Source organism: Borostomias antarcticus (assembly GCF_949987555.1).
Source record: "Borostomias antarcticus genome assembly, chromosome: 19".
Lineage (NCBI taxonomy): Eukaryota > Metazoa > Chordata > Actinopteri > Stomiiformes > Stomiidae > Borostomias > Borostomias antarcticus.
In genome coordinates, this window is record NC_140252.1 from 4,620,526 (window position 1) to 4,691,191 (window position 70,666).

Consider the following 70,666-nt stretch of genomic DNA (forward strand, 5'->3'; position numbering starts at 1 on the left):
AAACACGCCCCACACAGTGACTGAACGTACACCAGCTGAACTGTTTCTGAGACGCCAGCCCCGCACCCGCCTAATGCTACTGAAGCCAGGCCTTTCAGACACTGTGGTTAAGCATCAACTACAGCAGAAGAAGGCTCATGACAAGCGCTCTAAGCCGGTCAGACACTTCAGTGAGGGGGAGAAGGTGAAAGTGCGTGATTTCCGCCATTCCAAACGCCTGTGGAACTCAGGTGTTATTCTCCACCGCAAAGGCCCATTAACCTACACAGTACAGGTGGGTCATCGCCAGGTCAGTGTTCATGTGGATCATTTGCTGCGGTCTAACACTCCTGTAGACAGTGACAAGAACACCACTGACCCAGAGGACATTGCTCCAGACTGGACATGTGGACAGGACAACGAGCCTGACCCACCAGAGCAACCTGGTCCTCCTCCTGAGGTTCATGAGAGACGCAATCCGGTGCGACAACGTAGACCACCTGAAAGGCTTGACCTTTAGTTATGCTGATGTTACAGAGACGGTGCCGTTCTGGCAGAATACAGTACAGAGAACATTGGTTGAGTTTAGCATAGAACACAAGTCCGCCTTCGGGGCAGAATAATCCCCTGGATTTGTGCTGGGTTGGTCAGTCTACATCAACCCAGTAGGTAGAGTTGACATGTTCTTAGGTCATTCATTGTTATGGTTATTGTTTGAGAACCAGTGCATTATGGTTGGAAGTTTATTGCTAAAGGGGAGGAGTGTAGTAGATTGCTTATCTGCTAATTCTGTGTCATGCGCATAGTATGTTCCTTACGGGCTTCGGTACCGGAAGAGCAACGATTAAAGTCACACTAAACGTTAGTCCGGTGTCCTTGTATTATTATAAGTATATTACAAATATCAGAGAAGACCCTGTGCAAGACCCAATGGTACGCTACTGCATTATAGACAGACAGTCCTCATTACAACAGGAGTAGGACACTTCAAATCCTATAGTAATTCATTTTTGTATAGGATGTGATGCACCAGTCGCTGTACGCCTACATGTGGTTTATTTTCAGTGATTAGACTGACTGTTGACTGGCACAGCTTTAGGTGGTGATGGAGGAATGAGCTTAATCTTAAGCTTAAGCTTATGTATTGATGCGCGGCTGTAAGCCAGCGCACCTAGTATAGCGTTCGTCCGGTTATCACTCCCTCCCTCCCTCCGTTACTGCGGACAATGTTGGCCTGCATTTCTCTGTTGGCACCACAAGAGGCAGTAGTCCCAGCACACCAAAATCAAGAAGGACAGCAAAATGAACCCGCCGATCTCCACTGCACAAGTAGAGTAGTGGTGAGAGCATTGGACTCCCACCCTGGAGACTGGGGTTGAAGACCCGGGGGGGATGACTTTATGTGACTATACCCCAAACCTCCACATGTTCATCCTTTCACTCCAACCTTTACACCTTGCCTTATAAATCAGATCCTGTCCCAACCCCAACCCATATTCTAACCCCAACCCACACTAGGGACTGGAAGAAGGGCACCAAAACCCACCCACCGATCTCCACTGCACAAGTAGAGTAGTGGTGAGAGCATTGGACTCCCACCCAGGAGACCAGGGTTCCCGGTGGGGATGACTTTATGTTATCATCAGTGTAACTGTTTTAGCCACTCACCGCTACCATTAATGTTATGGAAGCTGCTGCTAGTTGTTGTGAGCCCATTAGCTAACTGGCTATCCCGCTCTCATTGTGCTGGATTAGCATTGGAAGCATTGGAACTGATGTATCCAGGTGACAAGACCCATCTTTATTTATCAGACATTATTTCATGTCATTTCAATTCACAGCTATTTCAGTGGCATGACTAGCTTCCGTCCTCCCAGTCCTGAACAGAAACAAGCCAGCCAACGCACATAAGCCAGGCTGGACCTGGCCTGGTTAGGCCAACTTTTCAGAACGCCTGTATTTGGAGAGGATGCCACTGTCCGAGAGGACATCTGGAGGACTGAAGTTGGTCCTGGTGAAATTATTAAACTGAACCAAATGGCTGACAGTGTCGCCGTTGGTTCCTTTGGTTCAATACAAGGATGCGTTTTAATGCAGCCATGATGTACTGTATGTACATTACATTACAGTCATTTAGCTGACGCTTTTATCCGACTCACAACAATTGCATTTAACGTATAAAAGCCAGTTTACTACTACTTGCCAGAACTTACAAGTTCTTCTCCTTTCTAAAAACAAGTGACTAAGAGCATATTGCTGAAGGCAAAGTGCAAAAATAGCAATCTATTCTAATACAATAAGCATGAGTTGGTTGTGACACACTAAATAGAAGGGGACTTTAATTAATGTAATCAATTACACCTGTGTCTGCCCTACTATGGATCTAAAAGGCCTCATTGGATTAATCAATTCGCCTAATATTGGTCAGTAGCCTATCCTACAATAGGCCTTTAGGCTATAGTGGTGGGGTACGCCTACAGACAGCCAGAAAAGCCATGTCATCAAATTCCCCCTACATTGCCTAAGAAATGTTCTTCACAGATTGGATTTATATTATGGATAGTCCCTCTATTTTATTTGGGTCAATACATTTTTAAAAGACAAAATTCCCGTGTTGTGTTATGTAGGTTACAAAAACAGTTTTCATCATTCATTATTCGAGTTGATTGTAGACTATTGATGTAATTTGCGCTGGTAGGGTTGATAGTTTATATTGCATTATATTGCAACTCTCCTTTTTAAAAGTATAATTTTGTTCTAACGTCTTATAATATGTTGTATATAAGGTCCAGGTTGTCAAAAACGAGCATTGTCCTTCAAGAAAGTATCCCCACCGTAGCCTATACGTACCTTAGGAGGGTCTGGGAAACTGTGCACCTTAAGGAAGAAGAGCTAACGACGTAGTTTACGATGCACATAGCGTTACGATGGCTCCGGAAAACGCGGCCTTGGACTTTTCAACATCAGTGCTAATTTTAGGCTAGGTAACAGCTACTTCCCACATCACTGCCAGTGTTTTTAAGAGTATTATACTGTTCCAGTTGAAATGCAAATTAGGGTCCTTTTCATCTCTGAATGAATAAAAAATTAAATAATCAATTTGCTATCACATCTCTCCTGTGTTATTTTTGATTTGCCTTTATAGCTGGCTTCGCCCAATTAAAAGAGCACATTAAACCACCCTTAGTTGCGTCAACATGGCGGCAAATACAATATTAATCTGCTTTTACGGGTAGGCGACTTACCTCAATACTTAATCTTCAAATGAATGCCTTGATTCTGTGTATGTGGCTGGAATGACACAGGGCACAACTCCCAGTGCTCCGAGGGTTTATGACATCATAATGCATGACCACTCTGATCAAAATATACTGTATGTTTCTTTTTTTCATGGTATTTTCTATAAATGTCACTAATACACTTAAATACACACACACGCACACAAGCACATCTGTTATTGTGTTAATGATAATTTAATATGCAAATATTCACTGTTAATTACTACTGCTTATTTATTTTCAAGTTCAAAGTTCATTTAGGCTATGTATTATTTATTTTACATTTGATACATTTGATTTTGTATGAGTATATATTTTTTGTTAATTGTCTCCTGATTGACCTATTTTATGACCTATTTTTCTATCCATCTATTAGTTTACTTAATTAATTGTATGCTTAATTTGTTTTCTCATGTTTTTATTAAATTGTATTCTTGATGCTTTGGCAATACTGTTAACCTGACATTCATGCCAATAAAGCATATTGAATTGAACCAGGCCAGGTCCAGCCTGGTTTATGTGCATGGCTAGCTTGTTTCTGTTCAGGACTGGTAGGACGGAAGCTAGTCATGCTACTGAAATAGCTGTGAATTGAAATGACATGAAATAATATCTGATAAATTAAGATAGGTCTTTTCGCCTGGACACAATTCCCAATGCTTCCAATGCTAATCCAGCACAATAAGAGCGGGATAGCCAGTTAGCTCATTGTTACGGCCCCATAATATGCTCGAATGTCTAGGGGAAAAGAGCCGTAACCAAAATGAAGTCGACACCAAACACAATCCAAGATGTACCAAAAAAGTGCAGGGTTTATTTCACAAAAGGTAATGTGAAACAGGTATAATACATACGCCAAGGGGGAAAGAAGCGCAAGAGCAATGCCCAAGCAAAGAAATCATAAACATAACGTTCCCAACTAAACTAGTGCCTAACTAATGCAACCAACTAAACTACAGTATAGGCTACTCTACAAAAATACAGAGATTGGCATATGCTCCTAACCTAGTGTGTTTAACATAAGACACCTACGTGAGCAGATGACAACCAGGCCGTGTATGGCCGTGACAAAGGAGGGGGACCCACACCAAACTAAGGATTAACAATAGGATTTAATTAAACTAAACTCAAATACATAAAGTACATAAATCAAACATGGGATGTGTGGTCAGTCATCAGTGGTGTAAGTGAGTGCATGAGTGAGTGAAGAGTGTATGGGTGCAATGTTGAGTAGTGCAAAACCAGGTTCAAACTACAAAGCAAGACAAAGCAATCAGTGTCCCCGGGAGGAGGAACGGCAGCAACTGAGCTCCCAGCTATTCTTGTAGAGCCCAGACACACCGGGCCCAGGTGTGCCAGGGTAGCTGCTGATGACGGCCACGCCCACCTCAGGAACCTGCTAGGACAGACACACTGAACAGACAGTGAACACACACACACACGACACACCTAGACAGGCAAATGGAGTAGGTGGGGCCGTCACCCCCCCCCCCCCCCCCCCATAAGACAGGGTCCCTACAAGACCACCGTCACCAGAGCAACTCAAGCGCAAAACAAAAGAAAACAAGCAAAAAACAAACACAGCTAGCCCAACACAGGAGCCTGTGACAATGTGTCTGCCACCACATTGTCACAGCCCCTGACGTGGCGAATGTCCAAGTCATGGGACTGTAAAAATAGACACCACCTCACCAGCAGCTGGTTCGGGCACCGCAAGGAGTGGATGAAGGTCAGGGGGTTGTGGTCCGTATAGACCACCACCAGAGTCATCCCCGACTCTACATACACCGCAAAATACTGCAGGGCCCAGATTAACCCCAGGGCCTTCTTTTCGATCATCGAATAATTTAGCTGGTGGCGATTAAACTTTCGGGAAAAGAAACAGACCGGCCTGGAAACCTCGCTGACATCGGCCTGCATCAGCACAGCCCCCGCCGCCACTTGACTCGCATCTACCTGCAAGACAAAAGGTCGATCAAAACGAGGGGCAGCCATAACAGGAGCAGAACATAACAGAGACTTTACATTGCGGAAGGCCTCCTGGCACTCAGTTGACCAGACAAACTTAGCCTCGGCCTTCCACAAGCTGGTCAGAGGTGCCACCACAGTGGAGAAGTTTCTGCAAAAACAACGGTAGTATCCCACCATCCCAAGGAACCTCATGAGTTCCTTCTTAGTGGCAGGCTGCGGGAACCGCTCCACTGCCTCCACCTTGGCCTGCACCGGGGCCACCTGTCCCTGGCCCACCACCTTGCCTAGGTAGGTTACAGTAGCACAAGCAAACTCACATTTGGCAAGGTTTACCATAAGCCGGGCAGCAGCCAGCCTGTCAAACAAAGCTCTAACCCGCTGCATGTGCGTAGCCCAGGAGTCACTGCAAACAACAAGGTCATCTAGATAAACCGCACAGCCGGCAAACCCCCCCACCACATGGTTCATCAGCCGCTTGATGCTGGCAGGTGCGTTCCTCAGTCCAAACGGCATAACGGTGTAAGAGTACAGCCCAGATGGTGTGATAAATGCTGACACTTCCTGTGCACGTTTGGACAGAGGCACCTGCCAATAGCCCTTCAGGAGATGACATACTGACATACTTCGCAGCCCCCACCAGGTCAATGCAGTCCTCCATTCGAGGCAGCGGGAAAGAGTCAGGCTTAGTCACCTTGTTGACCCGCCGGAAATCAGAGCAAAACCTCAGGGACCTGTCAATGTCGTGCACAATCCAGTCAGTACGAGAAGGCACATCACCAAATAAGCTTGGATACTGAAGAATGAGCGCCTCAAATTCCACCGCCTGCCCCTCAGTCAAATGGCTAAGCAGCCCCCTCAGGCGCTTGAGGGCTGCTGAATTATTCAGCCTACCGGACAACAACCCCCCATCCGGCTCAAGAACAGCCTCGTCCGTATCCTACCCTGATACCACCCCCGCCATACCAGCCCCCAAGGCAGGGCTCACCGCCGGCCACCCCTGCTGGTCAGTGCCGGGTGCTGCACTGTAGTAGGGCTTAAGTAAGTTCACATGGAACAGCTTCACCGACTTTCTACGACCAGAGGTGTTGATCAAATGAATCAGATTCGATTCATGAATTCCAAAATCGATCTTTTATTTAATTAATGAATCAATAAATGAAGGAATGAATAGTTCATTAATTCATTCAATGATTCATTCATTCATTTTTGGAAATCAGTATTGTTACCCAGCCCTAGTATTGATGTGTTGCATAACTTCGCAGTCATGTAATTAAGGTTACAGCTAAAAAAAACGAAACAGGTTTTAGTAACACTAACCGAATCGATATTGAATCGCCTGTCTGACTGTCTGTCTGATCATTTGCTTGCTGGTGGAAAGGTGGTGAGAAACCCAGCAGGGAACAGTGGTCGTTAGTCACTGTGGTTAATCTTTAGTCAGAACCACCGTCTTTCCCATCACTGAGCTGTTTTTACCTCAACCTACTTCAGACTCTGAGGAAGAAAAATCCCATGTTATCCTGTGTATCCTGTAGATAGAAGGTCCTACTTCACCAACACCTGGCTCAGCATCTCAGACATGTTAACTGACATGTCCATGTAAAGTAACTCATTATGTAATGTAGCTCATTCTGGACAACAGGAGTTTTCGATAATAATAATAATCTTTATTTATAGCGCACATTTCAGACACAACGTGCCTCTCAATGTGCTTTACACAACATAATAAATACTAAATGCAAATAGAATAAACAGAAAAACACACAAACACAAACGTAAAATTCAGACATGAGAAAACAATGTAAAATAGGAATGACATTATGCTAACAAAATTAAAAACCTGCATTGTTATTATCCAATGGGAAATGCCCTTTTGAACAGGTAGGTCTTCAGATTTTTCTTGAACGTATCCACGGTGCCAGATTTTTTTTAAATCTAGTGGAAGCTCGTTCCATAATCTGAGGGCATATGAGGAGAAGGCAGCTTCACCATATGTTTTAGTTCTGGTGCGAGGAATGGTCAGTTGCAGTGATTCTGATAATTCATTGTTAATGCATATTTGGCATCAGTATGCTCAGACAACCTTGCAGAGAGGCAGCTTGAAGGGCATTCAGAGATAGCACATTATTTGGTCACTTCAGCCAAAGTTGTCCTCTCTCTCCATGTTGTTCTGTTACGCTTTATAGAGGCCATGTCTTTCCAGGATAGCAACACCACATCAAGTTCAGAATGAGGACAGATATGATCGCACATCCAATAAGGTAACCCTTAACATGGCTTTACACTTTAGGTAACTCTTAACATGGCGTTACACTTTAGATAACCCTTCATGAGTTTACCCTTTAGATAACCCTTAATATGACTTTACACTTTAGTAAAATCTTATGATTTCACACTTGCATGCACACACACGTACACACACGCACACGCACACACACACTCACACACACACGCACACACACACGCACACACGCAAATCATTTCTCACATGCAAAAGTGGCTTATTCTTTATTTACAAACAATGTAATAGTCATTAATCTAAACAGCGCAACGAAACATGCTTTAGATGAACATTGATTGGACAGTCTCTTTTTCAGACTGTTATTCCCTGTCATTACGGTACTTCTATTGACCTATAACATCGTACCTGAGCCCCTCTCCAGCCCACAGGTATCATGATTATAACATGATTATAACATTATCCCTGAGCCCCTCTCCAGCCCACAGGTATCATGATTATAACATGATTATAACATCGTACCTGAGCCCCTCTCCAGCCCACAGGTATCATGATTATAACATGATTATAACATCGTACCTGAGCCCCTCTCCAGCCCACAGGTATCATGATTATAACATGATTATAACATTATCCCTGAGCCTCTCTCCAGCCCACAGGTATCATGATTATAACATGATTATAACATTATCCCTGAGCCTCTCTCCAGCCCACAGGTATCATGATTATAACATGATTATAACATTATCCCTGAGCCCCTCTCCAGCCCACAGGTATCATGATTATAACATGATTATAACATCGTACCTGAGCCCCTCTCCAGCCCACAGGTATCATGATTATAACATGATTATAACATCGTACCTGAGCCCCTCTCCAGCCCACAGGTATCATGATTATAACATGATTATAACATCGTACCTGAGCCCCTCTCCAGCCCACAGGTATCATGATTATAACATGATTATAACATCGTACCTGAGCCCCTCTCCAGCCCACAGGTATCATGATTATAACATGATTATAACATTATCCCTGAGCCTCTCTCCAGCCCACAGGTATCATGATTATAACATGATTATAACATCGTACCTAAGCCCCTTTCCAGCCCACAGGTATCATGATTATAACATGATTATAACATCGTACCTGAGCCCCTCTCCAGCCCACAGGTATCATGATTATAACATGATTATAACATCGTACCTGAGCCCCTCTCCAGCCCACAGGTATCATGATTATAACATGATTATAACATTATCCCTGAGCCTCTCTCCAGCCCACAGGTATCATGATTATAACATGATTATAACATCGTACCTGAGCCCCTCTCAAGCCCACAGGTATCATGATTATAACATGATTATAACATGATTATAACATTATCCCTGAGCCCCTCTCCAGCCCACAGGTATCATGATTATAACATGATTATAACATTATCCCTGAGCCTCTCTCCAGCCCACAGGTATCATGATTATAACATGATTATAACATTATCCCTGAGCCTCTCTCCAGCCCACAGGTATCATGATTATAACATGATTATAACATTATCCCTGAGCCCCTCTCCAGCCCACAGGTATCATGATTATAACATGATTATAACATTATCCCTGAGCCCCTCTCCAGCCCACAGGTATCATGATTATAACATGATTATAACATTATCCCTTAGCCCCTCTCCAGCCCACAGGTATCATGATTATAACATGATTATAACATTATCCCTGAGCCCCTCTCCAGCCCACAGGTATCATGATTATAACATGATTATAACATTATCCCTGAGCCCCTCTCAAGCCCACAGGTATCATGATTATAACATGATTATAACATTATCCCTGAGCCCCTCTCCAGCCCACAGGTATCATGATTATAACATGATTATAACATGATCCCTGAGCCCCTCTCCAGCCCACAGGTATCATGATTATAACATGATTATAACATCGTACCTGAGCCCCTCTCCAGCCCACAGGTATCATGATTATAACATGATTATAACATGATTATAACATCGTACCTGAGCCCCTCTCCAGCCCACAGGTATCATGATTATAACATGATTATAACATCGTACCTGAGCCCCTCTCCAGCCCACAGGTATCATGATTATAACATGATTATAACATCGTACCTGAGCCCCTCTCCAGCCCACAGGTATCATGATTATAACATGATTATAACATTATCCCTGAGCCCCGTCTCCAGCCCACAGGTATCATGATTGTCATCTCAGGCACTTGGAAGGTAAACAAAGCTGTGTGGACATTGTTGCACATTTCTAGATCAAATGTCAAAGAAAACAATAACAAGCATTCATGTTCAAGTATAATTCCATAATTGATGCAAATAACAATAATACAATTCTCACATGCATCTACCCGACTGTAGCCTGGCTCCTGCCCCCTGCCTGCCAAGTGAGTGTACTGCGGATAGTTTTCTCCACCCATGACTGAGAGTTAGTTCTATGTGATTGCTTAAGTTTTAGCAGAAAGAACCAAATATTATTGGTTGAACGTTGACAACAATGGAATGAGACAGCAGCAAAACATGTGCGCCAAACACTTTGAAATACATAAGATACATAGATAATTTACTGGAAAAAATACAACGAAGAACTTGAACATTTCCAAGCATTCACGGTACACATGGGATTGTTTTGGAGAGTTATACGTCAGATATAACATCATCCATCCATTCCCTCTTACACAAGGGACTAGAAATACCCATCAAACATCTTATTTCATGTTCCTAGTATGTAAAGAGTTGTTTTTCTAGTTAGTCTTGTACAGAATTCCTAAATCCAGCCATAGTTGAAAAAAATAAATAAAATAACTAAATGACATACTCAAAATTGGAAATGAGACAGTAATATAATCCACCTGTTGCACACTAACAAGCGAGACTCTGCAGGATGAAGTTCTTGGACAGCTTTGTCTGTGCTCTTAAAAACGTGGCGGCGCTCTTATCCTGGGAGCTCTGGGAGGCGACTGTGCTGCTTGCGCTTGGTGGAGCCTGGTCAGGCCTGCCAGCGTACCCGCTCAAGCTGCCTCCTCACTTGTACACATGCTCAGGCTGGCTGTACATCCGCTGTGGGGACCAACTTTAGTTTTTTTTCCAATGCAGACCCTTCCTTTCACCCCTCAATCGGGGCGCCTTTGCCTGTGGGCGGAGCTAGTGGAGGAGAGTGGCCCTGCCGTTCCCGGCGTGTCACAGCGCGTCCCTCCCTCCCGGGTCCCTCGTGTGGTCAGTAGCGTCCCCGGCTGGCTCTGGACATGGTGAGCGGTAGAGTGACCGAGGACAGAGACGAGACCTCCCAGTACAGACTGCGGGACAGAAACAGCTGGTAGAGAATCACCACCGATATGGACTGGCACAGGATCACACCGATGGTCACCACCTGGAGACACACACACACACACACGCACACGTGTGAAGGCACACAAACACACAATTTTGTTCACTAACTGTTGTCATTGCGCTTGTGAATGGTGTCCATGCTGCATCGGGTCTAAATGACTGACCTTGTCTCTCTGATGCTCATTGAAGACAAGTGTGATCAGGACCAAGGTGGGGTGGCACAGGAACCAGAGGAAACAGCCCTGTGACACAGTTAGACGTATTACACAGGACCCAGAGGAAACAGCCCTGTCACACACAGACTTATTACACAGGAACCTGATGAAACAGCCCTGTCACACACAGACTTATTACACAGGACCCAGAGGTAACAGCCCTGTACACAGGCTTATTACACAGGAACCTGATGAAACAGCCCTGTCACACACAGACTTATTACACAGGACCCAGAGGTAACAGCCCTGTCACACACACCTCAGAGGTCGTTTTATTGGCCACACGGCAGTTACACACCAAAACACAACACTAACACTCAGTCCAAGTGCTGGTCAGGGACCGGACTGAAGAGCATCTGCTCTTCTGCATGTTTTTCATATTGGGTTCTTGTAGGAAACCTTAGCGAACACAGGGAGAACATGCAAAGTCCGCACAGAAAGGCCTGGGAGATACCCCACCTGAGTACCCGACAATCCTGGGGAGAACATCCCTAGTTCCGACAACGTCCCAAGCGGGAATTGAACCCAGGACCTTCTTACTGTACCGCCACAGAACATATATTGGTGAGGTCATGGAAGACAGTTTTACATCAGTACACTCTGTCCTACAGGGTGTGTGTAATACTCAACTCTGTCCTACAGGGTGTGTGTAATACTCAACTCTGTCCAACAGGGTGTGTGTAATACTCACCTCTGTCCTACAGGGTGTGTGTAATACTCACCTCTGTCCTACAGGGTGTGTGTAATACTCAACTCTGTCCTACAGGGTGTGTGTAATACTCAACTCTGTCCTACAGGGTGTGTGTAATACTCAACTCTGTCCTACAGGGTGTGTGTAATACTCAACTCTGTCCTACAGGGTGTGTGTAATACTCAACTCTGTCCTACAGGGTGTGTACAGTATAATCCTCATTATGCCTACCAGCCTTCCTGTTTTCTGAGCCATGTTTATTTGTCACATACTACGGGTGCGTTCGTAAATGCGCTCGGTTTGAAAATTCAGAGCACTGCACTCTGGGAGCACTCAGAGTGCACACTGGACGCTCTGACTGAAAAGACCGAGCAAACTGACCATCCCTAAATTAACTCAATCAATTAATCAATCAAAGCTTTATTTGTATAGCGCATTTCATACACATACACACTGATTTCAAGGCGCTCTATGATGTTGAAACCGGAGCAGATTCTCGGAGCGCATTTACGAACGCACCCTACATCATACAGGCACAACAAGCAGTGAAATGTTCTTCCGTTAGCTCCTAGATTGTGCACACACTAACGTAGGGGTCTGCGGGAGTGTGTACCTTGGCAAAGCCCAGGTAGAAGTCTCTCTTGAGGGCGCTCCTCTCGGAGCTGATGATTTGGTGGAGCACGGAGGCCAGCAGCAGCGCCAGGCTCACCCGCAGTGCCAGGAGCAGCAGGCCGGCCACGCTGCGCTGGGCGTGGTAGCTGTGGTGCTCCGTCTCCTCGTACTGCTCCCACAGCAGCAGCGCCCCCTGCAGGACAGCATACAAGCACATGGGACCGTGGGAGTACTGCAGCAGAGAGAAGCCAGCCTGTCGGGGTCGGTAGAGGTTAGAGGTCAAAGGGCAGGGTTAGGGGGTGGGGTCGGACTCTGACCTGCATGGCCACACCCCCCAGGGCCAGGGCGGTGGAGGCGGGGGAGGAGTCCCACTGCAGCGGTCTGCTCTGGGGCTTCCTGCCTCTGCTCAGCGTCCAGCCCATGCACAGACTCAGCAGCATGTACAGCATGGACACCTGGGAGACCATGTCACAGACTGCACCACCAGGAACTCGTTAGACACAGACAACATGAAAGCAACATGGAAATGAGACATGTGGTGTAGTAGTAGTAGACTCACACTCAGCCAAGCTTCCCATTATGGGTCTGCCCACACCGTCCAAGGCATACCTGTAGGAGACACCACAGCAAATCGGTTATAAACACCACAGCCAAACGTTTATAAACCTCACAGTCAAACGTTTATAAACACCAGTCTAACATCAATGAACACCACAGTCAAACGCCTAACACCATAGACAAATGTTTATAAACACAGAAAGACAAACATTTATAAACACCACAGACAGTCAAACGTTTATAAACACCACAGACAAACATTTATAAACACAGACAGACATACATTTATAAACACCACAGACAGTCAAATGTTTATAAACACCACAGTTCCTAATCAACAACAGGATGGCATGTGTCTGACCTGGCCAGGTGGATGTAATTGAAGAGGGCAGAGACTCCCTGCAGCATCAGGGCTGTGGACAGGACCTTCAGCACCTTGTGCATGGGGCCTCCCTTACGCAGGGCCTGCCACAGGGGCTGCACATAGATGCAGGACGCCACGAAGTAGGCCAGGATCAACAGGAAGTAGAAGCTATAAAGGCCTGCCAAGAAGCACGGGGACGGAGGAGGAGAGGTGAGAGAGGAGAAGATGAGCTTCATAAACAAAGAACAACTGTCATTTTTATATCGTGTAACTATGCAAAAATGATTCCTAAGGAATAGGTAGGAGGTAACATGCATATAGCTCGTCTGAATCTGTATATCGCTGACCCCAGGTCAGCTGTTATCATGTCTGTCAGGAGTAGGGCCTGTATATCGCTGACCCCAGGTCAGCTGTTATCATGTCTGTGGGCAGGGGCCTGTATATCGCTGACCCCAGATCAGCTGTTATCATGTCTGTGGGCAGGGACCTGTATATCTCTGACCCCAGGTCAGGTGTTATCATGTCTGTCAGGAGCTGGGCCTGTATATCTCTGACCCCAGGTCAGGTGTTATCATGTCTGTGGGCCTCTACTGACCGGCCTCCTCGGCGCTGAAGTGTTCTCTGGGGTTCCCGGCGGCGTCGGGGTTGAGCAGCAGGATGTGGAAGTGCAGGCCGGCCTGCTGCGGGACGCTGCCCTCTTGGCAGGTGTAGCGGTCAGCATAGAGGGCGTGCCAGGCCTGGGGGGCCGGCTGGGGGGGGATGGTCTGGTTGTGCTCCTCCTCGCTCAGCCGGACTGGGTGGGTTAGACAGTAAACAACATGGTATTTTACTTATAGACTAAGACTGGGGGTGTTAGACAGTAAACAACATGGTACTTTACATATAGACTAAGACTGGGGGTGTTAGACAGTAAACAACATGGTATTTTACTTATAGACTAAGACTGGTGGTGTTAGGACTGCATGAGCCAGTGCAGTCGCAGTCACGTCTAGTCGGTAGAAACTGGCGAACATGTGGGGAATTGACCAACTTGCCGCCACGCAGATATCTTGCACTGATAAGCCCCTGAACAGTGCCCAAGAGGTGGCCATGCCTCTGGTAGAACGAGCCCTGAGACCCACAGGGGGTGGCAGACCCTTACACCCATACGCCATGGTGATGGCATCCACAATCCAGTGTGATAGCCGTCGGCTAGAAATGGGTTTTGCCGCACGGGGAGGAAACCATGAGATGAAGAGCTGGTCGCTCTGTCTGATGGCACTAGTCCTGTCTACATAAGTGCGTAAAGCACGCACAGGACGCAAAAAATGAAACCTCCTTTCCTCGTCAGAGGAGAATGGAGGAGGGTGGAAAGCTACGAGCTCCACAACTGTGCTGTTGGGAGCAGAAATTACTTTGGGTACACATGCGGGGTTAAGGCCTGGTTCATAGTCAACAGTGCAGTCTTGAAGGAGAGAGCCTTCATATCGGCACTCTCCAGTGGCTCGAAGAGCTGCCCAGAGAGCACCTCAAGTACGATGGGGAGGTCCCACGAAGGAGCTATAGGTCCGGACACGGGATGCATACGGCGCACCCCTTTCATGAACCAAAGCACCAATCGGTGTTCACTCAGTGCATCGGAATTGAAGCCTACATGGTAGGCAGAGATAGCGGCTAGATAGACCTTAACGGTACAAAAAGCCCTGCCAATGTCCGATAAGGATTGCAGAAAACATACGACTTTAGCAGCAGAGCACTGAAAAGTGATGCTGTCCAACACAACACTTCTCAAACACATGCCACTTGTATGCCATGTTTATGTGGAGAACACCCTAGCATTGTGCAGGGTATGGATCACGTTGGGTGGGAGTTCATCCGCATCCACGTTCATACTCTCACAGGCCATGCCCACAGGGCTAGTAGCTCGGGTCTGGTATGGAAAACCTGACCGTGCGCCAGGGATACTAGATCCCTGCATAACGGGAGTGGCCATGGTTGGTCCGAGAGGAGCTGTGTGATCTCCGCTAGCCACGGTCTGCTCGACCAACGTGGGGCGATCAGAATCAGTAACAGGCCCTGCTCCCTGACTCTGGCTAGAGTTGGGGTGACGAGGGCGATCAGAGGAAAAGCATACAGTAGCACGTTTGGCCACAGATTGGCCAGCGCGTCTACTCCGAGAGGTGCCTCATCGTCCAGAGAGAAGAAAATAGGGCACTGCGCGTTTTTGTGCAAGGAAAAAAGATCTACGGAAGCCTGGCCGAATCTCTCCCAGATCTGACCTACCACATCTGAGACCAGAGTCCAGTCCCCGAACCGGGGATGTCCTCTGGAGAGCAGGTCAGCTCCACAGTTCTGCGTGCCTGGGACATGGGTCGCACGTAACGACGCTAAGTGGTTGCTGCACCACAAGATCAATCTGTGTGCCAGCTTGCATAGAGTCACGGACCGAGGACCACACTGGCGATTGATGTAAGCCACTGCGGTCGTGTTGTCTGTCCTGACCAGGACATGACGGCCTCGCAACAGGGGTAGGAAATGTCTCAGCGCCAAGTAGACTGAGAGCAGTTGAAGGTAATTGATGTGAGCGTGGCGGAGCTGTGGAGACCACACTCCGTTCACGGCTCTTCCCTCAAGAACAGCCCCCCAGCCCCAGAGGGAGGCGTCTGTTGAGAGCTCTGTTCTCGATGACACCGCGCCCATGGGATTTCCGACCTCGAACAGGCGGGGGTCCCTCCATGAGTGGCGGAAGGTGGCAGCGGGGGCACAAGTATAAGCTTGCTACCCAATGTTGAAAATCCTTCATTAACAGTGGTCCCGGAGGAACTACTGATACTGTATGGTCGATGCCATGAGTCCCAATAGATGAAGGCACAGCCTGAACTTGACCCAGTGTCCCAAGCAGAACATGGCCAGACACTGTTTGAACGAGGCAATGCGTTTCTCTGACAGAGTAGCTCGAAACGTGACAGAATCCAACCTGACTCCCAGGTATTCTATTGACTGAACTTGGATCAAAGCACTCTTGGCTAGATACACCCTGAAGCTGCTAGGTGTGTTAGAAGAATGCCTGTGTCCCGTACTGCCTGCTTCTGTGATGGGGCGCAGAGCAGGTAATCGTCAGGATTATCATGCCCTGGAGTCACAATGGATGGGGGGCTGCCTCCACACATTCGGTAAACACTTGTGGGGCGGTGTTTACCGAATGTAAACACTGCTCCCTCCCTCTTTGGAATGAGGAAATATCGAGAGTAAAAACCGTTCTGACTGTCTCCTTCTGGTACGACTTGTATGACCCCTTTGTGCAGGAGAGAGGCAATCTCCTCCTTAAGCACTGAGGCAGAATCTCCCCTGGCTATTGAAGACACCATTCCGGTGAACGGAGGGGGCTTTGTAGCAAACTGTAGTCTGTAGCCCGGAGATACGGTGGCTAAGACAGTCCACCCGGCCAGTGAGAGGCCCATGCTGGGGTCTCGTCAGAGGCGCGGTAGCGCCCTCTGCCGGCGTCATGGGGGTCGCCGGTTCATATTTTGACAATGTTTTTATTTTTATCTTCCGAGCCCTTGGCTTGGACCTGCCTGGTTGCAACAGACAAGAGCATTGTAGATGACGACACATGACATTTTCCACTTCTAACCCCTGCTGGGGACGAGAGGAGAGCTGCTGAACATGTACTATAGCACGGGACGCAACATCGCACCCGGGTCTCCGAGGCAGCGTGTCGAACGAGCCCAGAACCCTGGGCCGGGAACCTGAAGAACTAGGGCTTCTACCATCTGTCTCTTGGGGGGTGAATGCACTTGTTCTGGGGGGGCACCGGAACACCGAACGAGTGTCCCCCTCAGAAGACCGGGCGATCGCCAGGATGCCTGATTCTTGTTGGACGCACTGGGCTGTCCCTTCTTCTTAGCGGGGGGGCTTGGGATTCTGCTTAGCCCATGCTTTCCCTTTTGCAGATGGGGTCTGTGAGCAGGACCGTACCTGTGCCTCAGGGGGAGCAGCCCTGGGGTTCCCTGGAGGAGGCGGGGGTCGGTTGTAGGTGGCTGGACGGCCGAATCTGTCTCAAACCGAGCCCTTGGGAGGGGCAAGTTTGGACTGGGTCTTGCGAGGTAGAACGGAAGTGTATATCTCGCCCTCCTTCTGTCTCTGCTCACAGGCTGCTCTGCGCGCGGCGATAGCCTTCTCGAATAGGAGTTTAGGGTCTACCGGAGCATTGATCATTTCAGAGAGCTCTACTCACTACAGATATACACAGAATACATTAGTCCTTTAGCAGACGTTTTTGGTATGCGGCAAGAAGAGAGACCGTGTTCAAAGCTTTAGCTGTGAGGCTACAGGATTTGTAGACCCTTTGGTTCACGGAAGACTTGAAAACCATGGTCGGCTGGGGCCAGCCAGGGCAGAGATGGTGGGTGATCTCTGTCACGAAAGTGGACAGGTTGGTGAGACCCTCCGATTCCAAACCCTCCATCTCCAGGTGAAGGAAACCCTTCAGCTGGACTTCGTCCGACTGGGGTTTATTCCAGTAGCTCGAGCCCCTTGATGCAGTCGGGGTGCAGGGGAAGGAGCTGATGGGGAGTAGGAGCACCCAACGACAGCACTTTACCATCATAGATGGACTTATGCCCCACCTGGGGACCCATAGGAGTGGGCCAGGTAAGGCCCAGGCGAAACGCTGCTCTCTTACATAGTTCCACAAATGAGAGGTCGGAATCAGCGGACTCCATGGACTCACTAGCTGCACTACCGATGGTAGGAGGGCCGATAGCCGACCACTGTCCTCCTCTTCCTCCTCGTCTGCTGGGAAGAGGGCATCCCCCTGATCAGCATACGTCATGTCAATAGTATCGCTGTTCTCGTAAGGGAACGGAGCCTGAGCCAGTCATTAGGTGAGAGGCTGGAAGAGTTCCAATTCCTTGCCACAGTCCCGAACGCTGGGGCCGGGCAGCTCATCATCGATAAGTGCGAGCATGGATTCCCGGACCGTAGGGGTGGGGTCGAGAGTGGCAGGACGCTTGCTAGCGATCCTCTCCCGCCTCACAAAGGCCGTGTCTGTCAGGGCACTGCACGCCGGACATAAGGATTTATCTGCCAGTGCAGCCGCAGTGTGGAAGGGTCCCAAACACAAGGCAGAGGTTGTGGGCGTCCTTCCAAGCTATCATACAACCTCAAGCTCCGTCATATTCTCTGGAGTTGGGTGTAGCCATGTCAAGGAGGGGGGTGACTAGCTAACTGGTAAGAGTTAGGTAGTACTGCTGTCTTAAAAGTAGAGCAGGACAGTGACGACCTGTTGTTAGCTAATAAGCAGCGGCCTGTAGCAATGTTGCTAACTAGCTTATAAAGTCTGGTTAGCACAGCTAGTTTAAAGTAACTAGGACAGTGACGAACTAGCTAACTAAAGGGTAAGCACCAACACACGAGGTCCGGGGACCACAGGGTCAGAAGCCTGCGGTCAGGCTAGGCTAATTAGCTTGTGACGGCTAGTTATCTGTGCCAGCTGTAGCTAACTGGGGACAGTGACATACATGTTTTAGCTAGCAGGGGCTGTGCTAGGGCTATCAGCAAGCGAAGTTTGGTGAACCCAGTGACGGGGAAGCAAACTACATAGGCCGTTATGCGATGCTAGGACCTCGGTTGTGACACCGAGGACAATAGCAACTTAAAGTGACAGACTAGACTAGGTGGATGGTTGTAACGCTGTAGAGCTAGCTACCTGAGAACCAGTCTGCAGTATCGTGGGAACCCATACCGTAATGAAGGAGGATGCACGATAGCTACACTGCCACTAGGTGTGGCGAAGGGAGTGACCATCCTTGTAATGGGAGGGAGACTCCAGGCAATCTTCCAGCGGGAGGAGAGCTTAGTTATGCTTGTGACAGCTTCACTTGCTAGCCTGTGAGGGCTAGCCGGCATCACAAATAGTGGGCTCGGGAAAACTGTCTCGTGCTCGGCGACGGAAGACGGTGACCAGAGGCTACCGAATCCCCCTACGAGGTGAGTCCGTCCGAGCACACTACTAGGCAGGTTCAACACAAACTTCACGGTGGAAGAGAGCGAGAATGACGGGCTCACCGCTGGTCAGCGTGTGTAAGTACAGGGGGTGTGGCTACCTGTCACACATGACCAGTCTGTCATTCTGACAAACGTCTTTGGCTTCCAGCAGGATGTCACGTGAGCGTCATCCCATAGTGAAACATTGCAACGAATGTTGAAATAGAACCAAAAGCTCCACCTCGAGTGTATTATTGCTTTGATACAACAGCACTGCACTGTCCTATAAATATCCTTTGGGAAAATATTGCTTTCAGCCATCTGCAATCCGAAAAATAGTTCTACTTTGTTTACTGTTGCTATAGGCAACCAAAATGTATCAAAGTGGACTGATTTGCCCTTTGGTATTGTGGTTATTGGCACGGCTCCAAATGCCTCTTGGACAATCACAATGCATGGTTGGAACTAGCTGTTGAATGATGTTAGTTAATAGCTGCCAAATGAGACCGACTGACACTCATGGAATAATTATATTAATCAAGCTGTTAATACAGAGGAATATGTTTTACCACAGACTGTGAGCTAAACTAACAATGGCTCTCTACGCCCCGGTGTCGTGTTGGACTCACTGGAGAGCTGAGCTCTGGAGAGGCGGTCGGGGCAGCTGAGGTTGTCAAAGCCTTCCTCCAGATCCTGGAACAGCAGCAGACGAGACTCCTTCTCCACGGCCAGTGGAGCGTTATCCAGCCTGCACACGATCAGACCGCTGCCCCCTGGAGGAGGGAGGGAGAGAGAGAGAATATAGGTACAGAAAGAGATAGAGGAAGAGTTGAAATTAATTGAAACCTTTAGTTCTAACATGGCACTATATTTTGCTGGAGAACCATTGGTTCTGAGCTGAGCAGTGCTCACATCCATGATCAGGGATCCATACAGGTAGCTATATTAATCACTGTGTTGACTTGACACCACTGTGTTCACAGGGACTAATTATGGCCTGAATGACCTGGGCTCTGGGCTCACAGAGGGCCTGTTATTCACTAGGGTGTAAATTAAATTTGAACCCTCAACAATTAGTGTTTTGTCCTCCTACCTATTATGGCATTGAATGGAGTCATATCCCACCATTCACACAATATGTATTTTGTGTCTGTGACAAATGTATCAAAGCCTTGAATGAGAGACTGTGAGTAAGGTACAGAAGGTCCAATGGGGTCACACTGACTGTCCACAACATGGGTCGTCGACTCGCCACCTCAATTCTGACACCAGCGAACAACAGACAGAGCAAGGAAGCCTGCATCAACTGAAGAACGAGAGATGGACATGCTGTATGCAGGCAGCGTCTAGATACTGTCTTATAGGGTTCCTACCGTGGTACATGAACCTGGTGATGTACTGGCCATTCTGTTGTCGTGCGGCATCACTCCTGAAAACTCCCGATACCGTTTTTCCAAACGCAGCCGCAGCACAGAGTATGAAGGCGGTGAGTGTGGCCCAGAGATGAGACATTGTCCACCTAGTTATACCCCAGCCTCGGCATTAACAGGGCATTTTCTGACAATGAAACAGTGGACTGACTGATCTATCCAGAGTTCCCTCTGCACTAACACGAATGATGGATTTAGAGTTTACCCAATCATCGAAAGACCTCAGTAGTACGTCACACGTAAAAGCCAATCAGAGAGCAGGCGGGGTCATAAAAACTCTCCCCAACGCAGTTTAATACGTGTCAACGCTGCCGTAAAGCAGCATTCGACTGTCGCAAGCTCCATGTTGTAAGTTATTTGTTGTGCAGGAAGAAGCTCAATCTCTCTGTAGTCAGGAGGGATGACAGAATCTGTCTGGTGCATGACAGTTGACCAAAGTGATGGTTTTCCTTCTCCGAGCCTGTGAATGGTGTGGGTCTTGAATGCACTGCTCCGGTTATGACTCGGTCGTGGTTTAGGTGGTTTTGACGACAACACCAGTGAGTTCAGGTGGTGAGATGGACTTCAGCACAACTGTCCTGGTCACCGGCGGATCAGGCTTCATGTAAGTGTATATTTTCATATTAGTGAAAGGGACAGGTAGGGACAGGTAGCCTAGAACCGTCGGACTTCAATTTACAGAATCCTAAATCCTAGATATTAGTAGAAAATAAGGTCTTCATCAGTTGTTGCTACACCAATTTATTTTTTACCCTATTTAAACCAGAGAAAAATCACATTGAGATTTACATCTCTTTTTAAAGTCGCACAGAAATGAAAAAAGTATTCTGTCCCATTTTGGTTCACATAATTGGTCATAGTGTTCACCTATTCAACGATGTATGCCAAAAATTACAAAATTCTACTTTTGTTGTATATCAAAGTATATAATTTCTTACTAAAACGGTAGGTCACGTGCAATTACGACAACAGGTACCTTAGATTTTAGGCCAATATTCTCACGACATCCACCCGTCAATCAACGCTATCCTTCTATCGAATCTGTCTAAGGTTCTTAAAACCCGTCCACTTGTCAATGTTCCAATCAAATTCCTATAAACATATGTCCCACCCTCATAGCTTGTTTGCGTCGGAAATAAGTCAAACTACGGAAGTTATCTCAAACGTCAGTTTCTGTGCGACTTTAAGTGAGCCCTGGCCAAGAAAGGAGCAACAAGCAACACAACGCACCAACAGATAAGATGTATAAAATAACTTAAAAGAACACGCTTCCTAATCGTTGATGTATTTGTGTTTGTTTCCATGCAGTGGGTCCCATTTCGTCTGCTCCCTAGTCAACAGACATCCAGACTGGCGAATTATCAACCTGGACAATGTAAGACACAAAATATATACACTACAAATACATTTGATGTGTGGACTATCACAGGTTAAGTCACAGTTCTATAAGGTGTAAGCTTTATTGCATAGACTACTTTAATCAGAAATGTTGCTGTAGGCGTCAGTGCAGGTTAGCTGTGAGTGAAACTGGTCTGTTCCAGCTGGACTACTGTGTGAATGAAACTGTGGTCTGTTCCAGCTGGACTACTGTGTGAGTGAAACTGTGGTCTGTTCCAGCTGGACTACTGTGTGAGTGAAACTGTGGTCTGTTCCAGCTGGACTACTGTGTGAGTGAAACTGTGGTCTGTTCCAGCTGGACTACTGTGTGAGTGAAACTGTGGTCTGTTCCAGCTGGACTACTGTGTGAGTGAAACTGTGGTCTGTTCCAGCTGGACTACTGTGTGAGTGAAACTGTGGTCTGTTCCAGCTGGACTACTGTGTGAGTGAAACTGTGGTCTGTTCCAGCTGGACTACTGTGTGAGTGAAACTGTGGTCTGTTCCAGCTGGACTACTGTGTGAGTGAAACTGTGGTCTGTTCCAGCTGGACTACTGTGTGAGTGAAACTGTGGTCTGTTCCAGCTGGACTACTGTGTGAGTGAAACTGTGGTCTGTTCCAGCTGGACTACTGTGTGAGTGAAACTGTGGTCTGTTCCAGCTGGACTACTGTGTGAGTGAAACTGTGGTCTGTTCCAGCTGGACTACTGTGTGAGTGAAACTGTGGTCTGTTCCAGCTGGACTACTGTGTGAGTGAAACTGTGGTCTGTTCCAGCTGGACTACTGTGTGAGTCCCAGGAGCCTGGAATATGTTGAAGACAGGGGCAACTACACCCTCATCATGGTGAGAATCATGGGCGATTTTATAGGGGGGGCAAGTGCCCCCCCTGATTGGCCAGCCCAACTCTGCTCAAATTCTAAAAATACATAATTGTGGTTTGTACCAGTTTGTGTTAGGTCATCATTCATTTTAAAAGTGTATTTATTACTTAAACTAGGCTACCTTAATAAAAAAAAATCATAATCCACCAATGGCACAACTCGTCCGTCGACCTCAACTATTTCCGGTTTGATCTGTTACCGCAAAAAAAAGAGATCTGACTGTACTGCTCAGTGCTCAACAAGCTACAACTAGCCAACCTGCTCACAATGGTGAAAAGAGCTTTAAAAACAATTGACCACTTCATAAAAAAATAAAATAAAACTGGCAATGCTAATGAAGAAGCTACCACTCGAAATGACACCGCAGCAAGTGCAATCGAATGCAGAAGTGCTCCAGAGGCTATCGAAGCTAGCACTAGCAACTTCACCACATGGATGTATTAATAGAACGGAGAGGAAGCTAGCACCAGCAGGCAGTTGCAGTTTGATGTTGTGATGTTGGGTATAGCCTAGTGCTCGGTCATAATGCCACATGCTTGTGGTGTCTAGATGAAGTTTGAAATGTTGTGCATATTGAATTGTCATACGGATTTCTTATTAGCATACTGTTCACAACTGGCATTCTTTGTAAATAGATGGGATGGGATGGCAGAACTGTTTTTTTTTTTTCTCACATCAAAATGTTGCCCCCCCTACTCTCAGAGGGTAAAATCGCCTATGGTGAGAATACTGCATACTGTATGTCAGGCCATTTACTGATCATGTCCAGAACGCTGTAGTGGAGTCATATAATATGAATACATGAATTTACAGTTCTGAGTTCGATGACCTGCCAACGCACATGACTACCTGTCATAAACACCTCTAGCAGCTACGCAACCGAGAAGCCAGTGATTCGATGGCACGGGTGCACAACATTTGTACTGAGGAGTGAGTTTAACCAATTCAGCTTGGGTACACTCACCCCCCTGAACTCACTCCACACACCACAGCAACCCCAGCTGGTTGAGCTGAGCTCAACTGGGTTTCCAGGTCATGGCACCACTGTCACAGTTTTTGACTGCGTCGCTCCTTAGTATTGCTTCCACCCTGACTTGTTCATGCTGGGTTTGAGGACCACTTTACATAAACAACACCGCTTTAACCTGTAAACAAACTTCTCCACCATGGCGTCAAACGCTGCTTTCAGACGATGGCACGTTTGGGCGGAATGTATACTGAGGAGTGAGTTTAACCAAGTCAGCTCGGTTACATGAAGATTAGAAATAAAGTTGTGTGTGCGCGTGTGTACTTTTAAATGAGCAGATCACAACACATACTTTCCTGTTAACAGGGGGACATATGCAACCCACGCTTGGTGAACCACATCTTCACCACAGAAAACATTGACATCGTCTTTCACCTGGCGGCCAAAACACATGTTGGTGAGAAGAGTCACAGCTACCTTTGTTCTCACGGCACCAAAACTACAGCCAATAACCAGCTCTTCACCTCGTCTGTCCAACAATGGATATTATTCATTTGCACTGATATTCCTTCTGTTCCCTCTGTCAGAGACATCCTTCACCTCCCCCTCCAGCTTCCAGAGGGTGAACGTGGAGGGAACACGACTTCTTCTGAAAGCAGCGTTTGATGCCAAGGTGGAGAAGTTTGTTTACATAAGCACAGACGAGGTTTATGGAGACAGCCTGGACACGGTTGGTTCATACAGAGCTCTACTCACTACAGATATACACAGAATACATTAGTCATTTAGCAGACGTTTTTATCCAAAGTGACTTACAATAGTTGTAGTAGTAATTTAAAATTAATACTCTTGTCATTACACTTCCTTAAAATGGTTAAATCTGTATAAATACTGTCATCTGCTAGTGTTAACAGTTTTGATCTTTCCCACCAGACATTTGAGGAAGCAAGTCCCAGGAGACCGTCCAACCCATACTCTATCACCAAAGCAGCTGCAGAATGTCTGGTGCTCTCTTACTGGGAGAGGTACAAGGTACTAACACAGCAGCTGCACACTACATATCCCATACTGCATTTGACTGATGCATAATGTATTCATCCCTTCCTCCTTTTCACCAGTTTCCAGTTATTATAACGAGGAGTAATAACGTCTATGGGCCCAGACAGTTCACTGAGAAGGTAAACCAACCACTTTTTTCTAGTCTATACATTCCTGTTTTTGTTTTTGTTTTTGCTAAAAGGTGTACGTTTTTTCAGGTCATCCCAAGATTTGTTTGCCTTCTTCAAAACGACCAGAAATGGTAACGTCTGACTTCCTCTAGGTTTCTCCCAGAAGGGTATGAAACTGGAACATTGATTTGAGCATTAAAAAAAACACGGCTATTTTTCCACTGTGTTGACATGGTCTATCCCGCTCTCCTGTCGGTCGTAGCACCATCCAGGGAACAGGGCCCCAGTCTCGACACTTCCTGTATGTGGACGATGCTGTCGAGGCGCTCCTCACCGTCCTGGAGAGGGGGGTTGTGGGACAAATCTACAACATCGGTTCCGACTTTGAGATTCCCATCATTCAACTTGCCAGAGAGCTGACTAAGATGGTGAGTTGAATGTGTTTTTAAGCGATGAATCCGTTCTATACGTGACGTGTGTCCTTCCGTCCACCCATCTGTCTGTGTGTTCATAGAATGAGATGTAGACACAGACAGAGATTTAGATTTGCACACCACCCACCTGGGTGTGATTTTTTTTTTTGAGGAGAGGGAAAATAATCCTATCAGTTGTGTGTGTCTGTGTTGGTCTGTATTTGTAGGTTTGTGTGTGTTTGTTTGTGTTTGTCTGTGTGTGTCTGTGTTTGTCTGTGTTTGTCTGTGTGTGTCTGTGCTTGTAGGTTTGTGTGTGTTTGTTTGTGTTTGTCCGTGTTTGTGCTTTGTTTGTATGTATGTGTTTGTGTTTGTTTGTGTGTGTCTGTGTTTGTCTGCGTGTCTGTGTTTGTCTTTGTGTGTGTCTGTGTTTGTATGCGTGTTTGTCTGTGTTTGTGTCTGTGTTTGTCTGTGTGTGTCTGTGCTTGTATGTGTTTGTAGGTTTGTGTGTGTTTGTTTGTGTTTGTCCGTGTTTGTGCTTTGTTTGTATGTTTGTGTTTGTGTTTGTCTGTGTTTGTGTGTGTCTGTGTTTGTCTGCGTGTCTGTGTTTGTCTTTTTGTGTGTCTGTGTTTGTATGCGTGTGTTTGTCTGTGTTTGTCTTTGTGTTTGTATGTGTGTGTGTTTGTCTTTGTCTGTATTTGTACCTGTGTTTGTCTGTGTGTCTGTTTGTTTGTGTGTCTGCGTTTGTCTGTTTGTGTGTCTGCTTGTATGTGTTTGTGTGTTTGTCCGTGTTTGTCTGTGTTTGTGCTTTGTTTGTCTGTTTGTATGTGTTTGTCTGTGTTTGTGCTTGTCTGTGTTTGTGCTTTGTTTGTCTGTTTGTATGTGTTTGTCTGTGTTTGTGCTTGTCTGTGTTTGTGCTTTGTTTGTCTGTTTGTATGTGTTTGTGTTTGTCTGTGTTTGTGTGTGTCTGTGTTTGTCTTTGTGTGTGTCTGTGTTTGTATGTGTGTGTGTTTGTCTTTGTCTGTGTGTGTTTGTGTGTCTGTGTGTGTCTTTGTCTGTGTGCTCACGTGTGTCTTTCTATCTTACAGGTCAGAAACGTGCCTGATGCAGATCTGGGTGACTGGTTGGAGTTTGTAGCTGAGCGGTAGGTGCAGTACAGTTCAGTCAGTCCTTATAACAGTATTACAGTTAGTCTTTAACAGTATTACAGTCAGTCTTTAACAGTATTACAGTCAGTATTTAACAGTATTACAGTCAGTCTTTAACAGTATTACAGTCAGTATTTAACAGTATTACAGTCAGTCTTTAACAGTATTACAGTCAGTATTTAACAGTATTACAGTCAGTCTTTATAACAGTATTACAGTCAGTCTTTAACAGTATTACAGTCAGTCTTTATAACAGTATTACAGTCAGTCCTTATAACAGTATTACAGTCAGTCTTTATAACAGTATTACAGTCAGTCTTTATAACAGTATTACAGTCAGTCTTTAACAGTATTACAGTCAGTCTTTATAACAGTATTACAGTCAGTCCTTATAACAGTATTACAGTCAGTCCTTATAACAGTATTACAGTCAGTCTTTATAACAGTATTACAGTCAGTCTTTATAACAGTATTACAGTCAGTCTTTATAACAGTATTACAGTCAGTCCTTATAACAGTATTACAGTCAGTCTTTATAACAGTATTACAGTCAGTCCTTATAACAGTATTACAGTCAGTCTTTATAACAGTATTACAGTCAGTCTTTATAACAGTATTAGTCAGTCTTTATAACAGTATTACAGTCAGTCTTTATAACAGTATTACAGTCAGTCTTTATAACAGTATTACAGTCAGTCTTTAACAGTATTACAGTCAGTCTTTAACAGTATTACAGTCAGTATTTAACAGTATTACAGTCAGTCTTTAACAGTATTACAGTCAGTATTTAACAGTATTACAGTCAGTCTTTAACAGTATTACAGTCAGTATTTAACAGTATTACAGTCAGTCTTTATAACAGTATTACAGTCAGTCTTTAACAGTATTACAGTCAGTCTTTATAACAGTATTACAGTCAGTCCTTATAACAGTATTACAGTCAGTCTTTATAACAGTATTACAGTCAGTCTTTATAACAGTATTACAGTCAGTCTTTAACAGTATTACAGTCAGTCTTTATAACAGTATTACAGTCAGTCCTTATAACAGTATTACAGTCAGTCCTTATAACAGTATTACAGTCAGTCTTTATAACAGTATTACAGTCAGTCTTTATAACAGTATTACAGTCAGTCTTTATAACAGTATTACAGTCAGTCCTTATAACAGTATTACAGTCAGTCTTTATAACAGTATTACAGTCAGTCTTTATAACAGTATTACAGTCAGTCCTTATAACAGTATTACAGTCAGTCTTTATAACAGTATTACAGTCAGTCCTTATAACAGTATTACAGTCAGTCTTTATAACAGTATTACAGTCAGTCTTTATAACAGTATTAGTCAGTCTTTATAACAGTATTACAGTCAGTCTTTATAACAGTATTACAGTCAGTCTTTATAACAGTATTACAGTCAGTCCTGTAACAATCCTATGACAGTGGGCTCCATGGCTGCTTAAAGGGGTATTCCTTAGCTTTTGACATTCTTATCTCTTACATTTTCCCAGTATTACATATCATGCCAAACCTTACCTTCGTCAGTGTTAGATACATTACCGGTTTCACCTGACCTTTTTGCCGTCCATAGGGTCCCATTCATTTTCAAAATTCACATTTATTTATTTATTTATTTATTTTTCCCAGGCATTTTCATTACTAAAATAAAATCCAACTGTTTTTTTTTAGCAGCAACCAGCAACTCTATAGGACGGTCGGTCACTTGGTCCACAAAACTGTCCACAAAAGCATTGTGGCACCAGAGCTGTTACTAGTCCACTAATTAGACAAGAGAGGAGAAGATTCAGCCAGATTGGAAATGCTTGTAGCCTTTTCGGCTCGTACGTGGTCGCAGCTATTGTGAATTTGCTCTTGTTTACACTATACCTGATGTAGTGCATTCCCGTCCATCAAAAACACATACTTTCTTTAATCCATCTTGTAACACTGGCTTCTTTACAGTCTGTACATCTTGTACATATTGTTGTGGGATTGTAACGGGGTAAAAGGTCTGTGGTGCTCATTGTTATTTAAGATTGTGAATAGTGCTGGGAAAAGTGAATATTGATAAACAGAATTATTACCCCTTGTAATTGGTTGAGGCCACGTTGTTACCTGCTAGTGCCATATAATAATATTATTATTATTATTATATTATTTATAGAGCACCTTTCATAATGCAGCCCAAAGTGCTTTATATCAATAAAACAGGTTGGTTGCGTGATACTATGTTTTATCTAGAGCTGGAAAAGATTAAGTATTCCATGCGAAGTTCAACAGATACATTTTTCAACCATTGGCAACCCCTGATCACTTATGTAAGGAATGTGGATTATCTGCCCCCGAAGTGAATAACTTGCTATGTCCCAGGATACACTGTTTCCCATTTAAATTGTTGTATCTCTTCTCTATTCCCCATTTTTTTTAACTTTTATTTATTTTCTCTTTACATTGATGCACCCCATTCACCACGACGACTACTACCATTACTGTCTATTCTGTCGTTCTCACTGTAACCCTGTAAAATAAACAGGACTAATTTAATGTAAAATATAGTAAAACATATAAAAGGTGAGCAGCTTGTCTCTGGAAAAGAGAGATGCAGTAGTGGCCTGCCTGCCTGCCATGCTTGTCACATGGAAATCCTCTGTGTGTCATTTTGTTATTGGGTCGACCTTACTGTGGACATTGTCCAGTAACATGTTTCTGAACGGACCAGCGATTTGAAAACTCCCTTCTATACCGACCAACTTAATTCCTCACAAGAAAATAAGAATTTGATATAAGCCATTTTAAATAACTTTTTGAGAAACAAATTAGGCCGAGTACTTTGCAGTAACGGATAAAGTGTGAGGACTTAATCAGATGTTCGAGGGGATTTAAGATGCACTTAGAAAATCAGTGGGACCCTGTGGACGGCAACGAAGTTAACGAGAAACCACTAATGTATGTAATGACACTAATGTATGTAATGACTTTCAACACTTTGACAAACATACATTTGTTAATTGAAATATAAGAAATAAGCCTGAACATCAAAAAGGATGGCGTGCCCCTATAACCTAAGGCACCGCGCAGTTACCTCTGACCTCTCACCCTTAGGCCCCAGGTTGACCTCCGGTACCCCATCAGCTCAGAGAAGCTGCGGAGGTTGGGCTGGAAGCCCGCTGTGTCCTGGACAGAGGGCATCAGGAGGACAGGTATGCTGCCTCGGGGCATGGAAGGGCTCATTGTTATACTGTATGCCTCCATATGCAGTTTCCCCGCCTCATTCTTCCTCCGTATTCCTCTTTTGTGTTCACAGTGAAATGGTACCAAGACAATCCAGACTTCTGGACAGAAGACCAACCAATCAGCTATGGGCTTTACACCAACGACCAATAAGCAGTTTCCTCTTCCTCAATTCCAATGGATGCAAACCTTCCCACAGTGTGCTCTAGGCCCTGCATGCCATGTCTCATTCCCTGGAGGTCACTTCTTCACTCCGGTACTTGTGTTTAAGTGGTGAAACAAACTGCCCCTTCGCTATCGTTCGCTGGTGCCATCACGTTGGACCAGGCTCTTTCTGAGCATCATTCTTTGTTCTACAGAAATAAATAAAAAAATAATTAAAAATGACTGTATGCTGATCAAACCAAATATATGTTGTTATTCTAATCACATTGGAATGTACTCCGACTCCGGTGAAATATGGTGTTCACATTGCACATTGAATGTGCCCCACCCTCCCCCCCTATACTTTCCTTCAGAAACTCATCTATCCTTGACTGCAGGACTTTCAAGGCTTCTTCCACTCTGTCGATACACTTCTCAAGTTTTGAGACCATTTCCACTACATTTTCAGTTCAGGATTTTTTCAGGTCCGTTGCTCAGAACTTGGAAGAAACAAGTGCTCAGTCCACCATCTTGGCACGCTCCGCATGTTGCCCCAACCCATAGCTGGCTTCAAGGATTCCTCCATATGTTGGGGCTTGATTGGTTTTGGCCATTGTGGGCAGGTGCTACGAGAGAAAATGTACATATTTGAGATGTTTTGCCCATTTAGTTAAGCAGCTGCTTATCAGAGATCTGCATACAAACAACTTTTGCTCATCTTTTGTATTATTAACTTCAGTGACTTAAAATTACAGTATGTAGCCTGTGTCTGAGGATAAATTCAGTGTATCGTCTTGACGCCTGCAGCTCGATTGAAGCAGTTAAGAGTACGCCCTGCAGAATTGCCCGTTAGGGTAGCCTGCTCCCTGGAGAATTGCCTGTTGCTCACCTGACTGAATCTCTGCCAGTTTATATTATTTAGATAATTAATTATATAATTACAATGTGTTATATAGATCTACAGTATATTATATAATTATAATGTATTATATAGAGCTATAGTCTATAATTATAATAGTGTATTATATAGATTTTAGCACAAGAAATTGCTCTAGCAGAAACAGTTTCCTTATTTAACATCAGTCTCTCTTGATTTATCATAGCAATATAGACATTTACATTCTTACAGATTGTAGATTTAAACTCCGAATAGGGCCTGGTGTGTGACTTGTATTTAGTATAAAGTGACATTTTCATGTAATTTTGTATAGGAATTTTCATTTTGTATTTAGAATAGAAATTGTAATTTTCATTACCAAGATTGAATGCATCTTATCATAAAGATTACTATACTGTAATATCCAAATGTCACTTTTCTTTAGATTTCACTCAAAATACTGTATACAAGCATTTCCTCCAGTCAGTGAAAATGTATCTTTAGAGCAGTGTCAGTGTCATCCTTTGTTCTAGGAGCAAGCATGGCTCAGCTCTCTTGTTGAGAGAGGTCAGGGAAGAATTTTTAGTTCTCCTGTATTGGCTCACATGAGTGAATTGTTTTTTGCTTTCCTCTGGAAAATCAGGGGTAGTAGAATCAGTATTTGTACACCCCCCACCTCCTCTCTGTAAAGCGCATTGTGTTGCCTTTGTGTATGAAATGCACTATATAAAGTTTTATAGTGTAAAGGTTTATGAAATTCTACATCTACAAACCACAAATCCAGTAAAACATATACAAACGTATAGTAAGTTACGTATCTGCAAGTCCAAACTTTTAATTTTGGTAAAATCATACAATAAATGCACAGGTAAGTCTTTTCTCGTGCAGCGCACAGCCTATAAACTAGTACATAAAGCAAATCCTAACTAGTGGGCTTCGTGTGGAGTTCAGACGAGTGTTTCACCAACCAAAAGCTCTCCTAACTCTTATGCCAACTGCTTACAATGTGAATACCTTTACAACTCCTCCCAGTCTGTACCAGTCAGCAGCTTCTCCTGTAACTAAGACATAGTGCTCCTGCTCTGGCTGGCCAGAAGCTCCAGACAAGAACACACACTCCAGCCCAAATATGCACATACAACAATAGAGCACAACCACATGTTTTATATTTTTTAAGATTGTCCCGTGCCAGACGTTCACTGGGGGCAGGGGGGAAGGAGAAAACTCAGAAACAAAAGAAACTTAATGTAACTCGAGAATCTGGACACTTTTTTTGCACTAGTACGTTTTTTAGAAAATGGTCTTGATCATTTTTATCCAAACCTTGGCATTGGTTGTTCTAATTTGGTTTGCCAATTACATGATTATGCTTGATTAGATGTTGCGATTGAGGCCAGTAGTAGAAGTAGTAGTAACAGGTGTGGATTTTGATATTGAGTCCAATATGACTTTGACATTAAAAAGCTCACACTACCCCGAAAAATATAAATTTCCACGCATACCGGTGACATTCAACATTCAAGTGCCAGTGTTTTTGTACTGTCTTTTGGTCAAGTTTCTTAAACTATCACTTTTTTAGGCTTATAAAAATAAATATTTCTCAAAAATGCGTAATTACACAAACTAGCAGCGAAAGTAGAATCTAGTCATCTGTGTGCAAAAAGCTAAATTCCAAGACTGCTACTGTCCTAACCCCTGGTCCCAAATAAATCTAATGTTTTAAATAGTGATAACCCTTTCCTAAACAAGCTGCGTTTCTCACAATCTTTTCACACACAAAATTCAGAAGCTTTTAAGGACACGCACTCAAGACAACATTTATATAAAACTCTAAATGTGCAATAAAATAACTGTCTGTAAAACTTGGTGGGCGATAAGTAACATCACAAAGGGACCTAGACCTAACTCAAGTAGCACCATTCAATCTTAAGTTGCCACAACACTGTCAGTGCATCCGTTTCACCATAACCACCTCAACATCACCTTATTCAAATGTCAAGGCACGACAAAATTTGAGAATATATTGATCTATTGCACTTAAAAGTTAAATGCCATTTCCTGCAAATATTGGGCCCTCCTCTTGGAGAAAGCCTTGATGCCAGCAAGAGAAAGTCACTGGCCAGTGATGTATAGAGTAGTGCACCTAGGCGTCCATCACTAGCCCATGGGAGGAAGAAGAGCTGCGCTGGTTTCATGTAAGGAAAGAAGACATGGATCCCAGGCGCTAGCCAGGTCACATGGGATGGATGCACCAGCCAGCACACTGGAAACCTCCCCCACTTCTCCCAACCGCACTTCCCATCACCACCCCTTGCTATGTTTGCAGTTCTTCAGCTAGCTCTTCTGCATATTACCGACACCCTGCTGACCCCTAGCCCTGACCTTCAACCTCCCCAGGCTCTCCGAGGGGAAGAGCTTGTGTCTTTACACAGATGACCCGAGAATAACTTTCGGATTCAAACGCAGCTTGAAAAAAAAAGAAAAGAAACGAAGGTGTACGAGAACATCTGTAATGAAATAAAAAGCCTGCTGCAGAACTGGTTTGCTTTTAAACTCCTTGACCAAAAAACAACAACACTTGCATGCGTATTTCATCCTGAGACAACCTTGGCAACAAGCAAAGCTGCTCAGGTTCTGTGTGGTCCAATGGCAACCATTCAAACTGGACTTTCAAAATGGTGAGGGTTGCTTAATTTGCAGAGATTTCTTTCAGTTCAGTACATTTTTACAAATATTTTACAGAAAGATGAATGGATATTCTTTGAATCCATGCTCATCAGTTGCCATCTTCCAAAATTGTTCAAATAAAAATCCAATGATAATTCACCCAGTGGAAAGCTAGGAAAAGCTCCTAGTTGCCACCACGTCTAGTTAATTTTGCAAGTGTGGAATTTAACTTCACCCATAAGTCGTCCAAACACATCGTGTGGACTTACTCATGGACTTGCCATTCATATCTGAATGTTGCATTTCAAAATGCCAATATCATTAAACTGGAATGGCTCTTTTAGTGACTACCATATTCCTCTCCAGGATAGAGTGAGCGAGAAAATTTGAACCTTTGTTTACCCCTTGAAAAGTGCTTTTGCCTAACAAGGGTTTTGAAAGTCTGTCGTGGATTTCTCCTACAATGGCTAAAACAGGGCTGTTTAGAGCCAGGGTACCTGCCACAAATTTGAGGCTCAAATGGGCAATTGACTGTTCAGAAGTCATGTGGTCTCAGTGTTTGCCAAGGTTTGATTTAGTTCAAGCTTATTTAGGTTTCCTTCCAAATAAAACAATAACAAAACAATAATACATTAACCCAAAACTAAACAAAGTATATATAATTTAGTTCTTGTTGGCCAGGTTTCAGCCAATAATGACGATTAAAGAAGAAATCAAAGCAAAAACGATCTAATTATTAAAGGCACAGTACATTAACAAACAAATGATCCTCACTTTTTTGTTACAAAGAAAGAAAATACAGTTGTAGTGAAGAAAAAAAACGACAAGTCCCAAGATTCTACTTTAGCTATCGTTGCTGTGGACGACCATCCAACGATTCCAGAGGAACCCAGGACTCGTTCCATGACCTCCTTCAGGCCCCGTCTCCCTTTCTCTCTCTCTCCCAGAGGAACCTGGGATTCGTTCCATGGTCTCCTTCAGGCCCCGTGTCTCTTACCCAGAGGAACCTGGGACTCGTTGCATGGCCTGCTTCAGTCCCCATCTCTCTCTCCTCTCATTTCCCTCAGCTCCATGTTTGGAAAAGCGGTCAGAGAATCACAGCTGGTAATGTACTGCAGAGTCTGTTTGGAAGCTACACAGGGGTTTATATAGTCTGGCTTAGGTTACACATGTGGTTTCCATATCAGTGAGTTTGGCGTGGCGCGGCCCACTGCGATCGTTGGGGCGGGGGATGGGAGGGTGGAGATGTTGGGTGAGGGGGTCAGGGTTGAGGGTAGGGGGTTCAGTTGCCCCACCAGTCCACCTGTGAGTGGGAGTAGTTTCCTCCATAGCCATCGCTGCTGTAGAAGTTGCCAAAGCCGCCTGGGATAGGGAAGAGGGGTTTGAGAGAGAGAAAAGGGGTTTGAGAGCAGGGTTGGAATTACACACGGTCTCAAGGTGGGTACACCTCGTGAAAGCAAATGAGCCATGAGCCGTACTCACCACCGCCAAATCCACGGTTGCCTCCGTGTCCGCCTGGGTTACGCCCCCCGCGTCCTCCGAACCCAACGGCGTTGCCGCCACTGCTGGTCTGGCGGTAGTCCCTGGCTCCGAAGCCACCGGAAAACCTGACGCACAAATTAAACACTCGTCTACAATGGACTCTGATGGATCGAAATCATTAAACTAGAATGTGAGTATTACTGTAGGGTTGGGTGATATCTAGCTATGAGTATCTCTAAGATTTAACGGTACTACATACTGATACTGCTTATCGATCCAGTACTTTTCGATCCAGTACTTTAACAGTACTGTTATTGGTTCTTTTTTTATTAAGAGAAAAACTCAAACAAATTAAGAACAGAATTAGCACTGCTTTATTGTCTCGTATAAATTAACTGGTATGGTATAGGTAATATGAATAAGACATTTATAAGTCGTAATAATACCATTATTTGAAAAGGTGCTCCCAGAGCACAGGCCTCCATGCATGAATGCATTATGTTGGTGTAACCATGTTGAAATGGTTAAAGTCATGCCTCAGTTTATATGCCTACCAGAGGCTAAACATTTTTAATTTTTCCTAATGCCGTGTTCATCTGATGTTTCTCATGAATCAGATAGTTTTGCGCGCATAGAAAAATAATGGCCGGGTTTCCCGAACGAGTTAAGAAGCACTTAACTCCAAAGTACTTAACTCCCATAACGAAGGGTTCCTTAAGAAGGTTCTTTATCGGGAAACGCGGCCAATATTGTTTGCTTAAACAGTAGATGATTGATATCTATCTAAAGCTGATTTGACTCATTGTAATGCAGAGCCAACATGCAAGGACAATGTAAGGACATTTTAAATCCATTTAAAACATGAATAATTTATATATAACTGAATTCTACCCTTAATCTTACATATCTATTCTGTCTTGTTCTGTATATTTTCCTTGTGCAAAACCCCGATTTTTTTTTTTTTTTTTTGCTGTATACCGATGTATTACCAATACTGTACCATGGGAAATCAATTGAGTATTGCAGGAAAAAAATTTTGCAATGTAGCCTATTGCTGTATCGATTTTATTGCACAGCCCGATATGACTGATGGATTAGAACAGGTGTGGATTTGAACCCAGGTCTCCCGCAGGAAAATCATCTACGCCACTGACAAGTGATAGCATTACTATAGCTAGCTTGTCGGTGGTGTAGCTGGCTCGAGCAATGTTTTTCCCGCTGGAGACCCGGGTTCAAATCCCCCTCCAGGATGCCATCATGGTTCTGGTGTGTGTGTCCTCCTCCAGGATGCTACCATGGTCCTAGTGTGTGTGTGTGTGTGTGTGTGTACCTCCAGGATGCTACCATGGTCCTAGTGTGTGTGTGTGTGTGTGTACCTCCAGGATGCTACCATGGTCCTAGTGTGTGTGTGTGTGTACCTCCAGGATGCTACCATGGTCCTAGTGTGTGTGCGTACCTCTTGGAGCGTCCGCGGCTGGTGGTCTTGTGCTGGTGCTCGTAGGCCAGGCTCTCCAGCCAGGAGGGAACCTCCTGCTTGGCCTCCACCAGGATGTCCAGCAGGTCTTTAGTGATGTTCCCGTTTTTATCGTTAAAGAACGACGTGGCCAGACCTGGACAGGTACACAATATATCACATTAAAAATGCTTATATCACAGTTTTTTCTATATTATTTTTTTTTTTTTTTTTGTTCTGTCTATTTGTATTGTATGTTTATAAGTCATGTATGTAAGACGTGAATTGTGCTCAGATCACCCTTGAAAAAGAGACCTCGGTCTCAATGGGCTTTGTAAAATTTCTGGTTAAATAATGGTTTGATTGATTTTCCAAAGCAATGACAGCTGGATGTTTTAAAGCCAGACTCCGTGCTCACCCAGGTTGAGTATTATGGATGTTTTAAAGCCAGACTCCGTGCTCACCCAGGTTGAGTATTAGGGATGTTTTAAAGCCAGACTCCGTGCTCACCCAGGTTGAGTATTAGGGATGTTTTAAAGCCAGACTCCGTGCTCACCCAGGTTGAGTATTAGGGATGTTTTAAAGCCAGACTCCGTGCTCACCCAGGTTGAATATTAGGGATGTTTTAAAGCCAGACTCCGTGCTCACCCAGGTTGAGTATTAGGGATGTTTTAAAGCCAGACTCCGTGCTCACCCAGGTTGAGTATTATGGATGTTTTAAAGCCAGACTCCGTGCTCACCCAGGTTGAGTATTATGGATGTTTTAAAGCCAGACTCCGTGCTCACCCAGGTTGAGTATTAGGGATGTTTTAAAGCCAGACTCCATGCTCACCCAGGTTGAGTATTAGGGATGTTTTAAAGCCAGACTCCGTGCTCACCCAGGTTGAGTATTATGGATGTTTTAAAGCCAGACTCCGTGCTCACCCAGGTTGAGTATTAGGGATGTTTTAAAGCCAGACTCCGTGCTCACCCAGGTTGAGTATTAGGGATGTTTTAAAGCCAGACTCCGTGCTCACCCAGGTTGAGTATTAGGGATGTTTTAAAGCCAGACTCCGTGTACGCAGGTTGAGTATTAGGGATGTTTTAAAGCCAGACTCCGTGCTTACGCAGGTTGAGTATTAGGGATGTTTTAAAGCCAGACTCCGTGCTTACCCTGGTTGAGTATTAGGGATGTTTAAAGTCAGACTCCGTGCTTACCCAGGTTTCCCACACGTCCGGTACGTCCGATGCGGTGAACGTACTCCTCGATGTCGCTCGGCAGGTCAAAGTTGATGACGTGCTTCACGTTGGAGATGTCCAGGCCTCGGGCCGCCACCTGCGCAGGAGAGGAAACAGCTTTAAACTTTATTAAACTAACTAAACTACCCCCAAGTTAGTAACTCTAAGTTAGCTCTTATCCATCTTTCCTACGGCCCTCAAAAAAAGATGTGTATATTTTTCAGATGATACAGTCCTGGCTGTTCAAAGGTCCAGAGGGCCGGTGGCGGGGTCCTCACCGCCGTGGCCACCAGGATGGGGCAGCGCCCCGAGCGGAACTGGTGCAGCGCCTCCTCGCGGTCCCTCTGGGAACGGTCTCCATGGATACTGGTGCAAGCGTAGCCCTCGCGGTACAGGAAGTCCTCCAGGGCGTCGGCCCCCTTCTTGGTCTCCACGAACACCAGCGTCAGGGAGTCCTTACCTGGGGAGGAGGGGCCACATGGTAACCAGGTGATACTTCAGCTCCAGGTAGAAAACTTCAACATGATACCCAGGATGGTGACTACTGTACTCTAATCAGGATGGGTGACTGTACACAACTGGGATATGGGTGACGCAAAGCTAAAAACAAAAGGGATGGTAGATTCTAGGGGCCATTTAGACTGCAGATTCCTTTTGCCATTGGAATGATGATCAGTTTTGTCTAATTTTTATGACAATGCATCCATTCTTGCTTCTTTGAAGCAGCACTTGAACACTGACTCAGCGGTGTGCGGTGGTGGAACCTGCTGTTCATCCAGATTCAAACCTCAGCCAATAGATGGAAGCACTTTACAACACTGGAACAATTTCATTCAAGAAAAAAAAAAGTTGTGTTTAAGGGTTTAAATGTAAGTTTTAGGGGTTTTCATCTCATCTCAAAATAGCCTTTTAGGCAACATTCGATTTAAGATGAACACACATCTCCCACAGTGCAAATGCAGCTCATAGCTACTGTAGCCACACTAGGAACTATCTGAGCCTCTGTTGTTATAGAATGTCAAAATGAAGTCAATGGAGGCCACACAGCTCTGGGCTCTCATTTAGAAATGTACGCACAAAACAAGCCCTGAAAGAAGTGTACGCCACTTCCCGCGCAAAAGTTGTGATCTATAAAAACAAACTTGACAGAATAATGTGCACGCCATTTGGACACAAACACAAACACACACACACACACACTTTTAGTATGGATGGATCCTATGGACTGTTTTGTAAATGAGAGCCCTGGTCTGTGGTAGTGGACTATCTTGGCATGCTGGCCATGTTGTGACAGTAGCAGAAGAACAGGTGAAGGGGCAGAACAAACAGATGCAGAACACCAAACCCACCCTCCCAAAAACAACAACACAAGATTCTCTCAAAGGAAGTCAAATAAGCGGCATCACAGTAACAAATACAAGACGTCCAGCTGACACCAACATGGAACATAAGACCTCCGTTTCAAACAAATGATTTGCTCATATGGGTAACCAATTTAAGCCAAGCAAAAAAATCAAATGAAATGTTGTAAAGACTCCTACATCGACTGTAGTTAGAATAAATTCCTACTTACCGGGCTTCTCTACGGATTCACCCGCATTGTCCTGAACATCGCTCGGAATGACTTTGGATAAAACCAAACCCGGTGATAAAACTTATTGCAATTTGATATCAGGATGAACAATTCATAACGGACACAGAGGAAGAGTCTGAAAGCCGTACATGTAGGCAAGAATCTACAACACCATTGTTATCCAACATCAGGAGGGAGAACGTACCAGGCCGTCTCCGGCTCTGCTTAGATGTAGGCTACAGTACATGAGGTTTAAGAAAAACTCCACCAAAACAGCTAAACGGTTACCCACTGAAGGGTTTTAAGAGCCTAACAGATGTCTTTCCCATTCGCCGCCCTATCATTAGGGCCAGGTGTACACTGCTGTGAAATTCTTTGGCATAATTTCATCAATTACATTGCAACATCTTTGCTCCCATCTAACAACATTTATCTGCAATTCCACTGTGGCAAACTTGAACTGAAACCCTATAGCCTACATCGCACCAGCATATTAGTAAAGAGAGCTACACACACACACAACGCGCCCACACTACAGTACAGTGGAGCAGTGATGTTAGTTCCAAAACACACACTAGCAGCTACGTGGACAGTGAGGATGGGGCCCAGACAGTCTGGTAGTTACCTGTGGCGTTGAGCAGGTCCAGGAGGAAGGACCGCTTGTCGCTCTCCTCCACCCACACCACCTTCTGGGTGATGTTCTCCGAGGTGGAGCCCACACGCCCCACTGCCAGGAAGATGTACTCCTCCAGGAAGTCACGGGCCAGGATCTGAGCGGAGGAGGGAAAACTCGGGTTGGACACAAAGATGTTCAGCATTTAATGTTTCACCCCACTAGATGAACGTCAGATGAACGTTTTATGACCGTCTTTCTATAAAGCGTTGACCAGCACTGACCACCAGGAGGCATCGTTGAGCAAGCAACCTCAAGATGCGATGGATAGTTGGATAGACAGATGGATAGATAGATACTTTATTTATCCTCAAGGGGAAGTTGTGATTGAATGTGCATTAAATGTAGGCTAACTAACTGTTGTTGACACATTTGAAATCTAATCTCAATGAAAAAGCACAAGGCTTGTGCAGGAATAATTATTGACCACCAAGACATTACAGTGTTGTCTACAACAACTATTTTGTCTACAGAGTATAGGCCTACGGGTCAAAATAATTATCACATTTCCCTCATGAGTGGGAACTCTACATGTAGTTGTTAACAGGCCTTACTACCAGATCCCACAACAGGTTCTCAGTCTTGTGTTCACCGCACCAGAAGCCCGCATGGACAACTGGGTGAGAACACTTTAATAGTGTTCTGCTGCCTCTTGAGGTTGTGTGTGGATAAACCTCTGTACACACACATGCACACACGCACACACACGCACACGCACGCACGCACGCACGCACACACACGCACAATATGCTGCTGGAGACGAAGTACATCATGGAGAGTTTTTGCATCTCCATGGGAGACATGTTAATGTATGTGTGTGTAACAAGGTTATTATAGTTAACGAAAACTAACTAAAAAATGAAAACTTGTGAAAAAACATTCTAGTTAACAAAAATAAAAACAAAAACTAGGCTTTACAATATTTTTTTTTTTACTTATACTGTATTGTGTGTACAAAACTAACTAAAATGTAAAAAAAAATCAGAGAAAATGCTTATCTAACTAATCCTTAGTTTTAGTCCTTTTCATTTCATATACAAGCCTACTATTTTGGGTAGATATGAAGTCTATCCTCTATTTTTTCTTGAGCAAAAGTAACCTGACGTGCGCCAGATGGTTTGTTTTCCACGGAGTGGACCAACTTAAGCTTGTGATATCAGGATAGTCTCATGAGAAAAAGAAAAAAAAATGCTGAAACTAATAACTACACTAAAAGTAAACATTTTCAAATATGTTTCATAAAAACTAAACTAAACAGATTGAAGAGGAACAATGCGGATTCCGTCCTTGTCGTGGAACCACCGACCAGCTCTTCACTCTCGCAAGGATCTTGGAGGGGGTTTGGGAGTTTGCCCAACCTGTCTACATGTACTTTGTGGATTTGGAGAAGGCTTATGACCGGGTCCCTCCAGAGGTCTTGTGGAGGGTTATGCGGGAGTATGGGATGAGCGGGTCCCTACTTAGGGCCATCCAATCCCTGTACACCCAGAGCGAGAGCTGTGTCCTCGGAAGTAAGTCGGTTTCCTTTCCGGTGGGGGTTGGCCTCCGCCAGGGCTGCGGTTTGTCACAAATCCTGTTTGTGATTTTCATGGACAGGATATCGAGGCATAGCCGTGGGGAGGTGGGTTGGCAGTTCGGTGAGCTGGGGATCGCGTCACTTTTGTTTGCAGCTGATGTGGTCCTGATGGCATCATCGGCCTGCGACCTCCAGCACTCTCTGGATCGGTTCGCAACAGTGTGTGAAGCAGCTGGGATAAGAATCAGCACCTCTAAATCTGAGGCCATGGTTCTCAGCAGGAAACCGGTGGTCTGTCCGCTCTGAGTAGACAATGAGTCCTTACCTCAAGTGAAGGAGTTCAAGTATCTGGGGGTCTTGTTCAGGAGTGAGGGAACCATGGAGAGGGAGTTTGGCCGGAGAATCGGAGAAGCTGGTGTGGTTCTGCAGTCGCTTTACCACTTTCGCACTGTTGTGACGAAAAGAGAGCTGAGCCAAAAGGCAAAGCTCCCGATCTACCGGTCTATCTTCGTCCCCACCCTCACATATGGTCATGAAGGATGGGTCATGACCGAAAGAGCGAGATCACGGATACAAGCGGCCGAAATTAGTTTGGGAGTGGCTGGGGTCTCCCTGAGAAAGCGGGTGAGAAGTTCAGTCATCCAGGAGAGACTCGGAGTAGAGCCGCTGCTCCTTTGCGTCGAAAGGAGCCGGTTGAGGTGGTTCGGGCATCTAGTGAGGATGCCTCCTGGGCGCCTCCCTAGGGAAGTGTTCTGGGCATGTCCAGCTGGGAGGAGGCCACGGGTAGACCCAGGACCAGGTGGTGGGACTACATCTCCGCACTGGCCTGTGAGTGGCCAAAGATTCCACAGCCAGAGCTGGTTGATGCTGCTAGGGAAGGGGATGTCTGCTGGAACTGCTGCCTCCGCGACCCGACCCCGGATAAGCGGATGACGATGGATGGATGGAAAAACTAAACTAGCAAACCTGCTTTAAAAACGAATTAAAACTAAACTTAAATTGAAAACAAAAAGTTAAAATTTAAAAATAAAAACTAATGAAAAAAGCAAAACTATTATAACCTTGGTGTGTACACCTGGACACCCTGTGTGAGGGTGGTGCAAATACCTTTCCATCTGTGTATTGAGTGCACGTACCTGGATCTCCTTGGGGAAGGTAGCGCTGAACATCATGGTCTGACGGAGGCCTTTAGGTGGCATGGTGTCCTGCTCCACGATGCGTCTGATCTGCGGCTCGAAGCCCATGTCCAGCATGCGGTCAGCCTCGTCCAGTACCAGGTAGCTGCCGGAGCAGAGAGGCCGCGGTCAACGCCAGTGACATAACACAGGGGCCGGCTCTCAGGGGAGCGCAGGCTTAAACTACCACCACGATTCTTTCTCCCTTATATTTGTATAATGGATGAAACGATAAAGAATCTGTTGGGGTCCTACGCTAGTAAGCATAGGAACCCTATTGTAATTGATGATATATATTCTTATCATTATACATTTCCTGGAAATGCTTGAATAACTCTATAGCCTTCTGTACACTGTACGACTGAAAAAATCTTAGATCGGGGATCCCTTCCCACTGTACGACCGGGATTCCGTCTCAAGACCATACGACGTGTGTATTCACACTATGCGATTTGTATTCACACTATACGATTTCTGTCAGCCCCGATTATGCCCAAGATTCATCTTGGCTGAACTTCTACGTGATCTGCGATATACGACGAAAATATCTGCCAGATATTTTGTCAGGAGGTCGTAGCCTCGTCGTCGTAGATCGTCATAGCAATGAATCGCAGATCGTATACCTTCTCACACTGTGCGACTTGCGAGTCCCGATTTTGCCTACGATGAGCTACGATTGTCTGCGACAACTCACGACCACCTTACGACCTCAGAATCGTGGGTTTTATCGCACAGTGTACATGCGGCTTAAGTCCTGAACCAAAAATGCTAAAAATCTCCAGGCCCAAACTACAGACCATGAGTAACCAGGCCACAAAGAGGCACCACAATTTGACCCTAGGTGGTGCTATAATAAGCATTATACAACGGTTAGTTCTGGTTCTTGATTCTGATTGGCTGGAAGCCGTGGTAAAATACTTTAACACACACCTGGGACCGCATATCATTCCATTTTCAGTATTAACGTGCCTCCCATTTGATCCAATGCATTTGGATGTAGTTGTTGTTGCTTGGCAACCCTTTTGTTAGGGGAACTATTTTGCTCAGCGGAATTGAGGGAATGATGCTTTGTTTTGAATAAATGTTAATATTTTACATTGCTGTGTGTTTATTTTACACTAATAGCTGTAGTAACCGTTGTATAAAAGCAATTAACCACTCGAGGCCGTGTGTTATAGTGATTTTATAACAGCTAGGGGGGTTTTAGGCACTCTTGTGCCTAACAACAACCCCTAGCTGTTATAAAATCACTATAACACAGCCTCTCGTGGTTTATTGCTTAAATTTAGCACACAATGCTGGCATTTCCACCCCGTTGGACGAAAATGAATGAAACTTGGTAAACTTGTCATTCCTCATGGGGAACAATTGTACCATTTCGACCCAGAATGTCCACAATGACGGATTTTGCTGTAGGTTGAAAATTTGGCAAAACCTATAAAAAGTTCTCAAACTGTAAGTCCAACCAGTCTGAAATTTTGTTAAAAGCTAAGAAATCAAATCAAAGATGGCGGAGAAACTTGCATCTTTGTATACTATGACCTAGGGACTTGAAATAGACTGGGCATGAAAACGGCACTCCATGTGGCACCATGCCAAAACATTTGCAGATATCTCAAAAAACAGATACAGGGCTACAGGCATTTGAAATTTGACCATTTTGGCACAAAGTTAACTTCTAATGCTAATATAGCGATTTAAAGTTCATTTTCTCATGAACGCTTTAACTGATTGAGACACCATCGCAGAGTGATTTTTTTTTTGATGGCTTTTTATTTATTTTAAAGACAGGGACAAGGTACAATAGACATTAACCCTATAAAATAGGGAGAGATACACTGTACAAGGTTATAGCTAAACAGCTCATTTCCACCTGCAGTCCCTGGGCAAATAAATATAGTCTTAAAAAATAGTGGGGAAAATAGTATAGACGGGTTACTACATACATAGAAGGAATACAAAAAGTTATAAGCCTATAGCAGAAATTTCACTCATCCCTATACCCACATCCCAACCTCCCCAGACCCTTAAAAAAAAAAATATATATATATATATATATATATATATATATATAACCCCCATACATATGTGCTACACACACACACAATGACTACAGGTGCGACTACAGGTGCGTGCTGCTTTGTGAGTATTCACTGCTTTGTGAGGCGAGAGAAGCTATGAAAGCTTGTTGTTGTTGTGAGTTCTGTTGGAAGGCTATTCCACTGTTTTATGGCCGTGAAGATGAAGGATGATTGACCAAAAGCAGTCTTACGTTGTGGGATCCTGCACGCCCTCTGAGTTGTTGACCTAGTGGCTCGAGTCATTAATTCAGAGCTGAGTGTTACAAACTTTCTCAGGGGGGGGGGGGAGAGCAGCATGATAACACATGCACTCTTGGGTATTCTCTCCACCAAGGGTGGAAAGGACAAGTGGTTTTGTTCAAAATTGAGTGGTTGGCACTTAATGCCAAGTACTGCAGTGCCCATTCAAAACGTGCATACTGCGCCCTCTGGTGGCTGGGTGGTATAACATTGTGCCCGTGGTAAATGTGTGACACAATGGCCTCAATACAGGGTAGATGCCGCTGTCATACCCTTCTGGAAAATCCGTAGAACCAGCTATAAACCTCAGGTGGTCATCATGAGCTGGTCTTGCTGGATTTACCAGGCATTCCAGCCTGTCTGTCTGTCAGTCTTAAGAGGGTGTAGCCGTAGGACCCCCCATCTCATTGCTGCTTGCGGCACCTCATGTTTTCTTAAGATCCGTTTGTATTGGTGTCTGATCCTGACAACACAATGTTGGCCTCCTGTACTTTACTCTCTGGCAGTAGTCCAAACTCTCCATCATATCTAGCAGATGGGTAGTGCTAGCTCCCCTAGCTACAGTATGAATGCACTTACTTGCAGTAGTCCAGGCCGATCTTGCCCCTCTCCATCATGTCCACCAGGCGTCCGGGCGTGGCCACCAGCATGTGGCAGCCTCTCTCCAGTTCTCTGATCTGCTGGCCGATGTCTGCCCCTCCGTACACCACGCAGGGACGCACACGAGACCGGTACGCAAACTACAGCAGGTGGATGAGGACCAGAGGAGAGAGGAGTAGGATGAGAGGAGAGAGGTGAAGGATGAGAGGAGAGGGATGACAGGAGAGGGGCAGGGTGTGGTGGACACCGAGGGAGAAGAGGGTGGGGAGGAAGGGACAACAACAATGATATTATGTTACTCTGCAGTTCTCTAATCCCAACCTTGGCTGGCTGTTGGAGAACACAAAAACACACACAAAGACCAGGGGCCCCCTGACACACAGCCACGGACTAGACTGGGCAACTGGGGGCTTACTCTGCTGGGGCACCCATGTCTGTCTGTCTGTCTGTCTGTGTGTGTGTGTGTGTGTCTCTCTCAACACAGCCAAAGGTACAGTGCATCCAGAAAGTATTCACACCCTTTCACTTTGTCCACATTTTATGTTTCAGCCTTATTCCAAAATGGATTAAATTATTTTTTTCCTCATCAATCTACACACAATACCCCATAATGACAAAGTAAATAACTTTTTAGGATTTTTTGCAAATGTATTAAAAATAAAATGAGAAACATCACACCCACATACCACAAGTATTCACACCCTTTATTTAATACTTTGTTGAGGCACCTATGGCAGCGATTACAGCCTCAAGCCCTCTTGGGTATGATGCTACAAGCTTGGCACACCTGTATTTGCTGTATTTTTCCCATTCTTCTCTGCGGATCCTCTGAGGTCTGTCAGGTTAGATGGGAGAGTTGCTGCACAGCTATTTTCAAGTATTTCCAGAGATGTTCAATCGGGTTCAAGTCTGGGCTCTGGCTGGGCCACTCAAGAACATTGAGAATAAAAATATGGCACGCACATCAACTCAAACCTTTTTAGGCAGGTGCTGGATCAAAAACAAGTACATTATAAAAATAATTGATGATCCGCACACTGTAGCTCAATTTAACATGCTTTTAATCTGTGACGTTTCGAGCCACTGCTCTTCTTCAGCCCTAACCCTAACCCTGTCTGAAGCGCAGTGGCTCGAAACGTCACAGATTAAAAGCATGTTAAATGGAGCTACAGTGTGCGGATCATCCATTCCACTCAAGAACATTCACAGACTTGTCCCGAAGCCACTCCTTTGTTATCTTGGCTGTGTGCTTCGGGTCGTTGTCCTGTTGGAAGGTTAACCTTCGACCCAGTCTGAGTTCCAGAGCACTCTAGAGCAGGTTTTCATCAAGGATCTCTCTGTTCATTGCTGAATTCATCTTTCCCTTTATCTGGACTAGTAGCCCAGTTCCTGCAGCTGAAAAACATCTCCACAGCATGATGCTGCCACCACCATGCTTCACAGTAATGATGGTACTGGCCAGGTGATGAGCAGTGCCTGGTTTCCTCCAGACATGACACTTGGCATTCAGGCCAAGAAGAGTTCAATCTTGCTTTCATCAGACCAGAGAATTGAAGGCGTGTGCCTTTCAAAATCATGTCCAATCAATTGAATTTACCACAGGTGGACTCCAAGTTGTAGAAACATCAAGGATGATCAGTGAAAGCAGGATGCACCCGAGGTCTATTTTGAGTGTCATAGCAAAGGGAGTGAATACTTAATATGTACATGTGATGTGTATATAACATAACATAAATAAAATAAAAAAAATACATTTGCATAAATTCCTAAAACTTTTTTTCACTGTCATTATGGGGTATTGTGTGTAGATTGATGAGGAAAAAAATGCATTTAATCCATTTTGGAATAAGGGTGAAACATAACAAAATGTGGAAAAAGTGAAGGGGTGTGTATACTTTCTGGATGCACTGCATGTATATGGCAGCGTGTCCTACCAGAGGCATTCTGAGGAGGATGAAGAGGACAGGGAGATCTGGTTACCTTCCTAGCCTCATCGTAGATCTGCAGGGCCAGTTCTCTGGTGGGGGCCAGGACCAGGGAGATGGGGAACTGCTTACGACGGCCATACTTCCCGTTCTCCTACACAAGCACAATACATAAACGTGAGGAAATCAAGACGACCTCATGTGCCATTTTACATGACGTGTCTCTTCTACTTGGCTCAAAAAATGATACAGACGATTACATATTAACACAAACGCCTCCATGCACACACGCACACACACGCGCACGCACACACCTACCTGTCCGGAAGCTTTGGCAGCAACCAGGGCCTCTCCTGGGCCTTCGGTGTAGATCTGACTGAGCACCGGCAGCAGGAAGGCTGCAGTCTTACCAGAACCTGGGTGGGACAGACAGACAGACAGACAGACAGGGCAGAGTTATATAATGCACTCCAAGTACTCAGAGCTGGTAGTGTAGACAGGGTTGTAAAAAACAGAGGTGATAGTGTAGACAGGGTTGTAAAAAACAGAGGTGGTAGTGTAGACAGGGTTGTAAAAAACAGAGGTGGTAGTGTAGACAGGGTTGTAAAAAACAGAGGTGGTAGTGTAGACAGGGTTGTAAAAAACAGAGGTGGTAGTGTAGACAGGGTTGTAAAAAACAGAGCTGGTAGTGTAGACAGGGTTGTAAAAAACAGAGGTGGTAGTGTGTTGTGTAGTAAGCGGTGGTTCTGACCGGTCTGGGCGCAGGCCATCAGGTCTCTCTTGGCTTTGATGATGGGGATGGCGTACTTCTGGACCGGCGTGGGCCGAGTGTACCGACTGAGGTTGATGTTACACATGATGATCTCACCCATCTCCAAGTCCTGGAACTAAACATACGCACACAGACACGATTCAGACGATTAATCAGAAATCAGTTACATCTGTTACACTGGATTTGAGCCTTTACGTTTTGAGAAACCAAGGAAAAATACTCTATATGAGGTTAGGACTTTAAAAACTCACAATTTCAATGTGATGCGGGCAGTTTTGGCCCGTGGCCTCAACAGGAATGTCGTCATATTTTTCAAAGTTAATCCCTGTGTTGCTTGCAGAGAACAGCTCACTGGGGGGAAATCAGACACACAATCATAGTTGGGAATAAAAACCCTCTGGTGTTGATGAGGAGCTGCAGTAGGATCTGGAGGAAAGTGAGGAGCTACAGAGAGAAGATGCTGTAGACCGACGGAGAGATAGAGGGATAGAAATAGACAGATAGAGAGATAAGACAGAGGGATAGATAAACAGACAAGACAGATAAGAGTAAGACTAACTTTTCCAGGCGTTCGTTGGAGGGAGTGGGTTTGGACCAGTCGTCCTCATCCCTGGACTCCTCCACCCAGCGGTTGTTTCCACCTCCACCAAAGCCTCCACGCTCGTACCTGACAACAACAACAACAACAAACTCCAGAGCTCAGACCCGTACCTGACAACAATAACAAAAACACAAACTCCAGTGCTCAGATTCGTACCTGACAACAATAACAACAACAAACTACAGCGCTCACACTCACTGGGATTGCAACTGGCATAAAGAATACTCAAAAGGATAATTTCACTATTTTGGATTTGGGGGCCTATTCTGTCTTACATGAACCTGACACACAAAGACCATCATGCCCCCAATGGCCTAAGCATTATGCTGCCTACAGTTGCTAGGTGCAGGCGCACCCTCGGCTACAATGGCAGTCAATGGGGCCAATGAGACATTTGAAAAAGTACAAACCATTGCTGTAATAAACGATTGCAAATATACTGCATTACAAATAGTAGCTCTCTATCTAGTCATAGCAAGTGAGCTAGTAAATTTGAACGGTCAGGATTTGTTACCTAATTGTGATCAGCTGCTTTTCATGCGGCCCTACCCCGGCTACAGAGGTTTACAGTGTGGAAGGTAGGTAGTGCGGTGGGCAAAATAGTTCTGTTTCAAATGGAAATTTGGGGATTAAGATTACACCCTGTGCTTCCCGTCTCGGAAAAGCATATTTATCATACTTTTTTCCAACGTCTCATTGGCCCCGTTGATTTCCATTGTAGCCGAGTGTGCACCTGCAGAGCAACAATAGCTAGCTCAGTACTGAGGCGATCAGAGGAAAGATGATGAGTCAGGTTCATGTGAGACAGTTTGGTTTGTCCTCACCTGCCCCTGGACGCAGAGCCACGGTCACTGAAGAAGGCGGACTTGCCCCTGTCGGTGCGCGTGCTGAAGCTGGTGTACGCGTCTTTGGCCGCGTTCCAGCCGCCGCCGCCGTCTTTGTTGTCGTAGCCGCTGAAACCGACGTTCGCCATGGGCTGGATCGGGTTGTAGGACGACATACCCCTGTTTCCACGGTAACCTCCACCCCTGCCCCTCTCCATGCGGGGAGGGGGGGCGCGTGCGAAGCCGCTGCCTCCATTCATGCGGTTGTCGTGGTAACCGTTCAGGAAGCCGTTGCTGCGTCCTCCATCCCAGCCGCCCGGGGAATCTTGAAAACGACAGAGGAAACATGATTATTAAGAGCAAATGTCTCTCTGTACCCGGAGGAAGTCAAATCCCTGCAAACATAACAAGGAAAGAACACTGGTGTTTGGTTTTACCTGTAGGGAAATCAGATGGCAGAGACCACCTTCCCCTCATCCCAACCTCATCCATTCAGACCAGTCAGCTCACCTTCCCCTCATCCTAACCCCATCCATTCAGACCAGTCAGCTCACCTTCCCCTCATCCTAACCCCATCCATTCAGACCAGTCAGCTCACCTTCCCCTCATCCTAACCCCATCCATTCAGACCAGTCAGCTCACCTTCCCCTCATCCCAACCTCATCCATTCAGACCAGTCAGCTCACCTTCCCCTCATCCTAACCCCATCCATTCAGACCAGTCAGCTCACCTTCCCCTCATCCTAACCCCATCCATTCAGACCAGTCAGCTCACCTTCCCCTCATCCCAACCTCATCCATTCAGACCAGTCAGCTCACCTTCCCCTCATCCTAACCCCATCCATTCAGACCAGTCAGCTCACCTTCCCCTCATCCTAACCCCATCCATTCAGACCAGTCAGCTCACCTTCCCCTCATCCTAACCCCATCCATTCAGACCAGTCAGCTCACCTTCGCCTCATCCCAACCTCATCCATTCAGACCAGCCAGCTGCCCTCATCCATTCAGCTCACCTTCCCCTCATCCCAACCTCATCCATTCAGACCAAGCAGCTGCCCTCATCCCAACCTCATCCATTCAGCTCACCTTCCCCTGATCCCAACCTCATCCATTCAGACCAGCTAGCTGCCCTCATCCCAACCTCATCCATTCAGACCAGCCAGCGCACCTTCCCCTCATCCATTCAGACCAGCCAGCTCACCTTCCCCTCATACCAACCTCATCCATCCGGACCAGCCAGCTCACCTTCCCCTTATCCCAACCTCATCCATTCAGACCAGTCAGCTCACCTTCCCCTCATACCAACCTCATCCATCCAGACCAGCCAGCTCACCTTCCCCTTATCCCAACCTCATGCATTCAGACCAGCTAGCTGCCCTCATCCCAACCTCATCCATGCAGACCAGCCAGCTCACCTTCCCCTCATCCCAATCGCATCCATTCAAACCAACCAGCTCACCTTCACCTCATCCATTCAGACATACCAGCTCACCTTCCCCTCATCCCAACCTCATCCATTCAAATAAATAATGCATAACAATATAATGCAATATGTTACAATGCAAAATGATAGAAAAGTGGCAGAACCATTGAATAGCATGGGCCAGCCATGCAGCAGCTGCCTCCCAGGCTCAGTAACAAGCTGGGTCCCAATCAAGGGAACATCATAGTAGTTAGGAAAGCAGCGCTGGTTCTTCCCTCGCCCCCACATTAGTGAGGACTTTCTAGCTCATGGAGGCTGTTTTTAGTTTGAACAACATGTAAGCATGTGAGTGAATGCAAACACCCTTGATGCAGGATAAAGTTATATCTTCCATCGCAATTTAGTTTATTCCAAAGAGACGCAATTTGAGAGCCTCCGGTGTCCTCTTTAAAATGAGCCTAATCACAGAACTGTTCTCCAATCTAACTTTGGCTCAGATTAGCAATTCATTGAAACATGCAATAAATAAAAAAATAAAATAAAAAAAGATAAAATAAAAATTGGTCTAAAACAGAGCTTCCCTCAGCCATCTAAAAAGGGACTTACTTTCTGGTGCCACTGAGTAAGCGTTCTCTCTACCAGAGGAATACGCATATCCTGCTGCAAGAAACAAAACCAGCACATCATGGTTGGGCTAATGACAATGACAGTCTGGTGGAGGAGGGACAGTCTGGTGGAGGAGGGACAATCTGGTGGTGGAGGGACAGTCTTGTGGAGGGGGGACAGTCTGGTGGTGGAGGGACAGTCTGGTGGTGGAGGGACAGTGGTGTTGGAGGGACAGTCTGGTGGTGGAGGGACAGTTACATATATGAGAGAGAAAAGGGCTCCTGGAGGTTTTGTTCTGCATTAGATAACTGAACCCCCAAATCTAGTTTCTCAATGGTGGAGAGAACCAACCTTTTCTGGTCACCCTCTGACCTCCCGTCAAAAAGCAGAACAGTCTGAATGGCCTGTTAGTGTGTTGTTGTTGTTGGGGGGTTTCCTTTTAGGCTAGCAGTGGTGAGAGTATTGTACAATCAATTGAGACACTGCACTACTGGGTCCTCGACCACTGGGGGCATTCTGATCAAGTCCACCCGGTCCACTTACCATTTTGGGAAGCCTCTGTGTTCCGTAAATGAGGTGGAATGTAACGCCCTAGAGAGACAGACTGGTGAGAACAGGGGCAGCACGGCACAACACAGACAAACACTGTAGTCGGGGCTCTTGGGTTACTAATCTTAATCTGAGGTGTCTGGTCTATCTCACCAATTTGAATGGATCGCTCCCTCGAGCAAACAAAATGCTTGATACAGGGACCGTAAGATACAGTCCGGTTTGATCGTCTCTGTCTCTTAATGGCCACTGGTTTTGTCAGAGCTGGGTCCTCCTGAGTGAACTGGGATTGATTGTTGAGCTCAAGACAAAATTGAAATTAAAACGGAATTTTGACAAGGGTTGCAAAATTTGAGAATTTCCACAAACTTCCCATGGGAATTTATGGGAATTAACAGGAATAAACTGGATAACAGAATTTATTCTCGTTAATTCCCATCAATTTCCAGTTTATTTCTGCTAATTCCCATCAATTCCCGTTGGGAAATTTAAAACGGAATTTTGATGAGGTCAAAATGATGATAAATGACTCATGGTGGAGGAACATCCAGTCCTTTAGCCTCTCCAGGAGCAGGAGGGGACCAGAGAGGAGTAAACTACCTCAGATGAAGGAACACAACCTGATGGGTCATTACTTACTGCCAGTGCCCACACCCTGCCCGTCAGCAGAGCCCAAGTCTAGGACAGCCAGCTGCAAGAGAGGGAGAAACGCTGTTAAGCATCACCTGAAACCTAGCATGCACAGACAGCTAGCCCTGACACAGCAGTGTTCCCAGAACATGATTTAGACAGGTCAGTCCCCGGTCAAGATTCAAGTTTATTTCAGTTATACCACATGGTCTCAACACACTTTACCGATCGGGGCATCCCTAGTTCCTGTCGTGTTGATGGGTGTCGGTGAACCAATTCACAGCAAGCAAACTTGTTTGTTCATCCCAGTGTTCGTGTTGGCAGCTATTTTCGATTTAGTCTTAGTCTTACACAAAAATACCTATTAGTCTTAGTCACCTTTAGTCAATTTTCTCCTTCTTATTTTTCATCTAGTCTAGTTCTCTCACCAGCAGGCCACAGTATGTCTGACTGCAGGGCTGCCTGTCTGAGGTGGTGATAAGCAACACCGGCACCCCCCAAGGAACCATCCTGTCACCTTTCCTGTTCACCCTCTACACCACCGACTTCAGCCACAACTCGGACGATTCCTCTATTGTGAGGTGCATCAGTGAAGACAGAGTACAGGGATGTAGTCAGGAGATTCGTCAGATGGTCTGAGGAGAACCAGCTCCAACTCAACATCAACAAGACCAAGGAGCTAGTGGTGGACTTCAGAACAAAAGACCCCCCAACCCCTATTACTAGGGCTGCAAGATATATTATTTACGCATCATCATTGCGATGTGTGCATGTGCGATAGTCCCATCGCTGGGTCTGTTTTTTTTTTCCCCTGCCATGTTAAGTAGTCAAACTCAAACACGCCATGCTACAACTTTTTTGCTGCTTGATATAAAAGGAAAAAAAATAAAAATATTGAAAATCTGTATTGTAGTCTGTCTGATATAACATGAATGATTCACACCAATCGCAATTGTCTTGTGTTTAAATTATGCTAAGCAGCCCCGCCCCCGCTGGTGAGCACAAGTTGAATAAAATAAAAAAAAGCCAGAGAAAGGGGACGCTTTAGGGGTTAAAAGAAACTTGACGTCTGACATTTGGCGTTACTTAGGCTACCAACTGAAAAGCCGCTGTTTCCAAACAGCATTTTTCCCGGAGGATCATACAAGTGAGAACATCCCAACAGGGATGAGAGAAGCGCTGGCTGATTGGGGGCTAAATGAGGACTAGTCTGCATAACAACAGACAATGCAACGAACACAATCAGGGATGGCGCCCTGAACGACTGGACAAGGCTGCAATGCTTAGGGCACAAACTGCATCTTGCAGTTAAGTTATGCCGATGGCATGCGCTATAAATACTAAAGTAAATTTACTAAGCTGTTTTACTCACCTTGTCCAGTTTTCTTAAATTTAATAATTGATAAATGTCAGATTTATACTGAATTGCTAATCTCATTGCAAAAACAGTTTTATGAGCACATTATTGTTGCTAAAATATATGTAAAAATATATAAATGTGTATTTAATGTGTAGCCTACTTTGCTTTTGCTGGTGGGTCACTTCTCTCACAGCTTGAAGGCCAGACTCTCTCGAAACAGCCCAGAAGGATCTCAATCTACCATCACATGCCCTCATATCAGAATACCAAACAAGATGGGGTTCCAGACAGATGATCAGCAAGTGATGATAGACTGGTAGAGATGACCAGATTGATGACTGCTGATTACAAGACTGTACAGTTTGTTGGACTTCAAAACTGTTTAGCCGCCAACATAAGAACTGTAAAAAGGGAACTGTTTTAGAACTGACAAGTAATTGTAGGGACAAGTGATACGAAGAATCCCAATGTACTCGTACTGGTTATATAATGGAAAAATAAACTTTCTATGTATTCTATTCTAGGACATTAGAGCAGCAGAAGGCTCTAACTCAGGTCCTGTCTGCAGACAAGAAAGTGTGGCATCTACTTCCAACCTGACAAGATCTAGATGTCATGGAATCCATCAGCAAGTCCCTGGTCCCACTACTGGACTTCACCGATACACCTTCAGGAGAAGAATATGTCAGTATCTTCTATGTGAAGCCAGTTCATCACCTCTTCAACACTTTGATGCTGCTAAGGCAAGAGGAAGACATAGATCTGACCAAGATGCTGAAGAAGGAGATGTTAAAGTACATCAATCAGAAATATGAAGATGAAGCTACTCAGAGCTGATGTTGTTTGGACCCCCGGTTCAAGGTGGACTTCACCAGTGCAGACAACAAGCCCCAAGTGACAGAGATGATGGCTCTGGATGAGGCTCAGGAGACACCAAGCTGCAGCACTGAAGTGGAGCCCACTCAGCCCAGCACACCCCAGTCAAAGAAAGCCAAGAAGTTCTTGGGAAGTTTCTTAAAACAGGCAGTTTTATTGATTTTGTAAGAGTACTTTATTGACAAACACAACATTACACACGTTTTCAATGACCAACTGTCAAAAAAACAAACTGACAAAGGAATTGATAAGCTTGGAGGCATACAATGTTGATTCTCTGAGTTAACAATTCCGATTCTCATTCCTACAGGTGATTCCTCTCTGACCCTTAAGGATGCTGTGGAAGCGGAGTTAAAAACCTACCTGCAAACACCTTCCATAGAGAAAGAGGATACGCTTGCATGGTGGAAAACACACAAAGCAAGCTTTCCTCGACTCGCCAAGCTTGCCCACAAGTATCTGTTCATTCCTGCTACAAGCTCCCCCTCAGAGGCTTTTCAATACAAGTGGCAACATCATCACTTGCCGTTCTTGTCTCAAGCCTGCAATGGTGGACAGACTGGTATTCTTGTCCAAAAACCTCTAAGCTGAGAGTACACAGTACACAAACACACACACACACAGAAACACAGCACAGCAAAGTTTAAGAAACAAAATGGTTCTGGATATCCTTAGAAGTTGATATTGGACTTCCTTCCTGAACGCAGGTAAGAAAAAGTTAAGAAGAAATAAAATAGCTCCGGAAAGGTAGGAGGCGGTAAAGCACCAATGAACCTGGCGACAGCACAGGTAGCAATTAGCAACATTAGAGAAGATTACGAGAACTAATCGGGGACTCCCACGTCTTGTTTTACCTATCGCAATATATATCGCTAAAATGTATATTAATGCAATGTACGTTGTTGTCAATATTGTGCAGCCCTACCTATTACCATCCCTTTTTTTTCTTTTTTTAAGTTTGCTGGATGTAGAATTTTTTATCTACCAGACATTTTTGGCTGTTGAATTATAACGTTATTTTTGGACCCTGCCAGTACTACCCTGTCTAGACTATGTGAATAAAGTATCCTATTATCTGACTTATCATTTCGTGTGGTTGGCTATTGATGCATCAGCTTGTAAGCTACACATTTCAAAATATGTTAATTGTTATGAGCCAAAGGTTTAACCATTTGGAAAGGTTTGGCAAACTAGACCTGATGCAAAAAAGGTTTCAGAGTTGCCAGTCAGTCTCCCGGTCATGCAGTAAGAATTTATGGCACTACGACTGCTATACCTGGTCCAGGGCGATATCCTGCATATAACGCCCTGTTACTGTCAATGCAATTTACTTATGAATGCGCTTCCTCAGCCTGCTCGTCCGAGTCTACAGACAAAACCGTTTCGTTACTCACCAAAGTAAAAACATTGTTGGAAAGATGAAAGCCTTTTCTCCGAGGTCGTTACAGTTTGTACTCCCCCACCTTTCAAATAAAAGGCAAATTTGTACACTTAAATGTCTAATATCCACAGTGCGTCGACTGTCTTCTTCTACCGGCGATTCGGCGCTCTCCGCTTTGTTTAGCCTACTCACTGCTGCCGCCCATGTTGGGGATGATCACATCTTAAATGGTGTTGAGAGACTCACGTTGAGGAATCTGATTAGCGGGATAACGTTTACGCTGAGTTATTAACTATGGCAAATTTTAAACTTTAAAGCAATAGTGTTTTCTCCGGTTCTCCAGGCTCTGCGAGTAAGTGCACTGTCGTTAAGTTATCATTGTCTTTTTCTGGCTTCCTCTGTGATGTTTCTTTTCCGTTTTCTCACCTCCGCCATGATATCATTGAGCTAAAAAACGCAGGATATCCATAGACGCCGGAATAGTTAGCTACTACTGTGTTGTTTAAGCTTGCGCTTAAGTTTTAAAAGGTAATGAATGTCAATGTATTATCTGAGAAGACTGTTTGGACGATTCAGATTACTTTTAGTAAATCTAATTGGAGAATTAGCACCAGACATGTTTGTAAAGGTCCAAATATCACGATGTATTGCTTTTAAACATGTAAATAAAACATGTAAATAATGTAATGTAATGCATCATCCCCAAATAGGTGGCAGCAGTGAGTAGGCTAAGCAAAGCGGAGAGTGCCGAATCGCCGGTAGAAGACAGTCGATGCGCTGTGGATATTAGACATTTAAAGGAGTAGTAAAGGGAAAAATCATGTTTCGCCCCGTTTTAAGATTACTTATGATCATATACAATGGTTCAGATCAAAAAGTTGACAAAACTAGCACTTTTGAGAAAGTTGATAATTGCTCTACCACCGTTTAGGTCATACAATGGATGTGGGTGGGCACCTTGAAAAAGCATTCAAAAACATGTTAAACTCTGGATTTCAAAGACAAGTGACATGTGCCCACTCACATCCATTGAATGACCTAAACGGTGGTAGAGCAATTATCAACTTTCTCAAAAGTGCTAGTTTTGTCAACTTTTTGATCTGAACCATTGTATATGATCATAAGTAACCTTAAAACAGGGCTAAACATGATTTTTCCCTTTACTACTCCTTTAAGTGTACAAATTTGCCTTTTATTTGAAAGGTTTGTAGTAACTGTAGCGACCTCGGAGAAAAGGCTTTCCAGCGATGTCTTTACTTTGGTGAGTAACGAAACGGTTTTGTCTATAGACTCGGACGAGCGGGCCGAGGAAGCGCATTCATGGGTAAATTGCATTGACAGTAAAGGGGCGTTATCTGTAGGATATCGCCCTGGACCAGGTCTATACGACTGCCTAATTTCATCCGACATGGTGACCATCGTGAAAGACAAAAATATTATGTATTCTGATCCCGGAATAAGTCTACCTTTAAAGTTCCCCTGCTTGGCTGAAGTTAGTTTCGGTTTTCACTGCACATTAACCATTTGCATGCTGCAACTTCACACAAATGCGCAGGCCATTGAAAGTCATCTAGTTGCAAACTTTAGTATTCGGTATATGTAATTTGACCACAATAAGACATATGGATTAATATCACTCCATATTTGACCATAATATTCTCTATATTTCTTGGCCGTTAACCACTATCGTTACTACGAGCTACTAAGCAGATGAACACACGAGTCCCAGCTGCCCATGGAGCGTGACCGACATACCTGACGGGGTAATATGTCCTCTTTCAGGAAAAGGCCTACGCAAACTAAACCAGTATCCTTACACAATATAGCAAGACAACACATGTACCCGTCTATCTCCGCAGGCTTGCGTATAAAACTTAGCAAGGATATGTCTCACCACAGTGGCAGATTAACTCTGAAAATAGCATGCTATATAGCTCGAAGGCTGGGTTGATATTGTGCATGGATGAGTTGATATTGTGCATGGATGACTCCACACAATTAACAAGCTCGCTGACGTTTTGACAGTGACGCAGACAAAAACCCTAGACTGGCTCAGTGTGTTAGCCCTGGCTATCTACTGACCTTACCAGCACAGCCATGCGCAGCAGCCGAGCTAACGCTAGCAAATATAGCTAGATAACGAGCATTCTGGTGGGGTTTATAGCTCAGAGGCAGCTCGCTAAACCCAGCAGCTAGTCGGCATATTGACGAACTTGCACTAACTTAAGACAATGGGGCCCGTGTTACTTCAGATGAATGCCATGTCCGGCCACATACCAAGCTTAGCCAACTCAGCTGTCAAATTCCCAATAGACCCTCGTCTTACTCGGCCAAACGCCGAGTTGTTAAGACGCCATCATCCCCACCTTCCCATCCACTACCGCTAGTCTAGTACAACCACCATCAGCCGCCTCCATTTTAACCAGGCTCGACGACACACGCAGTTAGCGGAGTTAGCCTAGCTGGTTAGCCTCGTTCATTATGCAACCAGCCAGAACACCGGCCTGGTCGCTACTGCTGCCTTCGACTGCACATTTCACACATCAAATCCAAGTTAAACGACTAACAAACATACAAAATATCAAAAGAGCAATTCTCACCTGCTGTTCTAGACCGTGTACATTTTCGACGGCCACATGACTCATAACTAAGGAATATTGAGGAAAAATTTTGACGTCGAGAAGGGATCTCTTTGTTTGCCGGTTTGTAGTCCTCCCAGTTATGCTCCCCTCTTCTATCCCCTTTAGTCAGTTCCCTAGCAAATTAATATGTGATATCTTCTTCCTGTAGCTAATTAAATTTGCTTAATGTTTGTTTTTAGGTAGTTAAACGCTGGTTTCAACCGTGTCCGAACTCGGCGAAGGCTTGACTACCGTTGCTGAACCTGGCTGGTCTGGGGTCCGTGTCCGGGGGAATGGAACTGGGGCACCGACGGTGAGATCTTATTGGTCGAGCCGACTCGACGGGGAGATCTTATTGGTCGAGCCGACTCGACGGTGAGATCTTATTGGTCGAGCCGACTCGAGAAGCCTATCGCGACGTTTAGGCTGCGTGACCCCCTACTTCGACTGCCTGTCACTGTCGGCTGATGATTATGGAATGCCATCCAAATCAATAAAAATATTAATAATTATATATGCTTATTTCAGAGAGAATCAGAAACAGGTTTATTGGCAAGATTATCATATACTAGGAATTTGGTCTGTTGGTGCACAAATAAAGAGCAAGGACAAGAGATGTATTGCATTGTATTTGCCACTTCGTTATTGTATTTTGGCTGTCCAGTCTTGTCCTTAACTTTGTTTGCTGTGTAGCGAACTGGAAAGGGGTCCTAATTGGTGGAAGAATCAGGGTGGAGGACAACCATATCTGGAGATATGAATGTCTGCAAGTCTGGGGCTTGGAGCCTGGAGGAACAGAGGCTGGAACAAAGTCTCTGGAAGTCTGGGTGTCCGGAAGCCTGCATGTCTATGGAGCTCGAGGCTGGACCGGTACCAGTACCCATCCACTCTAGCCTGGACTCACAAACCCACCACCATCTCCAGGACCGGACCCTCCAAAACACCCGTCTCTCCAGTCGAACCTGTGTAACCACTCTTAGGCACTAGACCTCCATAGCCTCAGCCATGCCCCTGGTAGCCTCAAGGCACCTACTGCTAAAGTAAAAGTGCAAGCCTAAATATAAATATCGTAGGTGCTAAGACAAAGGGTCAGGGTAGTAGGCTACTTCTTGAAGGGGTGAGTTTTCAGCCTGCGGCAAAAAAATGGGCAGTGACTTCGCTGTCCTGCAGAGTCCGTTCCACCACTGCGACAGCCTATGGTGAGACCACCCTGATCTTGCGAGTTCACATTCTGTTTCTCTCAAAAAACAGTCTAGATACTCTCCATAGAGGTCCATTTTGTGCCAGATCAGAAAATGATCTTGCCAATCAGAGTTCTGTGAGGAAAAACAGCTATGCTGGGCGGGTTTAGGTGTGACGACAGCGAGGAGCGGTTGAAGTTAGAGCGTGAGACAGTGATAGACAGATGGTTCATTCACATATTTTTGAAAGTGTCTGCCTTTTTCCAAACAGTTTCCAATGGAGAGTTCCCAGATGGTTATGCAAAGCATCAAGTTATCACTGCGAGACCAGGATAAAAAATAACCAGGTCAATCTGCCATAGGGGCTTCGGAGCAACCAATCGCTTTGAGGTAGCAGAGCATAGCCTAGTGGTCAGGAGGGGGTGTAGGGATTGACCATGGCCTGGAGGTAGGAGGGAGCTGTAGCCTACCTTTCATTGTCCTGTAGGCTATTATCAGTTTTAAACTGGATGCAAGCTGCTACAGGGAGCCAGTGTAGAGAATGGAAAAGGGAAGTTGTGTGGGAGAACTTGGGGTGGTTGAACATCAGGAGAGCAGCAGCTTTGTGGACAAACTTCAGAGGTTTAACGGCTGATGCCGGGGACCGGCAAATAGGGAGTTGCAGAAGTCCAGACAGGAGATGTCGGCCGAGCACCCAGCTATGCATGCCTCCACTTGTGTCAGCGTGGGGTATATGACAGGACCAGTTGGGTGTCATCGGCATGAACAATGGCCACCATCTTGGATTTTCAAATGGTTAGATGTTACAAGGGAGGAGGTGAGGTTGGTGCACAGAGCGTTGACCGGTGGAGGGGGGAAAGAGGATCTGACATCTTTAACTTTCTAATAATAATAATAATAATAATAGGGTAGATGCCTGAAGACGATCAGTAAAAAGAAAAGAAAACATGACTGACAATTATTCAATCTTGTCTAGCAATAAGCTCTGCCATACAGAGATGAGAGAAACAAAGTGAATGGCATTTCCACCAGAAAATCGTTATGACAGTTATTACCGGCTGCTGTTTGTATTGTGTAATGATAGTTTTTGTTTATTCATCAACTAAATCAGAGATGTTTCCAGTCAGATCCAAGCTTAGTTTTCCTGACTATAATGCCCAGCAGTAAAGAGGGGCAGGTATTTGACTGCAGCTACTGCTGTTTAGTGCTTCAGTTTAAAAACAGAGTAAGAGAGGGCTGTAGATAGATCATCATAACCAATTAATACAACTTAAGACACATTATAGAATACTAAAGAATCCTACAGTAGGCCTACACTCCATCTTGTTACAGTATGCCACCCATCTCTCTTATTCATGTGGAACTGACTTAATGACGATTCATTACATTTCAAATATTTGAATCAGCTGAGCTCATCAATGGGAATAAACAAAGGAAATAATTCAAATACCATTTATTTTTTCCTTTTCTTAAAGAGTAATTTTACAGTGTGCTGGGTTTGTACAGTGCTCTAAGGCAGGTCGAAGGACTGAACCATCCATGCATGTTTCACAAAAGAGCTTCAGAATTATTCAAACAAAACCACGTGAAGGCATGTCTGATCCTGAATCAACGATTTACACAGAAAACATGGAAAGAAAATCAGACAGACGTTGCAGGCTGAAGAACAATAAAGCATTCGCAAATGGAAGAAGTTAGAGAGAGATGGTCTGTAGTGCTTTAGGTTCCTGGAGGGATTATGTTCTCATCATGCCCCTCAGGGGCCCTAGAACTATAGCCTCGTCCTCTCAGCTCTAGAACCACAGGATGGTCCTTGTAGAACCACAGCCTGGTCCTCTCAGCTCATCTTTAGGCCACAGGTTTGGTTTTGGCAGACATGTTAAATCCACGTAGCTCTGGAACTGTCTTTGGGGCGATGCCAAGTACTTTTGGCAATTCCACTGAACAGAATATCTAGGTTATTTTTTTGCACACATTTACATTGCACCATACATGAAATGTAAGAAAGCTACTATGTCAAGATTGCATTTCCTATGCATACCCGATAGTGGGAATTCGGTAGTATTTCTGTGCTGAAAAGAGGGGGAAAAGCAAAGTTTCAAAAGTGTCTCTGGATTTCTGTATCACACCAGGGCCAAACCTCATAGAAGTGAACAGGTACTTCAATTAATCTCTACTAACCTTAAAAAACAAACATCTAGGAGCCTAGGAGTCTTCATGTTGGAGTCTGAGGCTGTTTTGGGTCTTAGGGTATTTTTGCTCCATTTTGGTAATTTCAGACCATTGTTCCAAAAACACAGAAAGCAAAAAATAATTACAAACCACATATTCATGTTACAATGATACACATCATATATTGGTGTTGCAGAAAGAATCCTAAAGAACACTCAAGAACACTTTACTGAGCAAGTCGGCTTACCAGCGGTTAAAAACGTTTGATCTGTTATCTTCTTCAATGGTAAAAAGAGTTGTAAGACTGGGTGTGTTCAAGTAGTGGAAGAAATAAGTCGGACAGCCAGTAAGCAGCACAGTCATATTGTAGTTGTGAGCTTCCTCTACTTAGATTTAAGTGCCACCACACACACAGGATACTGGTTCACTCAAAATGTCCTCACTTTTAACTGGCAAGATGAAATAGTAGCTTCAGGAAAGAGGGACAGAGAGAAAGAAAGCAAGAAGAAAAAGAAAGATGCTTCAGACAAAAATTCACTTTTCAAACCAACCAAAAGCCACTTTGACTTTCCCAAACACCATCACTAAAGACCCACTGCGGAGTGATGAAGGATCCCACATGAAAGCAGTCAACCGTGACCCTGCAGCCTGGCCAGGCCTCACTCAAATGCTCTTTTTCTTTATTCTACTCCCTCCTTTTTATTTTATATCCATTCCTAACCCCACCCCGGTTTAAAATCCCAGAGGGGTTTCAATCACAAAGCCAGTGCCACTGTCTCTTCCCAGAATGTCGGGATTGTGAATTAAGAGTTTGGAAATTTGTTCAACTATCCCAACTATCCCACACATGAACATAATATGTACACCTTCTGCCATTTTATTAACTTCCTGTACATCAACCATTGTCTTTTGTCTCCATGGAACTGAAAACGCTGTACACTCTTCTCCAGCAGGCAGGCGGGCGGGGGGTCAGTCCTTGGCCTGGCTGGGCGGGGCGCCCCCCCCCTCCTCCGTGGTGTCCCAGGTCTCCGGGGCCCTCTGGGCGGGGCGCTGGGGGGCGTTCATGTGCTGGGCAGCGGGGCCCGTGTACGGCTGGGCGTGGGGGTGGTTGTTCTGCTGCACAGGAAGACAGAAAGAGAGAGAGAGAGAGAGACAGACAGAGACAGACAGACAGACAGAGAGAGAGAGAGGGGGGGGGAGAGAGGGAGAGAGAGAGAAAGGTAAAACACACATCTGTGAAGGTAATTTGAGGTCTAGGTTGTGGTACCTGGTACTGTGTCCCAGCTGGAGGGTGGGGGGACAGTGTGTGTGGTACCTGGTACTGTGTCCCAGCTGGAGGGTGGGGGGCAGTGTGTGTGGTACCTGATACTGTGTCCCAGCTGGAGGGGGGGTAGTGTGTGTGGTACCTGGTACTGTGTCCCAGCTGGAGGGTGGGGGGGGGGGGGCAGTGTGTGTGGTACCTGGTACTGTGTCCCAGCTGGAGGGTGGGGGGGGGCAGTGTGTGTGGTACCTGATACTGTGTCCCAGCTGGAGGGTGGGGGGGGGCAGTGTGTGTTGTACCTGGTTCTGTGTCCCAGCTGGAGGGTGGGGGGGGGGGCAGTGTGTGTTGTACCTGGTTCTGTGTCCCAGCTGGAGGGTGGGGGGGGGGGGGCAGTGTGTGTTGTACCTGGTTCTGTGTCCCAGCTGGAGGGTGGGGGGGGGGGGGCAGTGTGTGTGGTACCTGGTACTGTGTCCCAGCTGGAGGGTGGGGGGGGGGCAGTGTGTGTTGTACCTGGTACTGTGTCCCAGCTGGAGGGTGGGGGGGGGCAGTGTGTGTGGTACCTGGTACTGTGTCCCAGCTGGAGGGTGGGGGGGGAGGGGGCAGTGTGTGTGGTACCTGGTACTGTGTCCCAGCTGGAGGGTGGGGGTACAGTGTGGTATCCTCAGGAGGAGAGGAGTCGTGATCATCTGGTGCCTCCTGATCTTCTGGCTCCTGACAAATCAAATAATTCAGTTTTTTAATCGATGATCTTAGTGCTATAATGTAATAACACACACACATACAGGCTGGTTCGGGGGAGACCTGATGAGGATTTCTGTGTAGATAAAGGGTCTATCTCTGGGTTCCCACACATCTCTACTATGCCGCCACAAATCGCGTCTGTATGGGGCGCGATTATCTGGTGTTGTGACTAATGCTTTCTATACATGTGCAGCCCCACAGAGTTTGTATGGGGTCACAGACTTCCAGATTTTAGATGATTAGGAAGAGAAAATGTCTATTAGGTTTTCAAATGGTGCAGGAGAGGGCTGAAGGGGGTCTATATAGATGGATATATCTCTTATATGAGCCCCTATCACTGTCCCCTGGCATCGTCCGTTTCCCCCCAGAGTCTGTGACAGGAGGTTGAGATCAACACAGATACCGGAGAACATGTTCTAACATAAATAGCTACACCCCCACCATAACCTTCACCGTCTGCCCTAAACAGAAACCATCCCGGCCTGTATCAGAATCTGAGACGGGTTTTTTTACTAGCCAAGACTCCTATGATGAATATATCAGGATTTGCCTGCTGGATCAGAATATTGATATAGTCCATTTTAGAGATCAGACGTCTCACATTAAAATGGAGCTAGTAGTAGATTTAAAGACTTAATATAATACATGTTTTAGGAGAGGAGGCTCCATATCAGTGGATACAACTGAGCTAGATGGTGTGTTGAGATCCCGCGGGTAAGGTTACTACACTTTATGGGCCCAGATATCAGATTGTTTAAGGAAATCCCATTTGGTCTGTGACTGAACACGCACACAAGCGCACGCGCGCACACACACACGCGCGCACGCACGCACGCACGCACGCACGCACACACGCACACACACACACACAGCGTACCTCCTCCGGGCAGAGTTCGCAGGCCTTGGCCAGGGTCATGCGTGCGCTGTGTGAGCGCTCCAGGAAGTATCCGTTGGAGGTCTCGTTGCTCTGGACCGGAGGAGACCAGTTGTTGTAGGTGTACTGGGGGTTCCCCGTGTACGGCCTCCTCTCCAGCTCATCACCCAGCCACTCCACCGCCCAGGTCCACTTCCTCTTCAGGTCCCCGTTACTCTGCGTACACAAACAACCACCCCGTAAACACAAACAAACACCCACGTAAACGTAACCAGCCACCCAGGTAAACATAAACAACCACCCACATGAACAAAACAATCACCCACGTAAACACAAACTACCCAGGTAAACATATACAACCACCGAGGTAAACAAACAACCACCCACGTTAACAAAACAGCCCCCGTAAACACAAACAACCACCCACGTCAACACAAACAACCACTCAGGTAAACATAAACAACCACCCACATAAACATATGAAAGCAGTGAACAACAGATGTGAAAGCCACACCCCTCTGCACAACTGAAGGAATGGGAAAGTGTAGACATGGGGATAGGAAGGAGGGGGGAGAGGACAGAGGACACAGGGCTGGAGGGGGGAGAGGACGGAGGGGGGAGAGGACAGAGGACACAGGGCTGGAGGAGGGAGAGGACGGAGGGGGGAGAGGACAGAGGACACAGGGCTGGAGGAGGGAGAGGACGGAGGGGGGAGAGGACGGAGGGGGGAGAGGACAGAGGACACGGGGCTGGAGGGGGGAGAGGAAGGAGGGGGGAGAGGACAGAGGACACGGGGCTGGAGGAGGGAGAGGACGGAGGGGGGAGAGGACGGAGGGGGGAGAGGACAGAGGACACGGGGCTGGAGGAGGGAGAGGACAGAGGGGGGAGAGGACAGAGGACACGGGGCTGGAGAAGGGAGAGGACGGAGGGGGGAGAGGACAGAGGGGGTAGAGGACACGGGGCTGGAGGGGGGAGAGGACAGAGGACACGGGGCTGGAGGGGGGAGAGGACAGAGGGGGGAGAGGACAGAGGACACGGGGCTGGAGGGGGGAGAGGACGGAGGGGGGAGAGGACAGAGGGGGTAGAGGACACGGGGCTGGAGGGGGGAGAGGTGGGAGAGGACAGAGGACACGGGGCTGGAGTAGGGAGAGGACGGAGGGGGGAGAGGACAGAGGGGGGAGAGGACGGAGGACACGGGGCTGGAGAGGACGGAGGCTGGGACTGTACCTGCAGTATCTGGTAGGCCACAGAGCAGTTACTGAAGAGGGCCACCATGCACTTGATGCACTGGTAGGCCCGTTTCTGGTAGTGGTTCTTGGAGCGCTGGATGGTGTCAAACAGCCCGTCCCGGTCATCAGGGATGCCCTTCAGAACGTTGTGGATCCTGAGAGACACATTTTCAGTGTGAACATCAGAGCAGAGAAAAATAATGTGTGTGTGTGTGTGTGTGTGTGTTCGAGCTGACCTGTGTGTCTGCCAGGAGTCCTCGATGAGCAGGATCTGTAGCAGAAGGTCCAGGTAAGGCCTCAGCTCGTAGGTGTAGGAGTACGCCACCTGGAGACAGACAGGTGAACAGGAGGACTCAGCTTTCTCCAGCGCTGGCACAGTCAACAAAGTGTGGAGATACGGCTGGCTATGTGAGACTATCCTGACCCTAACCTCCTAACCCTGACCTCTGACCTGCCAAGGCAGCTCGCTGAGCACGGTGGAGGAGAACTGGGTGTTCCAACCCTGACCTTGACCCTCCTGACCTTAACCCTGACCTCTCACCTGCCAGAGCAGCTCGCTGAGCACGGTGGAGGAGAACTGCGGGTTCTCCCAGCAGCTGAAGCGCAGCAGCTTGACCGTCTCCTCGGAGTTGCTGCAGTCCTCGATGATCTTCTTCACGTAGCTGGTCCTGACAAACAGCACCTCGGCCGCCAGCTGCTGCAGGGGCATGATGGGAGCCGTCAGGCTGGGGTCGCCGTACGGGTTGGGCAGCGTGGGGTTACCTGATGGAGAGATGGAGCGGGGTCATGTTGGTTATCACCCTGATGAAATCGGACCGTTAGTCCCGTTAGTTTGTTCATCCCTCACACCGTGTACCAGAGCCACTAGGGGGCGCTTGCCACGGTTAATTTTCCCATTGCCATGTACATTTTGCTTTGCACATGAAAACTACATGCTTGGTGTCTCAGTAAAAGTCTATTGTACTCAAGAGCCTGTCTGCTTTCTAAATCCAAAGAGTTCAGAGCCTGAGGTGTTAAGTTGCTCTTTTGGTGCTTCTACAAGTTAGGATTCAAACAGGTGGGGGACGACAGGTGCACTGTGCACTTGTTAAGAAATGAGGTGACAGAGGAAAAAAAAAAAAGTTAGCGAGAGACAAGAGAGGAGAGAGAGAGAGGGGGAAAGAGAGAGACTTTTGATGCCCTTTTTTGAGACATCCTTAAAAAGGATCAGCAGCAACCAAAAGGATAAGCAGCAACCAAATTAAAATCCCAGTTTTAGTCTTAAAAAACAACTACAACACCCCCCCCCCCCCCCCCCCCCCACACACACACAGTAGCACAGTACAGCACAAGATTGCAAACGGCACAAGATTGCAAACAAACATCAATCCCATCTGAGAGAGAGCGAGAGTGAGAGAAAGAGAGAGGGAGAGAGAGGGAGATGGAGAGGCAGACACAGAGAGAGAGGAGAGAGAGAGGAGAAAGAGAGAGATGGAGAGAGCGAGAGAGAGAGAGGGAGAGAGAGAAAGTGAGAGAACTGACAGACCGTTGATGGAGGACTGCATGCGCGTGGAGACGTCGCAGCAGCGCAGCAGCAGGGAGACCACGGTGTGGAGCTTGCCCAGCTCAGCGTACTGGTACTTGATGGGCGGCCCGGGGCCCTCGTCCAGAGCCACCAGCATGAAGGTGGCCGGGACGCTCAGCTGCAGCAGCTGGGTCTTCTCCGCCAGACCTGCGCAGAGACAGGGAGGGGCTTAACACCACAGAGCACGCCTTTAGGGGGCGTGTCCACCGAAAAGCTGTATTTTAGAGCTGGTGCCGTTTTCTCATTGTCTACAATAGGTAATGAGCTCTAGGACGCTATAGAGACCAGAGCTGTGTTCCATGCGCATCTTAGTGCTGTAGCACTTTGAGCTCTAGGATTTTTTTTAGGGGAGGGGGTGGGGGGGCTAGAGCGCAGGCTGTAAAAGACCGCTCTAACGACAAGGACGGTCGGTTTTTGCCAAGACTGCAGAGAACGCGAACGTTAGCACTAGCTAACATTAACTAGCTATCTTAACTGGGCTAGCTAACGCCACTCGGCGCTAACGTGAGCTGTCGTTAGCCTAGCCAGTCAACTAGCCAGTCCCAGGGCGCTCCGAGCAGCCGTAAGCTTGGCGCTGTTCAGATACATACAGCTCCCCGGTGAACACGCAGTCTTGGTGTAGATGACCAGCTTCTCTCCCTTCGTTTGCATGAAGGCTCTCAGTAATCCGATACACTATGCTTGGTCGCTGGCACACTCTTACCCAGGTTGGCGTACATGACGAAGAGGTTGAAGTACTGCTGCAGGTGGCGCCCGTGCTCAGAAACCTCTCTCCTGAGCAGGTTGAGGACGGCTCTCAGCAGGTGGTCGCTCAGACTCAGGTTGTCACAGGCCTGGCATGGGCAAAGGTCAAAGGTCGTTAGCATGACATTCAGTCTTCTCTCACTGAGTTATAGCGTCCTAATGGCGTCCTACTTCAATAACTCACCCCTACCGGTGGCCTGTATGTTGTTATTCAAGCATTTCTGACTGTGTTGTCAATAGCCAACCGTTCGTTTGTAAACAAATTTACACTGCCATCTAGTGGAATTTATTGGTAAAACAAATCGAATTAGATTTTATTTTTCTGAAGTCTCTGGTGGTCTGTACCGGAGCGTCGCCCCCTGGAGGGCTGGCGGGGGCGGGGCAGGGCCCGTCCTGCAGGGAGAAGTGGGCGATGAAGACGATGAGCTTGGCAAAGGCCCCCCGGACCTCGGCGCTGGGACACTCCAGCAGGTACTCGGCGAAGCGCGCCGGGTACGCAAACAGGACGTTGTGGGCGAACCAGCAGCGAACGTTCTTACTGTGACGTAGCAGGATGCACAGAGCGTCGTACCTGAGGGAGGGAGGATGAGGAAGGACAAATCAGATAAAAATATCTGTTAAATGATTTTTGGTAAACTCATAGGGCTTGATTTAAGATCCCAAATAAAGCGTGCTAAATTTCATTCTAACAGATTGCAAGTGTTGTTAATTTACTTATTGTGGGTGATCAACAAAGAGTCATTGTGTGAATGACGTCAGGTGCAAAGAACCATATCTGAATGAGGCTTATTCATATTCAGATTGAATGCATGCAGTTGTGCGCATGGTTTTACACACGCAAACCTAGATCAGCCCTTTAGAGGTAATACTATTTTCTTAGGTGAGTGAAGTCCAGTTAAAATGACACACTGTTAAAATGACTCACCAGTCGCTGGCAGGCCCGCGGACCACCTTCTTGGTGTGGAACCCGGTGCTGAAAAGGAACCGGGCTGCCAGCTGGATGCTGATCATGGCGATCTCCTCCGCCTCAGGCAGCAAGTGGTCCTGACCTGAGAGAACAGCACAGACAGGCTACAACCAGGGAGCTAACAAGGCCATGAAGACCACAGACAGGCTACAACCAGGGAGACAGCAAGGCCATGAAGACCACAGACAGGCTACAACCAGGGAGACAGCAAGGCCATGAAGACCACAGACAGGCTGAAACCAGGGAGACAACAAGGCCATGAAGACCACAGACAGGCTACAACCAGGGAGACAACAAGACCATGAAGACCACAGACAGGCTACAACCAGGGAGCTAACAAGGCCATGAAGACCACAGACAGGCTACAACCAGGGAGCTAACAAGGCCATGAAGACCACAGACAGGCTACAACCAGGGAGACAGCAAGGCCATGAAGACCACAGACAGGCTGAAACCAGGGAGACAACAAGGCCATGAAGACCACAGACAGGCTACAACCAGGGAGACAACAAGACCATGAAGACCACAGACAGGCTACAACCAGGGAGCTAACAAGGCCATGAAGACCACAGACAGGCTACAACCAGGGAGACAGCAAGGCCATGAAGACCACAGACAGGCTACAACCAGGGAGCTAACAAGGCCATGAAGACCACAGACAGGCTACAACCAGGGAGCTAACAAGGCCATGAAGACCACAGACAGGCTACAACCAGGGAGCTAACAAGGCCATGAAGACCACAGACAGGCTACAACCAGGGAGCTAACAAGGCCATGAAGACCACAGACAGGCTACAACCAGGGAGCTAACAAGGCCATG

At 46.0% G+C, this 70,666-nt stretch overlaps 4 protein-coding genes across 16 annotated transcripts in view; 1 reads left to right on the forward strand and 3 right to left on the reverse strand.

Annotated features, from left to right (window-relative positions):
• Positions 1–9,674: 9,674 nt before the first annotated feature.
• gpr180 (G protein-coupled receptor 180) lies at positions 9,675–20,790 on the reverse strand. Its single transcript, XM_084453339.1, has 9 exons — positions 20,611–20,790; positions 19,867–20,010; positions 13,866–14,063; positions 13,268–13,448; positions 12,908–12,957; positions 12,666–12,823; positions 12,350–12,541; positions 10,995–11,072; positions 9,675–10,870 (listed from the first exon to the last, which is right to left on the reverse strand). The coding sequence occupies exons 1-9, from the start codon at positions 20,747–20,749 to the stop codon at positions 10,718–10,720; spliced, it is 1,293 nt and encodes a 430-aa protein (XP_084309465.1). The 5' UTR covers positions 20,750–20,790; the 3' UTR covers positions 9,675–10,717.
• Positions 20,791–21,025: 235 nt separating this feature from the next.
• Positions 21,026–31,505, forward strand: tgds (TDP-glucose 4,6-dehydratase). 2 transcript variants are annotated; one of them, XM_084453285.1, is made up of 12 exons: positions 21,026–21,271; positions 21,976–22,042; positions 22,817–22,885; positions 24,257–24,347; positions 24,478–24,620; positions 24,824–24,922; positions 25,009–25,068; positions 25,147–25,190; positions 25,322–25,487; positions 26,558–26,613; positions 29,719–29,816; positions 29,921–31,505. In XM_084453285.1, exons 1-12 carry the CDS (start codon positions 21,225–21,227, stop codon positions 29,998–30,000), a joined length of 1,020 nt encoding a protein of 339 aa, XP_084309411.1. In that variant the 5' UTR covers positions 21,026–21,224; the 3' UTR covers positions 30,001–31,505. The 2 variants fall into 2 exon arrangements, with proteins under 2 accessions (XP_084309411.1, XP_084309412.1); XM_084453286.1 differs by having other exon boundaries at positions 24,478–24,563.
• Positions 31,506–31,693: 188 nt separating this feature from the next.
• Positions 31,694–59,371, reverse strand: LOC311321349 (putative ATP-dependent RNA helicase an3). 3 transcript variants are annotated; one of them, XM_084453308.1, is made up of 19 exons: positions 59,093–59,371; positions 52,885–52,936; positions 52,240–52,287; positions 51,697–51,750; positions 49,669–49,993; positions 48,803–48,910; positions 48,495–48,594; positions 48,223–48,358; positions 47,790–47,887; positions 47,527–47,625; positions 45,526–45,686; positions 42,587–42,731; positions 39,887–40,031; positions 39,262–39,312; positions 37,967–38,148; positions 37,668–37,785; positions 36,474–36,627; positions 35,018–35,142; positions 31,694–34,897 (listed from the first exon to the last, which is right to left on the reverse strand). In XM_084453308.1, exons 1-19 carry the CDS (start codon positions 59,135–59,137, stop codon positions 34,818–34,820), a joined length of 2,226 nt encoding a protein of 741 aa, XP_084309434.1. In that variant the 5' UTR covers positions 59,138–59,371; the 3' UTR covers positions 31,694–34,817. The 3 variants fall into 3 exon arrangements, with proteins under 3 accessions (XP_084309434.1, XP_084309435.1, XP_084309436.1); XM_084453309.1 differs by lacking the exon at positions 39,262–39,312; XM_084453310.1 differs by lacking the exons at positions 51,697–51,750; positions 52,240–52,287.
• Positions 59,372–61,785: 2,414 nt separating this feature from the next.
• The window catches only part of LOC311321347 (ubiquitin carboxyl-terminal hydrolase 9X-like), a 61,981-nt gene continuing 53,100 nt past the window's right edge, over positions 61,786–70,666 (reverse strand). For 4 of the 10 annotated variants that reach the window (XM_084453303.1, XM_084453305.1, XM_084453306.1 and 1 more), the window contains exons 39-48: positions 69,805–69,928; positions 69,225–69,450; positions 68,839–68,968; positions 68,097–68,282; positions 67,113–67,333; positions 66,808–66,896; positions 66,570–66,726; positions 65,346–65,558; positions 64,343–64,438; positions 61,786–63,582 (exon numbers count right to left, since the gene is read on the reverse strand). In XM_084453303.1, coding sequence (XP_084309429.1) covers positions 63,436–63,582; positions 64,343–64,438; positions 65,346–65,558; positions 66,570–66,726; positions 66,808–66,896; positions 67,113–67,333; positions 68,097–68,282; positions 68,839–68,968; positions 69,225–69,450; positions 69,805–69,928 — 1,589 coding nt within the window. In that variant the 3' untranslated portion in view covers positions 61,786–63,435. The remainder of the gene's footprint in view (positions 63,583–64,342; positions 64,439–65,345; positions 65,559–66,569; positions 66,727–66,807; positions 66,897–67,112; positions 67,334–68,096; positions 68,283–68,838; positions 68,969–69,224; positions 69,451–69,804; positions 69,929–70,666) is intronic. The other 6 variants (XR_014630889.1, XR_014630891.1, XR_014630893.1 and 3 more) reach the window with 6 other exon arrangements.

What these genes read in the sequence shown, in the direction of transcription:
- gpr180 (XM_084453339.1), bottom strand. Translation starts at nt 20,749, where the DNA reads ATGTCTCATCTCTGGGCCACACTCACCGCCTTCATACTCTGTGCTGCG. An exon ending in CACCAGGTTCATGTACCACG is followed by an intron (nt 20,011 to 20,610) that starts GTAGGAACCCTA and finishes TCCCTCCTCCAG; the next exon opens with GGGGCAGCGGTCTGATCGTG. An exon ending in CTTCAGCGCCGAGGAGGCCG is followed by an intron (nt 13,449 to 13,865) that starts GTCAGTAGAGGC and finishes GCTTCTTGGCAG; the next exon opens with GCCTTTATAGCTTCTACTTC.
- tgds (XM_084453285.1), top strand. Translation starts at nt 21,225, where the DNA reads ATGGACTTCAGCACAACTGTCCTGGTCACCGGCGGATCAGGCTTCAT. An exon ending in GGCGGCCAAAACACATGTTG is followed by an intron (nt 24,348 to 24,477) that starts GTGAGAAGAGTC and finishes TCCCTCTGTCAG; the next exon opens with AGACATCCTTCACCTCCCCC. An exon ending in CTTACTGGGAGAGGTACAAG is followed by an intron (nt 24,923 to 25,008) that starts GTACTAACACAG and finishes CCTTTTCACCAG; the next exon opens with TTTCCAGTTATTATAACGAG.
- LOC311321349 (XM_084453308.1), bottom strand. Translation starts at nt 59,137, where the DNA reads ATGAGTCATGTGGCCGTCGAAAATGTACACGGTCTAGAACAGCAG. An exon ending in CACAGAGGCTTCCCAAAATG is followed by an intron (nt 51,751 to 52,239) that starts GTAAGTGGACCG and finishes TGTTTCTTGCAG; the next exon opens with CAGGATATGCGTATTCCTCT. An exon ending in GGCTCTGCGTCCAGGGGCAG is followed by an intron (nt 48,911 to 49,668) that starts GTGAGGACAAAC and finishes TGTTGTTGTCAG; the next exon opens with GTACGAGCGTGGAGGCTTTG.